Source organism: Pelecanus crispus, chromosome 1 (assembly GCF_030463565.1).
Source record: "Pelecanus crispus isolate bPelCri1 chromosome 1, bPelCri1.pri, whole genome shotgun sequence".
In the NCBI taxonomy this organism is placed as follows: domain Eukaryota; kingdom Metazoa; phylum Chordata; class Aves; order Pelecaniformes; family Pelecanidae; genus Pelecanus; species Pelecanus crispus.
In genome coordinates, this window is record NC_134643.1 from 124,589,929 (window position 1) to 124,662,017 (window position 72,089).

The 72,089-nt window shown below is 41.8% G+C and overlaps 1 protein-coding gene across 2 annotated transcripts; it reads right to left on the bottom strand.

Moving 5' to 3' along the window:
* Positions 1 to 1,501: 1,501 nt before the first annotated feature.
* On the bottom strand, positions 1,502 to 51,924 carry KCNJ6 (potassium inwardly rectifying channel subfamily J member 6). Of its 2 annotated transcripts, XM_009477970.2 has the most exons (3): positions 51,909 to 51,924; positions 41,666 to 42,586; positions 1,502 to 1,827 (listed from the first exon to the last, which is right to left on the bottom strand). In XM_009477970.2, the coding sequence occupies exons 2-3, from the start codon at positions 42,561 to 42,563 to the stop codon at positions 1,502 to 1,504; spliced, it is 1,224 nt and encodes a 407-aa protein (XP_009476245.1). In that variant the 5' UTR covers positions 42,564 to 42,586; positions 51,909 to 51,924. The 2 variants fall into 2 exon arrangements, with proteins under 2 accessions (XP_009476245.1, XP_009476244.1); XM_009477969.2 differs by lacking the exon at positions 51,909 to 51,924 and having other exon boundaries at positions 41,666 to 42,593.
* Positions 51,925 to 72,089: the final 20,165 nt, after the last annotated feature.

Sequence of the window (72,089 nt, forward strand, 5' to 3'; positions counted from 1 at the left end):
AGTGTTGCCGTGTAAGCTATGCAAATCATCACTGTCCCGTTAATTTTGAAGTTGTCAAGTCAGAATGTACAGGATTTACACGGATTTACAACAGCCAAGGAGCTAACCTAAGTTGAAGAAAGTCGTTAGGGAACCACTCTCCTGAGCACGGGTGGCAGGAACCATGTGTTTAGCTGAGAAACCCTGTTGAAGCATGTACCCAGGGATGTCGCACCATCCGTGACTCTGCAGGACCGGCCGAGCACCGGCACTGTCAACAAATGAATTTCATTGATTACGGCTTCAGATGAAATTCAGGTGTTTCTTTCCCAGGTGAGTAGCTAAAACCTACTTGCTAAGGTGCAACATTCAGTTTTCAATGGCTTGTGCTGTTTGTGTAGCAAACTACTCTGCTGAAATCCCATGGTTTGGGTGGGGAGAAGGGAGAAGTTTCCCTAGATATTGTGCATAAAGGATAATACATCCACATGAAACATGCTCGCTATATTAAGAGTATACAGGAAATTCTGGTTTACCATGAGTTTGCCGCAGTCTAAATTTTAGGTTGAACTGCCAAAAAAATAACCAGGAATGGTTTGCCTTATTTGTAAACATTTTCACAGTATATCAGTAATTATGTTACAATTTCTCTACCCTGCCCTCTCCCAGACTTATGGCTTTTTAGAGTCAGTAAAACGATCTGTTTGGCAAACAGTGAGGTACTCTAAATAGCTGCCAGTCTGGTACACTGAAGAAAATGTCATGCACTAGAAGAGCCATAGATAGAGGGGAAAAAGATCAATATTACAATCCAAATATTAGAAGAGAAATGCCTACTCAATGGGTAGTTAGTTTTTGCATCCCAGTATTTCTAGAACTCTGTTTCTAAACCTACATTAATTACACATCTATGTACATTATTTAGAAGTTCTTTACTACAGTACTTTTGTACATGCGGTGTTTATTACTAAATGTAAAGAGAAAGTAATTACATAAGGCATATGTACAGTATCGTGTTGGATTGCAGATCCCTCTGCTCACCTTTGTCTTAAAGCTGCAAGGCCCATTTCATAGAGGCTTGTCACTCAGTACGTGAAACTGTTCTGAAATACATAAAAACTGGAGCCAAGGCCCATTACTTTGATGAGCATTAGTTAGTCTTTCCTTTTAAATCCCTTGTATATATTACCATTGCTTTTGGGGTTTTTTTTTTGTTGTTGATGTGAATAAACCTGGAGGTCTGAACTCAGAGAGGTGCCGAGGAAGCCAGCAGTCATTACCAGGGTGGGGATTGAGATTCCACCATCAATAATGGGTATTGCAGCTTTAACCCATGCCTTTGCCTAGTCTGTGAATCTCTTGAGTTTAAACTGGGCAGGTAGATATTTCGCATCTTAAGTATTTATTTTCCTGGAATTAAGAATAACAAGTAAGAAAAAAAAAAGGCGTGTCAGAGAAAGAAAAGGGGAGCAAAGAGGGAGAAGAGAAAGGAGATGGTGTGGCCCTTACACCTCCAGTGGTTCTACACTTTGGACTCATTCTCCAAGTTGGCCACATCACCGTTTCTTTCGTTTTGGTCTTCTTGATTCTTTTCTTCCTCTTCAGTTTCCAGCTCAGCATGCTGGTCCAACTTGCTGGAAACAGACCATGTCAGGGGCAGTTCTGCTCGGCTGGCCATCTCTGCCAGTTCTTTGGCACTGTAAACTGGTGTGTTGGTCTCATAAGTTTCATGAAAACTGTTGTAGTCAACTTCATAAAATCCATCCTCCAGAGTGAGGACAGGGGTGAAACGGTAACCCCACAGGATCTCACTCGTAATGTATGAACTTCGAGCTTGGCAGGTCATTCCTGTAACAGAGAAGGAAGAAGTGCTGTAATAAGGACCCACTGCTTTCCCAAATCCTTAATTATTTATTCATATAGACAGGGAAGTGTTTGTAAAAGGACACACACCAGAAAAGAAATAGATTTGACATCATACAAAGTTGAGCTTAGAAAGCAATTTTACAATGTGTAACCTATCTGATGCCCTTTCCTTCTGTGTGTGTATAGAATAACAAGTGGCAAGTCTGTGAACAAAGATTAACATTTCTTTATTAAATGCAGTTCTTCTCCCTATATTTCATCAACAAGCAACTCACCCGCTGACGAGTCTCAGATGGCTTATTGAGAGCATACGTGACTTGCATCATGCCATCCTTTGGTTCCCTGGCGTGTAACGAACCCACACTGCCACGTCCAGCAGTTGCCCAGGCTAACTGAGGAACTTATGCAAAAGCTTTTCTCTGCTGGAGCTAACCCTGAGCCTGCGATCCATGGGTGGACTTGGTTCCCCTAAAGGTTGGAGCTACCTTTTAGTTACGCTGCTTTGAGGTTTGGGCTGATGGCCAACATGCAAACATCAGCAAAACTCCTGAAGGGCATTGTGATAGTGTGTGGTGTTGAATTCAGATAACTGGGACTAACTTCTTTGTTACCTTCCCTTCACAGCTCTGCTGACCCTCACTCTGGGAGCTGCTATAGGGCAAAAAAAATCTGTAAGACACCATATTTTGTTAGAAGGCATGGAGGGAGGTGGCTGTTCCAAGCTCCAAGCTCAAAGTGTAGCCCCGAGTGTCCTCTGGGTGAAGAAACACCTGGCCGTGGCAGGGACCTGTGACTTGGAGAAACTGCCCCATCTCAGACAGACAACTCAGGGAAACACTACAATAAAGTATTAATGCTTAGTAGTGGAAGGGGAAACCCAATTGACCAGGAAAAGGGTCAGGAAAAGGGAACTGAAGAGGCAAAAACATGCTGCCAACAAAATGGGAGTACACGGAGAGAATGTGATGGCTTTCCTTTAATTATTTGCACGTTATTAACCATGCATTACTAAGCAAACATCAGCTAAACGGTATATGTCAAATACTTAGTAAATAATGATACATAACCCCTAGACAAGCCTGCCACACATCAGTTATTTAGAAGGTAATCATAAGCAATTAAAATTGTTTAATTTTGGGGGCACAAATGGCAGTCTGTAGAAATGCACATAATTTCTCTGCGCTGCTGGCACCATACAAAGTCACGTGGAGAGTCTCAGGAAGAGCAAACCTCGGTAGTTTAATGTCTCTGATCTTTTTCAGGGCTGTGCAAACTGCTGGAGATAATTATGCCCTCATTCTCTCGAGCTTCCTTTCCACGCTCAGATAACTTTCTTCCGATGGGTGAAAATTGCTGTTTCTTCATCCTCTATCTTTTTTGATATCTTCATGTTTAGAAAGATGTTTACCAACTGTTACCACACCATCGTACTTCAGCACTTCTCCATCTTTTCCCTCTGCCTATGCAGTGCCTCAGACCCTGCGGAGGGGTGACTGTCAGGGAAAGCTTTAGCATGAAAACCGCTGCACTGTACCTACCTGCTACAACCAGGCAGAAACAGGACCGTACTTCTCCTGTGCTTACTGATCTTACTTTCTCTTTCCTTTTGCCTGACAGAAATACTCAAGCCTTCGTTTTTCTCAGTTTTGCAGGACAAGACATGTTTGCATTTCAATTCTCAAGTAACGCACAAAAGGAAATATAAAGACCTTACCATTTTTTCTGTTCATTTCACAGGTGGGAAGGGCTGAAGCACACGAAACCATACAACAAAATCACCTCTTGTGAGATTTCCAGTGTGATTTTTAGTCTAAAGGAGATCTTCTTTCCCACAAAATGACAGGGGGAGAGGAACTTGGCAGCTGACAGAGCACTGTACGTATGAGAAACGCACTAGTTGTGCAGCAGCTTCCCCAAAGAGTCACTTGTTTTTTGCAGCGATCTTCTGGGCAGACCCAGAAGCATGGGTGCAGTATCTGCTAGGATCTCCCTGCCCCGGGGAGGGAGGCATCAGCAGGCTGGGGGCAGAGAGGGCCAGCAGCAACCAGTGCTGTCCCGGTGTCTTCCCCGCTGCCGGAGGCACCCCTCTGGGCTGCTCTCCTATCAGCTCCTCTGCTGCTCCTTGGTGGCATGCTGAGACCAGTGATTCCTGGATGGGTTTCCCCAAAGGAGTGTGCTGTTCCTAAGATTCATGTGTTTCTAATCCCTTTCTCTGCTGCTGAAATTTAACTTCAAAGTGAGAGGTAAATTGGGAGTTTTCATTACAAGGGCAATGAGATGAAATTAAAAAAAAAAAAAAATTAAGTCCCTTTGAAACAGTATTACGTTCCTGTGCTCAGACCAAGTACTCAGTGAGCCTGCCACTTTGGTTGGAAAAATTCATTTGACTGGTGGGAAAGAGAGGGACAATTTTCTGCAGAAGTCAAGAAGATTAATTGAATTACATTAGAGTTACAGCTCATTAAAAACAAACCCTCATCTGAAATTTTGACCTGTCTCAGTTTTTAATTTAGTCTTCCATTCAACAATGATTTAATACCTGTTTCTTTTCCACAGCTAGACAGAATACTTTCAGAGCTAGAATGAGAGAGTTAGGATTTTTCAAGCAAGCAAGTTGAAATCAAGAAAAAGACTTTACCTATTGAGGGATGTGTGTGTGAGAGAGACCTTATTATGCTCTCTAAAGGTTTGAGAAAGCTAATACAGAAAAAATTTGTAAGTGGACCACAAAGATTCCAGATCAAAATGTGCCACAGCTGTGGAGACCCTTGAAGTGATTGCCAGCATGCCTGCGTGGCTCTGGAAACAGGACAGAGAGATTTCTGCAGTTCTGCATGGTGCGGCTTTACCAACCTCTGCCTGTGCTGGCTCAGAGGTCCTTCAACTCCACAGTCGGCAGACCTTCTGGACTGTCTTTTCTGCATTTAAGCCCTTATGATATATTACAGTCTAATTTACATGTTTCATTATATTCCGTGGTTTTAACTGTCCTGTAAAAGGAAATGTGACTTTTATTATTTGCTGTAAGTTCTGAACATGCTCTTGGTGGACAGGGGGAGGCTGCATCTTGAGTGAGGATGTTTTAGGCTTTAGGTTTCCAAGTGTTGTGTGATTTATTCACCAATTGTGTGGTTTATATGTAGCCATAGATCTGTTGCACAATGGCTTTAAAAATGATTGTGGTTTGACATTTTGACTAGTGTCTCATTTTAATTGGATCCCTTCAGGGTAGATGAGTGCCGGGGAGCCTTTGGAGCTACTTAGCTCAGCATTAATTGGACTTTTTCAAAATAAGCCGGGGAAATGAAGAGACACAAATAATTCATTCTACATTAATTAAAACTATAACTGGAAGGAACGGTCTGTTTGAGCAGGAGCGTCGGAGCCCAACGAAAACCTCGAGGCTGGACTCTCAGGCCCTGCTGTGACAGGCGTCAAGCGAAGCCGGGGCAGCGGGTGGTGACGAGGAGCATTCCCGCTGGGCTGGGCAGCCGCTTGCCCCTGCACGTCCCAGCGCGGCGGCTCGGCAGCTCCCCGCACCATCTGTCCCTGCTGCCTGGCACGGGGGGACGGCAGCGGCAGGATTAGGTTGCCCTGCAGTGGGCTTGCGCTTGCACCTGTTCACCTCGCTGCATACTGTATTTTAAATACGCTGTGAGCTGATGAGACCTCTGATGGTTGTCCTCAACTGCTGTCTCACTCCTTTAAACTCGAAGCATTTATAATGAGCAGTAATGAGCCTTTGTATATGTTGCAGCTTTCTGTTAGGTCTTACTGACGGCGTTTTGGTCTGTTTGTTTTATGTTTGCACAGGCTAGGGAATCACGACTGAGTGTTGTGCAAATATGTGATTGCTGGGCAAGTTACCTACGAAGTAAAATTAATCGCCATCTTCATTGTGGTTTTTTTAATTATGTTTAATGTTCAGTTAGAGCTTTGTGGGCTGTAACCAGTGTCGTAAGAGTTGCCACTTCTCTGTGAAAGACACACCACAGTGAATACCATTCCTATCGCTCCCCTGTCCCTGTTCCTGGGTCAGAACCATGCAGGCAGAATTGCAAGCTGAATTTTGGTCCTTGTTATATTGTAGGAGGCAAACTAAGTTATGTGGATTAGGTGAAGGACACTTTTTTTTTTTTTGAGGCAGCCAACCTAACATGGCAACATTTTTATTGTTTTGCTTTCAAATGGGAACAAAAAAGGGCTTGCTGACAGTGCTGGGATTAGCTCCATGTATCTGAAATCAGCAATTAGATACTACTTTGGATAGTCCCATTACCATACAACCAGTGTAATTAAAACTCTAATTTATCTTCTAAATGCTTATTATTCCCATTCAACAGGCAAGGAGCTGAACCGCACAGAGATTTGAGCAAGGCTGCGGAGTGAAGAGTGGCTTGTGAGCAGGAGCCAGCCTGCTAAGCCACTTTCCGCCTGCATTGAATTCGATACACAGCTGGGCTCCTGCTGCAAGGTGCCTGTGCTGGGGTGGGGATGCTGGGTATCTGCCCATGGGTTAGGCTGTAGAGGACTTGGTCACGTCAGTGACATTACGTCCTGTTTACTTCAACACGAATTTGCAACCGTGCTCTGGCTCCTGGTACGTGTGGGCTGCTCCCCTCCAGAGCACAGGCTGAGGTGGCTCCCTCTGCCTGACTGTGAGTGTGGACACTGTTTCAGTGCACCCCGTCAACAATTTTTCTTGCGGCTAGAATGAAGGGTTTTATCAAGCTGAATATTTGCACCATGCAGTCTATGAAAATGACAGAATAATTCCCTTAAGCTGTTGCCGATATGCGCGTAAGGTTACAACCCCACCTTTGACTCACTAGAATTAATAACAAAGTTGATGCCATCTCCAGATTCATTACTCTTGAAAAGTCACCCCATGCAGTTATTTTGAGGTTATGGTTTGTTCATGCTGTCTACTGCTATTTAGGCTTATGCTTTGCACTGTCTTACGGTGCTGCAAGGGTTTGGTGTGGTGACCCGGAATGACTTGATGCATTTCCTCACAGCACACTTAATTTAAGATTTCATGGTAGCTTACACAATAATATGTTGTGTCATGCACTCTCACCATATATTATTTCACTTTGTGATGGCAGCCATCAAAAATAAAATGCTGTAAAAAAGTCCGAGGAAAAAGGGTACTTCTGAATCATGGAATCAAATACACTTGGGCCAAAATACTGTGATATTCAGCTCTAGGTCAACCTACTGCAGATGACACATAGTGACAGCCTCACTCAGCTTTTTTTGTTTTACTTGCGGTGGCCTTTATTACAACAGGGCTTTTTATTTTCAAAATGATGACTCCTGGGATAAAAAATGGACTCGAAATGAAATGAAGAAGGCAAGAATTACAGCCCATTACTGACTGCATCTTTTTGGCTGACAGCCATGACGTCAAGCTGATTTTGAGGTTCGGCGATTTTCTGCTTGGACTTAGCAGAACGAGGCAGACTTTTTGCTGCACAAAATTGAATGTGATATCCCATAAGAATGACCCATTTTCAATCATTGCATGGGAAGTTTGTTTCACAGTTCAGCCTGAAGTAAGACCTCAGCAGCAGAGGACTCAAGTGTGCACAGAAAACAGTGGTGTCCCCATTTCTGGGGTGACTGGAGTTTCACTCATGTATAGGAGTATAGAATTTGGTCTGGGGTCTCCAGCTGGGAGCTGAGACTTCTATGTACATGTGTGATGCTCCTATTAAATTACTTTCACCCTATCTTCATTCATAATTTCCTTTGCTGAGGTATCACTGTAGAGATTTTGATTTACTTAATTTGTATGATAAGAACTTCCGAAAAAACAAACCCAAACATGTAGGAAATTCGCTACCCCTTGAGATTAACTCCTACAGCCTCTGTGTCAGTGCTCATGATGAGACTAGTTTACTGCAGGAATGACGAAGAAGGGGAGGTGCTGATCCATAGCTTTAGAGCTGACTTTTACACCTTGCCTGGGGTAAGGGTGAGAAGATGGGAGAATTTTACTTAAACACTGTGATAATGGCAGTAATATTGAGTTAATTAGATTAATGTGCACCTAGTGTCTGCAACCCCAGTATGGTGCTCAAAGAAGCTACAGTGACTTTCTAGGTTTGTATCTGAGCATTGCTCCTGTGTTCATTAAGTATCACCAAGCAGCATCCTACAAGGCAGAGAGATGGTCTCTGCCCATATGACCTTTTGCTCTCAAATATATTTGGTGCAAGATTTGTCAGTCTGCTATTTTTAGATGGTAAGGAGAATGAGAAAGCAATGCGTGCTATTAAAAACAAGCAAAAGGCTAGGAGTCAAGAACTCCTGATTGATACCTTAGTTCTCCCGCAGACATTGTGTGGGCTTTGGCAAATTTCCTAGCTTTGCTGGGTCTGTTTTATTGGTGTGCCAAAAGGGACATGCTGAGATTTAAAGGCAGTAGATGTGCTTGCAGTATATTCTCTTCCTCATCTAGACTTTCACCGTCAAATTTGTACCAAACAATTCTCCCTGGTGTGAAAATCATTGACTCAAAAAAGAACAGAAATTTAGAATAAAATTTCCATAGTGCCACCAAGTTATTGTCAGAAACATTCCATATTAGTTAATTAGTTCTCTTTAATCAAGCTAAACAAAAGAAGAAAAAGAAAAAAGTCATGTTGTACCCTGAATTCACCACTTTCTGTAAAGCCTGAAGCACTGGTTGCCATTGCTGGAAAATGCTGTAAATACCATGCTGTGGGAAGACATTTCCCCCCCTCCTTTTTGTATTTGTGTACATCTGACAAGAAATCAGTGGGCTTTTTTCAGTTTTGAGTAAAAAAAATTAAATATGTATAACCCCTCATTCAGAGCTAGCAATGGGAAATTTCCAGGGGTTCTGATAACTTTGATTCAGAAAACACCTGGAAATTGGATGCTTATCTTATCCTGAGCAATGTCTAAAGCTCTTGCAAGAAGTAAAAACTTGAAGGGTGTCGGTGAGCATTTCAATGTATCCGTGTTTCAGCATGCCTTGGAGTCTGTGCACGACACCCTCATGCTGTGGGTCACGAACAGTGTGCGTGTCTTCTCCATATCCCAGCTACATCGCAGCATGGCCACTCCTGGCTCTGGTGCAGCGACTGGAGAGAGGAGTGTGTGTGTGAGCGAGAGAGGAAGGGAAGGAGGACAGAGGGGTTTTTTCCTACAAGAATATAAGGAATTAACTTTCATTGGCCTTTTTTTTTTGTTTTCTTTTTCCTTTTTTAATGTTAAAACTGGTGCTTTTTTTCTGTAAATGGTTCGAATAATTTGGTACTTCTATTTTCATATTTCTTACTTAATCAGATCAAGAAGCTGATCATTATATTTGGAATTTTATGGCTTTGATCTAATGCCATCTGTGAATTCTGATCAGAGGTATTTGTGGTAACTGCTGTCTTCATCTCACAGCTGATGATGGGACAAGCTCCACATCAGAAAATGGAAGCTGCCGTGGAGTGGGCTGGAGCGGCTGGCCTGACCACCAACAGTGGTAATAAAGTCACATGCCCCGTGGGAGAAGGCACATGTTATTAGGTCACGTTTGCACAAGAGCTGAATATGCATAGGAAATTGAGCTGGTGAGAAGCAATAATTTCAAGTCAGTGGAACTTTCTGACACTCCAAAATCTATCTCTTTCTAAACAAGACAAAAACAAATAACAAGTATAAAAAATGGAATTGATATTAAGTTAAATCCTAAACAAAGCCTAACTTGGATCAGTCAAAGCATTCTGTTTTCATTCTGACTTCTTCAAATGTGGTATATTGTATAATGCAGCACCTAAATTAGAAAAAGATGGCCATGTTTTAGTCTTTTTCAAAATATTAAAAAAATGCACATTTGTCCCCTAGTAGGAGATTTCAATGCCAGTGAAATTATATTTTTCAATGGAAAAATGCTGAGCTAGAAATGTTTGATTTACTTGGTTAATATTTCTCCTATCAGGAATTAAATATACTTCACTGAGTATTTTGCGTCTGATTTCTTGCTTTCTAACTGCATGTAGCTTAGTCTGAGAAATGGTACATGCAAAAGCTTGTCTGATTCAATCTCAAATGTGCTGCTACTTTTAGCTAACAGTACCATATCCATTCTCAATAAACAGCTTCTCAAAGAGATGGTACAATTACTATTCAGCCAATATTTAACCTTCATTTAGCCTTATATTCAGGCCATGCCCAGCAAATCAAGCTGCCTGATGTGTATGAATTTTAATCATTTTTTCAGCTGTGCTTTTTTAAATGGATGATGATTACATTTTTCTGTCGACTAAATCTGGAAATTTAATATATCAAATAACACAGCGTCTGACCAGAGAGCGAAGCTTGTTCCAGAATTGGCACTCAGAGTCCTTGGAAACAGGAGACTCAATTCGGTGGAGCTGGAACATGAAGTACCAGGATTTTGTACCCTACTCTGTGCTTGACTGTTGGGATACATTTATAGATTCGGTGGTTTCTCAGACATTGAATCAGAAGCACACAAGTGCTTTATTTCTCCTAGCAGATACCCGCACAGGAGGATACAGGGGAATTGTATTTTAAAGAAGCTGCAGTACATGGTTATATCTTTGGTGGCCCTGCTTTCAAAACGCGAAGTGCTGAGTAAACAGAAGACCTGTCCTGACCTTTTAAAAATATATTGCTATTAATCTGCGGGCTTCCTCCTGAATTCTGGCCCACAGAAGGGATGCTCTCCTCTGGCACGGTGTGCGGGCAGCCGGCTCCACAGTTCCCTGACAAAGAGCTGGGAGCAGGCAGCAAAGGGTCTTTGCTCGCCAGAGAAGGGTCTTGGCAGGGTTTTTGGCGAAGCAGCTCAACCTGAGCCCTCAAGGCTGAGGTACGGCATGGAGCAGAGAGGATCCTAGGTGGCAGGGGGTGTGGGGAAGACCCCTGGCAGTACATTAAGGCTGACAGTCCTGTTCAGGGTTTTGGACCACTCCAGCTGTCTTGCTAGGTTGCTTCCATACCAGAGAGGATGACCAGCCAGCAAGAATCACAGCCTTTGTGTGAGTTCCTGTTGGCTCTCTGTTTCCTTGCCACTGTCATAAACAACAGCTTCAATTCTTATACCAGAGAACCTCAGGAAGTACATAGTTCATACAAATATTCCAGTTTTGAATTTCTCTCCAGTCACTAGATTCACTGCTGCTGGGGGAAAACATCTCATAAAAGCACCAGGAGAGGAGAGGATGGGGGACACCCAGCTGCACACGTGTATGCAGCGATGCTGTACCTGCAGCGATGCTGCAGCATCATCTCAGGCTGAGAGAAGCCAAAGGGAGTCCCTTTTCCTCCAGGGGCTCCGAGTCCCCCGTCCTTTCCCTCACCTTTTATGAAGGGGTGGAGGGCCACAGGAAAATCTCGTTTGGGATAAAAGAAGGGTAAAGAAGGAGCTGCCTGAGTGGCTGCATGACTCATCTTGGGGAAGAAAGCAGCAGAATGCTCCTCTATTCTGCACAAGCCCAAAGGCTAAATGAAATCAGCACCTCAGAAGCAGGTTCCTCTCTCTCCACTCCTTGCTGGGGAGGCCAAAGCTGGGAAAGGGACAGATATAAACTGCAGGTAGGAAATGAAGAAAATCAAAATGCATCCTCTAACAATTCTAAGCTTCACAGTTTGATAAAACCCTATGCCTTTTTGAAAACTCCAGCTTTGATAGACAGTTTGGATGGGAAATGCTTCTTCTCCAAAATGTTCAGGCTAACATTGCAAGACACAATCGCTCAGAGGCACCTGCAGCAAGCCTCCCAGGGCAATGCCCAGGGGCGGCATTAGTGGAGCTGGATGCTCTGCAGGTTGCCTGCTTAACTGCTGAGAATATAGACCCTAAATGCATTTGGCCTTGGAAAGGGGTAGAAGCACTGCTTATGTGAGAGCTCTTCCGAGATGGCCAGCCTTTTGTGGAAAACTACAGCTGACTGCTATATTGGCTCTATGCTACATAATGCATAGCACATGCAACCCTCTTGAGGAACATGTATTTAGCACACAGTAGTAACTGGGACTGAGACTAGAACAAGGCATGTTTGGGCATTGCTGAAATCCCACAGTAGCATTAATGCCAAGGGATGGCTGGGAGAAAAACCCCTTGAGATGGAATGGTGCTTGCTGTGAAAGAGGCATTTTCTGTAATGGCTTGTAGCTGCTGCACACTTGTGCTGTCATGACTGTGAGATAAACGTTTAATTAAAATATACGTGTGACCTATTTCATCTCTTGCTGTGCAGACTTCTTAAACACGTATTTTGAGTCTGCATGTTTGGATGGCTTTTGTTTCTCTTCTTAAAACGCTACTTACGAAGAGAACAGAACATCCCAGGTTTGCTCTATCCTGAAGTTTACTGACTTAGAGCTTTCTATAAAAATGTCACATTTTACTGCGGAAATGTTTGTGAACTCAGGATTAAAGACAAAACGGTGTGAACATGCAACTTGGCATGCTGTAAAAATCAGGAAATAAGGAAGATCACTAGCTTTTTGACAACAAAATCTATGAATCACCCACAAAGTGTTCTGGTGGTTGTTTCTAGGTTTGTGGCTAATGGCATTGCTGAAGCCTGGTTTAGCTGTTGTGAAATCGGAGGAGGAGATGAAAGACAGTTCAGGATAAAACACTTGTTTCTGCCAGGCAGATGTTGGTGAGAAGTGATGTTTGGAAATGCAACATAAATAAAGGGAAATTATGTTCTATCCAAAATCACTTGGATTTTTGGTAAGCAACAAAACATTTCAGTGGGATTGCTTGGGCAGTTTCATAACGGTGCATCCTTTTAGGTGGGCTGGAAAACAAGCTAAACATGGGTAGGTGGTACTTGCTTTTAGAAGAGACAACTTGAAGAAACTGGTTTTTCTAAAGATATCTTCATTTCAGAGATGATATTTTTGATTTATATTTCACCCGAAAGAGTCCCAAAAGGACTGGTGTAAAGGTTCTCTGCGGTTTTCAGAAGAAAGCTCTAAATCCTGATGGCATCGCTGAAACAGTCATAGCTACCATGTGAGAAGGCCAGCTATTACCACGTCAGCCTACAAAAAGCAGCTGGGCATGGGGATGTGTGAGAGCTGGATCGGTCCAGCTCTGTAGCACTGGCTAATAACAGTACAGCTGCTCCCTGGTTCTTCAACCAACCAAACAAGCAACCAGCCCTTTCTCCGGATATTTTGGACGAAGCTCAGCTCCTTGAAGGTGTTGCCCCTTGGTGAGGGTGGTTGGACCTGTGCTTAATTCAGCTGGCAGCTCCTCCTCTCTCCTCTCTGGTGGCTTAAGCATGGACCTGCCTCTAGCCCCATTCCTGTTCCTATGACCAGTTGGCAGTATAGCCCTTGGGAGGTGGAGAAATTTTGCTCAGGTGTTTTGAAGCATGACCCTGGTTCTACAAGTCTTCAGTGTGAGCTGAAGGGGCTCAGTGTTGTGGCCCTGTCTGTAGGACCCCCACACTGTACATGGCCCAGGGCTAACTTCCCTGCTCTGGGAGGTGGTGGAGGAGGAATAGCTGGACTAATTTTGTTAGTATTTCTAATGATGGGTTTGGGTAGTAGACCTTATACTCTTTCATCTTCTTGATGGGAGACAGTTTAAGCAACCAAATATTTGTTCATGCTATTATTTAGTGCAATTGGTCAATTCCTTTATAAAAATCTTTTAAAGGGAAACTGTTAAACACACTAAGCTTGAAAATTCATCTGTCATAACAATAATCTTTAATTAAAATTTAAATTAGGTTTATTGATTCAGCTATTGTTATCTTTATCATAACAAAAGAATCAGCCAATCCCAGACTTCATGCAGCTCTGATTTTTGATGAACTTCTGCAGGCCTTCTAGCAGTTATGCAAAGAAAATCATCTGTGCTGCTAAAATCCTCCCACTGAATAGCAAGTGGGTTTTGATTTTTTTCTTTTTTTTTTTTCAGTTCATAGGATGAGACTTATTAAGTTGATGCTTTCAGGTTAATAATATTGGCTATCTGTCAACTTTAGCAGCATACTTTTGAAAAGCAGGACTGAGCAAAAACTGGCTGCCTCAGGGAATGAGATGCAAAATCTTTCACTTCTGAAACACTGTTTAATATTCAAGTTATGTCAAAATTTGTCTCCATATTTTAGCTGCTTGGCATCCTGTCTGATAATAGGTGCTATTAATACACCTACTAGTAGATCAACGACCATTTTAGAAAAGTTAATATTTCACTTTGTTTTAATTGACTGGTTTTATTTGAGGTGGTGTGGAAGAAGCTGATTCTGATCTTTAATTACTGCCTAGCATTTAGCAATGAGTCCAATAAAGGAGAACAGCAGCAGTAGAGTTGGGATTTTAGGAAAGCTTCAGTACTACTCTCCTGATATTTCTATTCTGGGAAAAAATAGGAACAACACATTTCAAGCTCTAGGCTTTTCAATCTAGCACTTTCCTCAATGCCTGAATTCATTTGAAAGGAAAAAAAAGAAGCGAAAAACCAGCAAAAAGCTATTTTGCTCTATTCCTTCTTCATGTGCTGTAAATATTTAAACTGTTTCTGGGAGGAGCATAGACAAATCAATCCATGAGAATATGTGTCTGACACTGCCTCAAATATTTCCAACTGGTGATGGAGCAGAGAAATCCTGAGTTTCTTTGACATACGCACCTAATTTATGGAAGCAACAAAGAATCATTAGGACTTCTTAGCACCCCAAAATTCTCCTTAGTTTGACAATATTTATCTCAGCTGCTGAGAAAAATTAGTTGTTTTAGTAAGGAAAAAATCATGAGCTTGAGAAGAGGTGGCTAGGTATTCTGTAAGCTGTCTGAGGAAGCAAGGAAAAGAGGATGCTCACACTCAAAATTGCACAGTTCCCAGAGGAGAGATACCTAAGATAGCGCAGAGGAGTCCTGAAACAAAATGACTGGGCTTTTGAAGCAAGAAGCACTGTGTATAAAAGCCTGAATAATGTCTGTTTTTCCTGAGGAATTTGCACTCAACACTGAGGATGGGCTTGGTGTTCAGCAAAGATGCTAAGCTTTGTCACCTGGAATAATGATCACAAAGCACTTGTTTTGCAAAGGATTATTTATCTCAGGGTGTTGTGGTGCTGGATGAAAGCTGGGTGGGTACACAGCACTTGAGCTGTTCCAGTCCTCCCTGGCCGTGGGCACTTGAGTGCTTTCAGCTTTACTGCTGTGGGTTGTTTCATTCCTCTGTATCAGTCATGAGGTGGCACTCTTCTACCAGAAGAGATAGCTCATAAAGATTTTGAAGTGTGCATGTATCTGAACTAAGAAAAAAGAAGCAATGCCAGGAAAATATTGTTGAGAGATTATTGCAAAAGTTACTTTCAAAATGTCTGGGCAGGCAGGCAGATGAGACACCATCACAATGCTGCGTGTTTGCAGCAGGAATGTAGTATTTGAAGGAGATACCTTGCTGAACTCTCTTTGAGCTAGAGCTTAGTAGCTTACTTGATTTTCTTCTGACTCCCATACAGATTTGAGGCATTTCTGTACACCAGCTGCAGACTATATTCTTCTTCATGACAAGCACAATTACACAGTCTCTTTCTTGCAGCTTTTATTACTGCTGCCAGACCACCGCTAATTTGGATCACTTTGTTGATATATGCTTTGTACAATGAGCACTTGGCTAAATCTGGACATCCTTCACTCTGAGGATATCCTGCCTCTCAGAGAATAAACTAGATCAGGCTCCCAGTTTCAGAGGTAAATGGGGGAAAAAAATAAACCAGGGCATTGCTGGCCACAGAGATCCGACTCTAACATTGCATACGAGTGTTTAACATGAAGATTTAAAAAATGCATGACATAGCAAATGGAAAGCACAGTGCCAGATTCTAGTCTCAGTCGGCAGCAGTTCAAACCAGGACCATCTTCCATCAGGATATAGCTATTCCAGACTGTGGACCTGACACAGATCTCCACAGTTTTACACCTTCATGGGATCCTTGCTAAGTCCCAAGCTATCTAGCAGATGTCTGCTTGTGAGGCAGCATCCCCTGGCTCCTTAAGGCATTCTTGACCTCCAGGATGGGAAAGAGAAATAAAACTCGGCCTGCTCTCTTTGAAAGTTTGCTGACCCCTTCTCTCCTTCATGCTTGCAGTGAACCAGGCTTGGGCAGTAGGAGAGCTCAGGGATGGCTTTAAAGCTAGCCATGCTTCCTTCAAACAGGGTAAATCACAATGCCTGGGAGGAAAAATGAAAGAGTTTGGAGACAAGGCAGACTGACAAAGGGGATGTGAGCTTGGGAGGAATTCAAGAAGGCATTGGAAGAATGCCAAATCCAACCAGCTCTGTGCCATGCAGTGAGCCCTTCTCTTTCCTCCCACCATGACTAAAGTTTTCCCTGGCTGCCAAATGCAATACACCACCACCTTCACTTTGTATTTACTCCAGGCAGAGATCTTTTTAACCAGAGAGATAAAAGAAGCAAGAACTCTGCACAAGGCGCTTTATTATCTAATTAAACCTGGGAGGTGCCCCTGGGACAGGTGGCAGATCAATAGGGCCACCTTGGCTTCTTCCCCTTGCTTCTCCTCTCAGCCCAGCTGAGGATGTGGGCCCTGATGCGAGCAAGTGTTCATCACCCCCCCGAGGCTGAACTCCTGCCTGGCTAATCCGAGATCAGCGCAGGCAGAGCTGTCTTGAAGAATGAAGACTCTTTTTTCTTTTTAATCACATGTTTCTAAAGAGAAAAGGGAGAAAAAACTGCTGTCGCTTATTCCCAGCATGGATGTGAGTGCTGGAAATGAACTGAAAAACGTACCTGCACCCCAAAAAGCCCGAACCCTGACATTACACGTTGCTTTAAGAAGCAGCAGAAACTGGCATATGCTGGGTCCTATGTGCATAGAGCATTAGCTGCTATTCATTCAGTACAACCCAGATTATTTGCTTCTTGTGTTTCCTATCAATTTTTAAATTACATTTATTCTGGTATTGCTAGAAATGGAGGTCAATGCAAATACAATACAAGCGCAGAATGTCTTACGACAATAAGTTTGCATCAGAATCCAGAAGCCCAGCGGGGAACGAATTACTGAGGCTCAGAAAGGATAGTGCTAGTAATGTTTGGCTCTTATTTCCTATGACCTTTAATCTGAAAGTCTCAAAGGAAGGGAAATATTATTATTTTTGTTTTACCAATGGGGAAATTGAGGCAGAGAACGGTGACTTGCCCTGAAGCCTCATAGAAGGTGTGTAGCAAAGAAATGCTTCTGTGGTGAGAATACATACATTTTGATAGTCATTTGGGGGGCATGGTGGCTATCTGCTGTCCTTCGATGTGAGCCAGGAGGATTTCTTGGCCTAAAGCACTGATGCAGTTTTCATGGAGAGCTAATGTTTTGGAACAGCATTTTTTTCATATCCTGTTATTTCAACACAAGGCAAGCTTCTGCTCGTTACCAGGGTCTCAGCAGATCTCAAAACCTTTCCTAAGACTATTTCTCTCCTTTGCTTTAAGCAGAGCAGGGTTTGAATGACAAAACTGGAGAGCTTGTTTTGGGAACAGAAGGCAGATGAGATGGATCACACCATGGAATGTGAGCATGTTTTCCTGGAGTCGCAATTGTGCTTCCTCAGCCTTTTCCTGTTTGCACAGTGGATCTCTCCCCTTCTTTTAATCGCAAATGAAAAATTTCTCCTATCAGAGTAATAGAGATTTTGCCCGTGGGTGCTGTGATGACATGAAGCTGTGGCATGTGCATACGCACACACACACAGAGATACGTAGAGCTGTACAGAGATTACTGAGGTCAGTGATTTTGTGGTTCTCCTATACCCAAAATAGCAAACCCTTGATGTGTGAGCCTTGGAAATCCTCAGTCTCTTCAAATGCTTAACGAGATAGGTTGATTATCATCATATGAAAACTACTTCTGTCGTATGAAGGGGGGAGAAGAGAATTTAACTGGCAGCAGTGAGAAGACAACAGACTTCAGAGAGGCACTGGGACAGTTAAGATGTTGTTACAAGAACATAACTGGGAAATGACGGATAGATCAGGCTATTATAAGCATATGGTAAAACTGAACAACGAATCACCACAAAATACTGTGGTACGATGGCATTAAATCAGCCAACACAATGAGCAAAGCTCTGTTGCACCATCACGGCACAGAAATGTTTGGGTTTTACATTTTTGGGAAAGTTTAATGGCATTCCTTCCCTCTCCCCACACACAAAAAACATTCATAGTGCAGAAAGCTTCACTTGATTTCTAGTTTGGGAAAAAGCTGTACAAAAACTCATATTTTTTTTTTTCTGCACAGTTTACCAGGGTAGTATTACACATCTTGGCTGCAAGAAAGCCCTGTAATAAATGATAGCTCTTTCAGCCTGTTGGCAGTATACGGTCCAGCCATCAGTCTTGTAAATGTTCCCATAACCATTGAAAAGTTGAAAAAATTTGGAACTGTGACTTAACATGTTATTAATCACAGAGCAAAGGGTTTGCTCTGATTTCACCAGGCATACCAATGTAAAAAAACCCGTGAACTTCTCAGATGCCAGCACAGGGATAAAAGCACAGCTGATCATACTCTGCTCCCATGACTGAATACAGGCTTCAAGCCCAGTATTTCAGGGATCATTCCTCAGAGTTTGGTCAAGTATGAAGACTTTCATTTAACAAATCCCTTTGTAAACTTGGCCAGGTTGTTTGTGTGTCAATGTGTGTGTGTGTGTGTGTGTGTGTGTGTGTGTGTCTGTGAGTGAAGAAGCTGATTAATATCTTGTTCACTTTCCTGACTGATAGTGAGAAAGAGAAATATGATATGGTCCCCTCGAGAACTGACTGGTCTAGCTGTGATCTGTACCTTTTGGGCCAACTAGTGATCCCATTTCTACAGGCTTTCAACCAGCCAGCTGATGGGTCCAAAGCCAATGACAAGGTGATGGCCCAATCCAAGATTCACAAAAGTCAAAAGTATCTTCTTGCTGCATTTCTTGGCTTTTGGAAGGGAGCAGTTTAAGTCTGGGTGAGAGTGGGTTGCAAAAGTCTCTATAGGAATGGGATTGCTCTTCAGGATCCCTTACCTTTGGGGAATTTCTCCAGTTTTTTGTATGACTGCTGAATCTCATGAATGTTTCTGAAGCCAAGTGTGGTAATACATATGAAGTGACAACAAAATAACTCATTCAAAGGAAATCAGCCCAAGGTAATGAGGATGTCATAACTTGGGTTATTCATATCTAAAAGGTATAATTCAGCTTCATGAACTCTGCAATACCTAGAAACAATGCCACAATAGCTTTCCACTACAAACAGTGTCACATTCCAGCCAGATTAGGCTGGCCTGCTGCTGTTTGGGTTATTGTTGCACCTTGAACTAAATTGCTGTGAACAAATATTTCAAAAGAAGGAGCACAATCAAAGACCTGACACTGCAAAACTCCTGAATAATGCTGTAGCTTGCGGCTCTGTTGCTAACAGGAGAAAGATGGAGATTAAGATGGCAGCTGCAGAAGAAAATTCACTTTGCAGCCTTTTTACACTGTCATATTTAAAAGAGAAAGCTACAAGCATAACTGATGAGGTATGATGTTTTAGAGGAGGACAGTTTGGATTTGCAAGAAGCTTTGAACATCTTGTTTTCCCACAAGCACTGCCATCTCCCTTGGTAAGCTAATTTTAAGTTAATGGACTAAATCCTTCGATGTGCTAATGCTGCATTGTACTGCTTCAGTGGTGCAAAAGAGCACTAAAGCAGTCTCCTTCTGTTGCTGGAGGTTTTCCCCTGTCCCAGGGAACTGCCGGGCAATGCAGGTCAGCCAGAAGGGATCTTCCATGAGCCCTGGTATGTCTGGAGCAAAGACTTCTGGGGAAGAAGTGGGATGAGAGGTGTAACTATACTCTCCAATTCTGAGTAACTACAGCTTTAGGGCTGCAGGCTGACAGCAAAAATAATTTTACAAGCTACTGATAGAGCAAATATTCCCAAGACTGGAAGAGCATTGAAAGACTCCAAGTGGTGTTTTGCATTGCCACTGCTCCCCCACCCAATCAGTAGATGTGGGTCACTGCTACTTTTGACTGGATACTTGGAAGAAGGCATGAAAAACAGTGAGGGATAAATGATTCCTTGCAGCTCATTTCCTCAGCTGTACTAAACAGCCAATTCCCTTTTTTTTGTGTGAGTTACGCCTACTGGTGCATGGCTGTGGTCAGTGCACACTGCGCTGAGTTAGGCACCGGCTGCTCTGGGACCTGAGAGGGGATGCTGACCCAGCGGGGCACTGACATATCCACTGTGCAGCCAAAAGGGAGTTTAAACTAAAGGCTAGTGCTGTGGGTTGCACCACCTACCCAAATCCTGCAATGCACTCTCTTACTAACTCCATACTTACATGATCCAAACCAGGGGTTTTGGAAGGTTTTTGTAGATACCCTGGAAAACCACAGGGTGCAGCAGCAATGGTGTCCATTAAAACAACACCAACTGTGATAATGTTTGTCAGAAAGAAGAGGAGGCTGGCAGGGAGCAGTAACAGCTTTAACTGGCCAGTTTTAATCTGCTGTCTCAAGTCAGTCTGACTCCAAGCCAGGGAGAGACACTGAAAGAGGGACTGACTGCATGGAGACAGCCTTGAGCCCCACTCTCTGTTTGCCTCACCCTTCTGATGAGAATACAAGCCCACGGTAAAACAACATGAGCAAGGCATCTAAAAAAGGAAACAGCCATCAATAGGCAATCAGACTGGTCACTGTTACCACTTGGTGCCATCATATAGCAATAGTTTAAACTTTCTGCTGCTTAATTGTGTCATCATCCAAGAGTCTAGGCACGCTCCCTGCTCTTCCGATTCAGACTGATTGTTTTCCACACAAGAGCTTGAGGTTATTGTTGCTGTTTTTTAGTTGAAGGAACAATCTTGTTGGAATTAGTCCGAAACCAAAGATGTGGACAGGTCTTAGCACAGCTGATTTCAGGCCAATGGACTGACTTTGGGCCTAAATAGTACTTTTTCATCTGCTACCTGGGCAATGCAATGCAGTTTAGCAGGGCAAAAACCCATGGGTCCAATCCATGCTGAATGCTGAAGCACTTCCAGAGACATATCTTACCCACCATTTGATCTCTACAGCAATAGAGATAGCAAATAGCAAAAAGAATAAAATATGGTGCTTATTTTCAAGATGCTCATTACCTGAGACCAGAATAACTGAACTGTTTCCATCTTAGGTAAGGATGCTCAAAATGGAACTTTTCTGTTTTTACAGAGGCAAGACTGAGAAATAAACTCCAATGGCAACTAAAACTCAGTAGTTTTCATCTGGAGTGCCAGACAGGCATTTTTGACCTTGTCTTTTTAATACAAACACAGAATAGCCCATATCAAAGGTAAAAAAGAATCAGCCATCACACCTGACACACACTTCTCCTGATGCAAGGAGGCTATGGGCCACTTCTGATACATGTCAGTTGTGCTGCATAAAGCCTTTAGACATTGCAGCAGCAGGGATCTGTCTGAGAATGGGACAAAAAAGAGCTCCCTGGGTAGACAGTAATGAGAGCAACAGGGAACACTTCTTCCTGGGAAAAGCGTCATTTACAAAAGGAGTGTTGTTTCTTGGGGCGGTCAGGAAGGCGCTGTGGGAAAGGATACAACACTGAGAAATCTGAAGTACAGAATAGCAACTTTAGTGGTCAACAGCATCTTTTCTTATTCCCCAGGGTACATAAGCTGCTGGGGACAAAGCGAAAGGTCAGGTCTGGATTCTCCTTTTCTGTTCTCATTGTGCCAAGTGTGAGGAAGCAGAGAGTCAGTCAGCAGGGCCACCCATGAGCGGAGTGGATGGCTCAGTGGGACAAGCCCTCAGGGTCTTGACCGCCTAAGCAAGTGGGGTTGAGGGCTGATTTTGCATTAGTCTTTGACACTCTAGAGGGGACAAAATCTGTAGGCTAAGCCAAAGACTAACCCACTCCCAAACTGCACTTCCCTGAAGGACTGCCATGCAGGAGCAGCACAGATAGCATCCAGGCTGAGAAAAAATACTGTGTGATGGAAAACTGAAGCTGTAGAGAAGTGGCTGGCATAGGAGCAGACATGCTCCTTCTGCTGTGTAGGTTAGTACAGCTTCACAACATGTCACAGAGAACCTGAGAAAGATATTTTGATTCCAGAAAGTGTTAGTCCTAAATCTCACTGGTTTATGGCAATACAGAGAGGCAGAACTCTAAGGGTGTACCTGTAGGTTGTCAGCACCAGAACACAACCTAGAATGTGAATAACAATAGCTGGAGAGGTTTTGAACTAGGCACATCAATGTGAGCTACAAGAGCAGAGCGTTTCACATGTTCAGCAAGGATGTGCATGCATTTTCTGTGTCCTGAGCCGTTCTGGTCGGGGTGTTGGTAACACTTCTGTTACCTGTTGTACAAGTCAGCACTTTGTGGTGATCAACTCAGGTAAATCTGAGTTGAATGCAAATCTGGCCTCTGTGTGGCAGATCTGCCTTAAGGGAGGGCAGTGGGGAAGATAAGAAAACTTTATTTGCTTTTTCTTTTTGTCTATTCTTTTCTCTCTCTTTCTTTGCCAGAGAATGACAGATGCCTGTATGTCAAACTGACACATCATCAGGTATGATCTTGAGCTGAATGAAGGCTGTAATTTGATTAAGAGACTATGACAAGTTTCGAAACAATGGCAATGTTTTAAGACTGAACGTGGAGGATTTCATTCATTAATAGCGTAGGTGCTGCATAATACAGTTTTCATAAAACTTTCTTACTGTAGCAGCTGGAACATCCCTCTGTCTACTCAGCCCGCTGAATTCAGAGGGACTGAACAGAGCTGAAAAATCTTGTGAAAGGGGCAGCTAGTGAAGTGAAACTTCAGAGAGGTCAGATTCTGCAAATGAAGACATGCAATGATTTGATGGCTGCTGAGAGAGCTGTGTGGAAAAGAAGCTGAAACTCTCACAAACTGCAGAGTTGGTCTGAGATTAATTTCTCAGCTCGCAGTCCAGAGCAGTGTCACAAAATTAATAAACTGGTGTCACTTGACAAAGTCTGTACTTACACACGGGGGCTGGTATAAAACTAGTTGAAACTCGGTAAAGTTGATTGAAGTCCATGATGCTGTCAGCACAGATACAAAGCCTGAAGTGAAAAGCTATAGGTCAGAATTGAAGAGATTTTTTTTCACCTGCACTTTCTCAGAAAGTAGTCCAAAATTGTTCTCCTGTGTCCCATATGAGGGCCTTAGCAGCGGGGCGGGAATCAGACATGGGGGTCAGACCTAATTGCTCTTAGCTTTAATGGATCAGGTTCACTTGGACTCTGGTTTGCAGACAGGTAGAAGACATGGCCTTATGGAGCCTCCAGGAGAAAGCTGGGTTCATAAACCACCCATCATCTTTGATGTTTTGGCTAGAAGACTTTGGACGTAAGCAAGCTAGTTAAAATAACCAAGTATTTTTCTGTTCATCCAGCACCATGAAGGACATGCAGAGGAAAGGACTCCAGTTTCTTTCTTTTGGAGCCAGGGTTAGATCACTGGGCTGACAGTGGCACACAGGCTTCACTTCTTTGGAGACAGCCAAAACATTGTAATAAATAAAGGCGTCTCCTGGCCCCAAAGAGAAGGAAGACCCAATCCTCTGTTAGAAGGAAGGGAATCTCTTTTTCATTCCTGAGAGTCTACTTCAGTAGCACCCACGCACTGTTCCTTGTATTGGAAACTTAATAACTTCACTTGAAAAATCGTGCCTTTTTGATGGCAGTGGAAGTAACATGACTTTTAAACAAGTAGAGGAGACTGTCATTGAAGTCGAGCCAGTTATGTGGGAGTCAGATGATTAAGGTAGATATGATGTAGGAGGGAAGAAATACTATCATTTGGAAAAAATACTGTATTTTGAACAGGTTTAATGTTCTCTTCCAGGGAAGTGGGGTTGTTATTATTAAGCGCATTACAAATATTAGATGCAGGGCTTGATTCTCTGTTGATGTGCCTTCTCTGTAATTGTTCACATCCATGCAAATTGCCTATAAAATGAATCTAAGTTGTTACTAAGCTGTATAGTTAAGTCTAGGGGAACTGCGTGCTCACTTTTTCAGATGTAGAAACAAAGAGACAAAGGGTGAGGTAAGAAGGAATTGCTCTCTCATCCGGGTCATGCCAGAGTCTGCCTGTCTGTCTGTAATGCAACAGCCCAGGGATCTATTTTCTGATGCGTTCATAAGGACTGTTTCATTCTTGTTGGCGCGACCTGACAATTTAGCCCCTTAATTTATGCCTTGGCTTAAGACATGTGCTCGGCACCTCGATGGGCGCGGTGCCCAAAGCTGGCACCACTGCAGGCAGCCCAGTGCAGCGAGAGCAGCTGGAGGGCAGAGGCAGCATCGCTGGGCAAGTGTGCTGCTGCGTGTGAGCTGCAGCGGCTGGGCAGTGGCTGATGCTGAAAGGTCTGTTCTTGTTCTGAAGCAGGTTTCACCTCTGAAGCTTCAGGCCCTCTGCTCCTCTCTTCGCTGCCCACTGAAGACATCTTGCTTTTGGAGTGCGGCTTCTTCACTGGGCCTGTTCCTGGTTTCTCTCTGTGGGACCAACCCAAAGCCAAGTGAGGCCAAAAGGCTTGGATCTGAGCATTTTTTCCCCCACATCTTATTCCAAAGTGGAAGCAAAGAGCATTGTGCACAATTCGGGAGTTCAAATTTAGAGCCTGAAGTATTCATATTTAGGCTTGAGGTATTTCTCACATGGTACCTTTTTTTTTTCCCAAATCAAATGGTCTTCCTTTCAATTACTCTAACCTGAGAAAGGGGGGAGGAAGTAGAAAACCTGCACTGAAAACCTAATACATAGAGCATCTGAGATATATTTAGTGTAATATATTATGATCTGGATGCAATAAAATCTCACTGTACTGATTATGCAAATGAAGTAAGCCCCGGTGATGATGCGGTTAGACCTAACTCAATGCAACAGGAATCTTTCTGTTGATTTCAGTGAACTCAGGGTGTTCTCACACACACTGGCAACTGCTTCATATTAGTGTCTCAGCATTTTAATATAAACAAGTGCCCTCTGGGTAGCAGTCCATAGCAGTACTGTTCAAAATGCTGTATTTTACTATCAAAATGGTTTTGTGCCGTAAACAAAACTTCTCAACAAGCAAATCTCTTTTCTCCTCCTTGACAAACCTGTACAACTTTCAAATTGGTAGAAAAATAAGATAAAACATAATCTGTGCTCTAAATACTTTATGCCAGGTTGTGGAAAGCAGCTATTTTCTTTCTTAGCATAATTACTGGTCTCTGAGTTTGCAGTGGAGGAGCTAATTGACCCTGAACTATCACCAGGATGACAACCGACTGCTGCATAACTCAGCCTCTGAGCCCACAAGGTGTTCTGCATTAGCAAGTATGTTTTGATTTGTATCAATTCCTCTACTTTTCTCTGGCCTTTCTTCCCACATATGTAAATGCCATATCCACAAAATGAGTTAGAGGACTCGTTACTCATTTGTCACTTTGCCTGGGATTTGAGTGACCATGTGTATTTGAATGGCCTCTGCCCAAAAGCTTTCCCTGGTATTTATTTCAATCTTATAAACTCAGTGTTTTTTAACCATCTGTGGTTAAAAATTCATTGATAAAATTATGTTTCTTCCTTGGCAGATTACAACTTTTTTCAGGGTCCCTTTAGCACTAGGCCTTCAGACTCACGATCATGAAAGTTCAAGATTTTACAGTCTGGAGAAGAGAAAGGTACTACCCCAGTACAAATATTATTTTTACAAGATTTTCTAGACTAAGCTTACTGTAATTACACGATGTATATGGAAAACACAATTGCTGGATATTATCACCACCTGCTTGCAATATCCTCTTTATATCAGCATGGCTTCATCAATCAGTTGTAGTGTGATGCTACAGGATCTCATGATAAAAACATTATAACACATATTATAAATGCCAGTATGGATTTGTGAGCCAACCTGCATTTTTTTGCTGTCACAGTACCAATTGTACACTGAGTGCTAATCTTCTGCCAGTACACCTGTTCCTGCTTAGTGCTATTTTCTTCTCCTTTTGTTTAAACAACCCAGAGGTATGTTATGTATTTTGTCCATTTAAGTAAGTTATATCCATCCTCAAATTAAATATTAAATAGCTTTAAAATTGATTTTTCCTTATCTTCTCAAGTTCTGCATAGCTGGAATAGTGGAGATAAGGCATTCTGTACTGTATTGTCCTATTTTTACCTGGAAGGTATCTGGCTGAAATGTCCGCCTCTCCCAGTGGCCAGTGATAGCTGTGTGCTGGCTTTTTTGGGGAAATGAGGCTGAAGGGAGCTACTGAAGGGGAGACTCCGGCTGCCTGAGGACTGCCTGGACCTCCATGGGGTCCCACAGGTGTGATATCTCCTGCATCCCTGCAGGACAGTGCACATATTTTTGGTGTCCTCACATCCTCCCAGGTGCCTGGGGGAAGTGCAATGTGCTGCTGAGGGTCTGGGCTGTGAGGAGGGAGAGAATTGCCTGGCTGCCTGACATAGAAGGTATCCATAAAAATTGACTAGTGTCACTCTCAGTTTCTGTTGAATGGACTGCTGAGAGGCCGACCAGACCTAGAAATCTTGCTTTGGAAGGGATGACAATTTGAGCTTCTATTCTCCTGTTGGGGCTGCTGCATTCTGCCTTTCTCAGCTCCCCAGGCTCCCTCCTCTCAGGTCTCACACCATCAGCCTTTGTGTGACTACAGTGCAGCAAGGAAACAGCTGTCCTGTGAGCTGGGTGTTTTGGCACCAATGTGCTGAACAATCTCTCTCACATTTCCATCACACGCTCAAAGCGGTGGTTCATATCTGGTGCCAAGTACATTGGATATTTATTAATTTGGTTTTTAGATGTTACTTTTTGCTCTGTCTTCATTTTTCCAAAAATTCAGGGGCTCATGTAGGCTTAGCATCAATAATTGCTGAGATGGCAGAAGAAACGACTCATACCAGAAGCCAGTTTAGCTGAGCAGCTCTCTCACATCCTCAGGGATAGACACCATGACTTAACTTAAATATTTTGTACATATTTTCACCCAGCTGTTTTATAAACACACACACACACATATACACTTTACCATATTAATGTAAGAGATGTGTTATTGCCATAGAAAGTTAAAGACATCACTCCTACCCTATGCCTAAGTGCATCTCAGGTGCCATGAGCCATCCGTCCACTTTGTTGCAATTCTTCATACCAGTCTTCCTCAGTCACACAAATCCCCTTACAGCTCAGTGCAAATCAGCCTATAATTTTTCACCTCTAGCTTGGCTGCTGAGATTGCATCACTGGAGATGTATATTACTGTTTTGGCTGCCAAAAAATGAATGTGGTCATTTTCTGTTCCCTCCACATGGGTTCTTATGTCACAGTGGGGCATCGCATGAAGCTAGAAATCAAAACTGGTTGAAGAACATGGGAATGGGAGACTCACAGCACTAACCCATCAGGCCCTGGCTGTTCTGCAGTCCTCAGGTAGAAGATGCTGTATGAGGTGCTGGATAGAAATTACTGTGATTATTTATTGCTCTCTGTGCGTTTTATTTTGGTTGCTTTGTAGACATCAGTAAAACTTGGCTGCTGTCTTTTCAGCATCACAGGTTGGGCTGCTGGGTTCTTCAGAAGACTACTTTGAAATATTAAGATTGTCTGCCCATTGGGTCTTCCTAAAAAGAAGTAAGAATATAAAATAATGAGAAGGAGGGGAGCATGGCAATGCTAGAGCAGTGATGTCCAGACCTCATATTATAAACAGGTTTTCATGCTCAAGAAACCTCCTTACTTCTGAAGGGAGAAGGGCTTAATCTGGAAAAAATTTCCAGGGCAACTCCTGGAGATATTTTAATTTTTTTGCTCTCAGTGTTCTTCTGGTGGGCTTGATGTGATATTTACATAATGTAATGAAAAGTGTTGAGAGAGAGAGAGATCTGATTTCTGTCTTGGCTGCCATAAAGAGGATCAGCCTCTAGATCTGTGTGTGTTTACAAGAGTCCCTAGCTGTCTGGTCTAGCTCTGTTATCTTATAAATGAAATCATTAGCACATATTTGTAATGGACCTGCTATACCTGGTGAAATTTTGGCTCTTGGTTCCTTTCTTTGTAACAGATTATGCACTAAACCACATGTGACAGATGGAAAACATGGTAGGAGGTGGTGAACTGAGTACATAAGAAAGGGAGATAGAGTAAGGTGTATTTTCATGGATTGAGCATTTTCGTACATAGCAGTGCTTGTATTAGCTGTGAACAGTTTGAATGATGAAATATTCAAGATTTGTTGGGGCTGTCTTTGTGGAACGGCTTGTTCCATCTGTACGCAGAAGGAACACTGGCTGCAGAGAACAGAACAACTGCAGGACTGCTGCAATACGGCATGCCTGAGGGAAAGATAGCCTGCCTGATACCACCATTCCTCCCTTAGGTATGGAGTCTCCTCAAATGTTGTGAAGTCCTCTTTTAATAGACAAAGCTTCCAGTATGGGTACTTTATCTAGATTATAAACATCTATCTGCTTCTAATCTTGCCTTTGCCTTTTAATTAGAGTCTTAATTGCTTCCTCTCTGAGGCCATTAGGGAGCTGACAGGCATTGCACAACTCAACTTATTCCTTTAGGGTCCTAATTCAAAGGCCACCAGAGACTGAGACCTAATCCACAGGTTTCGGAGAGCTCTGGATCAGGCTCAAAGTTGTATATTACACATTTGATACACATTGGTAGGGCTGTTTCTGGATTGGATTTCTGTCACTGATGGCTTTTGAATACTTGAACAGTATTTTATATCCCTTTGGAGGGTAAAGGAAGGCAGATGTAGCAAGATTAAGATTCATGTTTTGTGTCTTAAACCCTGCATCTTGACTAATTTAACAGGGTTTTAAAACCCTGTTGTAGTTATGTTCAAGCCCTGAGGGGAGAGTCTTAAAGAGGAGTTTGAGCACAGTTACAGAATAAGCTGTTCTGGAGCACAGACAGACAACTTTCATTCAACTGTTTCTAATTCATCTGTAAGTTGAAAAATGAGTACTGGATCTATTTTGAAAGATTTGTCTTTTGAAAGGACTTAGATCTTTGCCTCATTATTCTTTGCTACAGAAAGAAAAAAAAAAAGCAATTTAATTGTAAAATTGGAAAGGGGATCAGACCAGTTGTTTTTCCTCACGGGAACAGTTGGAGAAGACCAGCTCTGAAGGGTGGGCTTGTGCTCATTCTGCTCTAGCTGCTGTGATGTCTCCCTTGAGCTGATGTCAACCCCTCCCTCTTGGTGTTGGCTCCCCTTCCTGCTCTGCCCCACACATGGTGGAAGTGCTGCGAGTGACCACTTTGCTGCCATCTTGACACAGAACCGTAATGGTACTTAGAGCCTGTATTTTGAAAATGAATGCTTTGCAAAAATGTTCTGGAAAGGCTCGAGTTGCTGTAATAAGGGTGCACAACATGAGGCCAGATCAATCACTCGTAAAGCACCAAACTTGATAAGTCAGGTGCTGGTAAACTGCGAGGCAGTTGTGTTGTGAAGGCAGCTGCTGGCCTCTGTCTTCCCAAGAGAGCCTGCCCTTGACTCGTGGTAGGAGAAGGGCATTTTCTGCAGAGTGCAAAGCTAGACCTCATCCAGTTCACAGCTGCATAGATGTGGCTAGGGCCTTTGAAGCAGATTTTTGGCCAGACAAGGATCCTTGACTGACTCGAAACCTTTGGCTTTGGACTCTTCTACGCTTTTCACGGCATCTGTCATGGCCCTATTGGCAGTTAGAAACTCATTGCTGTGCTTATTTTCAAAGTAACTAATTTGTTGTCTTCTCACTGTAAGAAGAGACAAATGGGAAAAGAATCTGAAAATTATTAAAAGGGAAGGGGAGGTCTTCCCATCTTGGAGATCTAAGTGTAATCAATTAATACTTCTTACGCAAGGGTGAAAAAAATTGAACCTAATGGCCGGTTAAAAAAAGTGCCAGCACAATTTAATTGGACTAGCTGAGTCATAAATCTTTTTTGTTATGGTGGTGCCTGGCAGGCCTTCCATAGTCACATTGATTTTTCTCCTTTAGTGGTAAGCCCCTGTCTCTTCAGTTCGCATTAGTCTGCATCAGTCAGAAATACGGAATAAAAGTTGTCAACCCTGATGTGCCTTAGGGCTCTCCCCAAAGACAAATCTTAAACAACTTGACTCTGTTGCTAGATACAAGGCTACCAGTAGTGGTGATGATGTTGACGACGATGATGATGATAATAACAATAATGATAATTGAGCAATTGCTTCTAGCTGGATTTTGCATTGGCAGGTTGAATCGCACAAAGCCTGTCCAATGGAGACAGCAGCAGGCAATCACAGCTATGTGATCACAACATCTCAACCTCCCTCACTGTCTAGAGGGGCAGAAAGATGCAAAAGAGGGTGATTGTGGCCAAGGGAGTGGGACAAAATCCAGGGCAAGTAGGGAATGCTGTGAGTTAGTGCAATCTTTGGACTCTTTGCACTCTTTAAAGATGAGTTGGCCGATGGAGTGCAGCCTTACAAATTTAAGATTTCCTCTTCCATCAAACCTCCTGGAGCAAAGCTTGGCTGCACAGGCTGCCTGCCTGCCCATAGCAATGAACTCATGCTCCTGACCCAGTTCTGCCTTCCCTCTCTGAGGCATTACTGTCTCTAGTGGTTCAATGGTGGCCACAGAACAGCTTTCAAGTATATAAAACCCAATTTCTTAAATGGCAACATGGGAGAACAATGCAAGCTGTTAGCTGGACTATTCATTTTTCAAAGCAATTCAATTCTTCACAGCTATAAAATACTAGGAGGAGCTGGCTTTGAGTTTTATAAGCACAGACTAATTTAGGTTGGAAGGGATCTATGGAGTCATCTGGCCCTACCCACTGCACAAAGCACAGCCAAATAGCTTGAGTTTCTCAGGGTTTATGCAGTCAAGTTATGGATATCTCCAGGGATGGTGATTCCCCTATCCCCCTGGGCCCCTATTTCAGGGTCTTACCAGCTTTATGATTAAAAAAAAAAAAAAGTTTTTCCTAGCGTCTAATCAGAATTACCTGCATTGCAAATTGCACATGTTGCCTTTTGTCCTGTCACCCTGCCTCCGTCTTCTCTGTAATCTCCCATTAGGTAGGTTCACATAGCAATAAGATCCCCCTGCACTGTCTCTTCTTCAGGCTGAACCGTCCCAGCTCCCTCCTCCTCTCCTGTGCGTGTCTTGTGCTCCAGCTCCTGTCCATCTTGGTGGCCCTGCTGGACTTTCTCCAGTAAGCCCATGTCTGTCTTGTACTGGGGAGCCTTGAACTGGACACAGCACACAGGACGTGGCCTCACGAGTGGTAAATAGAGAGAAATAGTCACTTGCCTCAAGCTGCTGTGTACACTTTTACTAACACAGCCCAGGGTGCAGCTGGCCTTATTCGCCATAAGGACTTGTTTTGGTGTGTATCATTCACTTGTTTAATAGCTTGTGCTAAGAGATGTAGTTTAATGAATTGCTTAGGTCTGTGTTTACAGAGACTTTTACTCATTTTACTCCAATGAATGTAATGTGGGCAGCAATGTTCATTGTATGTGTGAACCTGAGCCCATTCATCTTCTTGGGAAGCCTGTACCTAAGGGCAGAGGTAGGCAGTGGTCCTTGCCAGTTTCCTTCCTCATCTTCTCTTTTGCCTCTTTTATTCTCACTGTCACTTTGGTGACATCAGGGACATGCCGGCCTCTTCCAACTCTGTTTAGTAACAGGCATGAATTCAATGACAAGTCCCTGGGGCTTTGGCTCCCCTATTAGCCTTAGCCAGTGCCATGAACTGTCCTGAAGCAGGTGTCTTGACTGCCCTTTGCCCTTCCCTTGCTGTGATAGTGGCCTGCATTTGTGCTGACGTAATTGTATGACATTGCCCTCCTCTAGTGCTTAGGGTGTGAGGTCAACTCCTGATCAGTTCTGGCTGGGGAAGCTATCTGTACAATTCAAGGCTTTGTAAAATTAAACTGCTGGGAGGAGCCTGGGAGCCTACAACTTGGTGTCCTTTGCAGGGCAGGAAATCCCCTAGAGTGTGTGTTACCTTTCCCACAGTTTATTTCTGAGAAGTCAGTGGAGCTGATCCAAATATTCCTTCTGAATTTGTTTTCTAAATAAAATGTTGTCATTCCTCAGAAATCTCAGACAGGTTTCTGATAACCACTGAAAATCTGCTTTTGTTGATTTCTTTCATTTTTGCTTTGTTTTCATGTTTTGAATGTTTCTTTAAATTGAGTCTCTTTATTTGGATAAGTTGTGAGAATGGAATAGCTCAACTTGAACAATCCTATATTTATTAAGATCCTATTTTTTAAACAAAAGCTTTGTTCCATTCCACAGAAATCCCAACAAATGAAAATTGTCAAAACCAGGAAGAACAGAAATCTTGGAAATTTTTGTCACTACTTTTTTTCTCTAATTCTCTTGGGAATGGCAGGAATGAAGGTGAGAGAGTGAGTGAGCAAGAGCACAAGGCCGATCACATGAGCCTTTCATATTTGTTGTCACAGTGGCTGCCTCATCATTCCCAGAAGATCCTCTCTCTTTCCATCTCTTCTGCCAATACAGCAGGTTTGGAGAAGTGAGGAGCGGAGTACAACCAGAAAAAATGAGATGTGGGTTGCTTGGCGTTTATACAGGCTGTTACAGGAGGAAATGTGTTTTGTTTTGTTTTTTTTTTTTTATCAAAATCAACTTCGTAATACTAAACTATAGATGTTCAGCATCACTTACTGGGACATTAGCATCTAACATAAAATGACTTGTTAAATTAATCTAACTTGTAAGCTGAGGGCATGCGGCATTGGATATGGCTATTTGGTAGTGCATTCTCACGCTGAAGCTCTGGATTGTCCTCCTCTGAAAAAAGCAGGCCAGCCTCCCTCCAGGTGTGCAGCACAGATTAATGCTGCTACAAATTGCAGGTGGGAGTTGTGAGAAATGTGTGGCTGCTCAGTATAAGCAATCCATGTGTGTCCTCTGCAATCCATGCCTATGCTGTTGCACTCGGGCTCAGACTCACCAGCGTGGTGTTAGTTTGCTTCTCTTCAGTGACACAAATGAGCAGCTCTCTGAATCCCCTTTGGCTACATGGATAAATTAGAGCTCAGCTGCTTTCTAGTGTCAGGGTGGTGAAAAACAGGCAGAGCACATCAGTGAGTCTGAACCTGTGTTTGATTTTCCTTGGTTGAGACCACCGAGACCACTGTAATTCTTTGTGATTTGTTTTTGCTGGAACCCCTTGAGGACTTTTGTGTAGTGGCCTCAGGAAACCCAGAAGCTATGCCATAATGGGAGTTTTTAGGGCTGGCAGCAGCTTTCTAGGATAGCAAGCATATACTTGTAAGTCTTCTCTGTCTTTTTCATCTACTTTATGTAGCCAGCGAGGTTAGCTGCTGTCCATAGCCTTGTTCGTTTTAATCTGTCAAACGTTGATTTTTGAATTTCTGGTTTACTTAACAGCTCTGCTTGCTTTTTCTTCAATCTTTTAGGTCACTTTTGACTTTACAGTTACTGCTCTGTTAATTTTGTGAAAACCTTCTGTTGAAGGTGAATAATCTATCTGCTTACATTCGTTAGAAACCAAAGTAAATATTTGTAACTTTAGAGAGGTCTTACTGTTATCAAGGAGTGTAATGTAACATGTTTATCCTTCATTACAGTTCAGTGAGACACAACTGGAGGAAACAATGTTAAACATCTGGAAGTAAATAAGCACCAAGGGAAGAAGTGAAAAGATCTTTTAGAAATATGGGCAAGAACAGAGCTTGCCAAAACTATTTCCCACTGTTTTGAACTGCAGGCTAGTTAAGTATGCTTCATATCTAGAGATCAAACACGAGCAGACAACGTAATCAACATGAAAGAATCAGTTCATTTTGGCAAAAGTTCCAGGGGTGAGATGCTGCCCTGACTCAAATCACTGTGTGCCTGGGATTTCATTGCAGGTGCTCAGCAGCCTTCACCTCCAGGTTAGTAACAACCTCGGATGACCAAAACCGGAAGTCTAAAATTAGAAATGATAGCTATATTTTTCCTTTTTCAAATCCGCTGTTTCAGTGCTGACCCTTCATTTACACCAAGACCAAATAAACAAACTGAGCATGTTCAGGTTAATAGCTGTTGTCTTTAAAAGTGCTCAGAAATGTAAAAGGCACTTCATTGTCCTCAAGCACTTCTCAGGAAGGCTCAGAAATCATGTCTCCACCTTGTAAGCAGGTGAAAAGTGTTCAGTGAGCTAATTCTGCCTGGGGGACCCTTTGACCTGGATAACACTGCTGTGCCCTTTGCAGAGAATCATCCCTCTGATTTTGTGAAGAGGAGCTCTTTGTGATGGAGCCTGTGTGGGCACAGGGGACAAAAGCACTGTTCAGTGAAGCTCAGCCTGTACTTTCTTGGTCCATCCAGTAATACACAGTCATTCCTCAGTGTCTGAGCTGGGTTTGGAGTCTGCAGTATCACCTTTGCAGGTGCCTCGCTTCTGTGCTAAAACTGCTGGAAAACACAATTGCTTGAAGCTACAGTGGAGGCAGTGGTGTTTAAGTGTCTGGCACTGCAGGGTTTTAGGGAGAGTCTGCCGGTGGTGGCCAGTGAGGTCTGGGCTGGTCAAGGAGGAGGGTACCAGCAGAGCTTCCCGCTGTGCCCTTCTGCCAGGGAAATAGCAGCAGGGCCAGTCTTAGAGCACAGCTTTGTGATCCTGTCATTCCTCTGGCCGTGAAGATCATGAGTGCTGCAAGTGTAAAGTGTGTAGGCTTACAAGTGAGAAGGAGTGGTCAGCAAAGACCATCTCTCTCTGCTTGCCACTGTGCTAGGAAAGGAGCAATGTTGACAATGGAGGTCTACAGGAGTGTGCAAAGAACTGGAAACTGCCCTTTTTTCTCTGTCCAGAGTGACCTAATACAGTTTGCAAGGACATGATGTGCAAAATGAAGCTCTTCTTCCGCAAGTTTGATTTGTGTTCAGACCAGAATTATTTAATAGTATCTAATTAGCTATAAGGAAGTGTTTTTTAATACAGAGGGGTCTCAAACCTGTTTTTTAGGAATCTTATTTTTTAACATATGAGTTACTGCCTGAATCTGAATATTATATCTGAACATTTACGATTGAGGGAGCAGCTGTAGTGGCGAAGAGCTGAGCAACTAATTGGTGAGAAAGGTATGAAAGATGGACAATAGGCTATTATCAAACACGCGGCAATATGTTGGTATAGTACCGCACTATTTGGAGAATGAAGCCATTAAACAAAATGTGTAATCTCTTTTCCCTGCCTTCCCTGAAAGTGATATAGACTCTCTCACCAAAATTTTGGTTGAAATACTCATCAGTATGAGTATGTCTTTTCTCATGAACTTTGCTCTCTGACTTCTTGTCATTTTGCATATTGTTTTGACTATTGTGAAATTGTGATTGCCTCATTTAAGCCTTATAGTCTCCTTCAACAGATAGACTAATCTTTTTCTACCTGTAAGGAAAGCTTCCTGAAAGAAACATCACAACAAAAAGAGTGCCTTTCTTTGCCAGTATTCAGAACTCCAGCTCATGACTGCCATTACTCGTGTTAACATCCCTAATTTTCTGTGTTAGAATTAATAACAAGGAAATGTTTTGTTAGAATTAACAAAATGAAAATGTGAGCGAGAAACATAAGTGAAAGGGATTGCTGGCAAGCACGAGGGAAATGGGGATATATGGGAAGGTGAACCTAGATGTATAAGTCTAGCACCTAGCATCAAGAGATGTTAAAACTCTTAAAACAGAAAGAAAGAAAAACTAAAGACTGGAGAGCCATTGTATTCTGACCATTCCTGAAATGATGATGATCCAGCTTACAGCAGAAGCCATTCATTCTTAACCCTGCTTAAACTGTGTTTCAGTCAATGTACATTGGTTACATCCCAGAGCACAACAATCAAATCTACTTTCACCAGTTGCCTTGCAGAAACACTTGGGTGTGAGAAATCCTGATTCCTTTCTTCCTTTCATCTACATCCCCTTAAGAAGCAATTTGAGAGCATAAACATCTCTTCTTTGAAGATCAGTAAAAAATTCTAGTGAAAAACTGTAACCCGAGCAAGGCTTATTTGGAGAGAGAGCAAAGTCTGCTGAGATGTTTTGAAAGGTTGGAACTGTTAACATGCATATCAAAGGGAGATATTTGCTAGGATTGGGCAAGGATAAGGGTAACTATGGCAATTCATCAGGGAGAAATAAAAAAGACAATAAATCAGTCTGTCAAAGGGGCTGTAGTGAAGAGTGGGAACAGCTTTATACAATGTTTGTCTAGTCGATAGCATCATTTACTATATAAATAACCATCTATGTGAACTTTTTATTGCTTTCCACATGCATTTTCCACAGCTGGCAAGAGTGTTTACGTATCTATAAACCATTCTGCAAATACTGCTCTCAAGCTGCCAGTGTGTCAGAATTATAAATGCACCCTATTACAAGTTTATTGTAAAATTATCCATATGAGCCTAAAGTTATCCGTCTAGCTTTGTTGCTTATTTTTTGACAGTTATAAATGTGTATATCATTTTCTTTCCTCAGTACTGTTTCAATTTTCATGTTTTTATTTTTAGGCAGAGGGAATTGCCAGAGTGTCATCTAGTGCACCCTACTGGCCAGATACAACTTCGAGTTTGAGGGTCTTGTGGGCTTAAGGAGGATGTAATACTTCATATTCCTTTCCTGTGTTAGATAGTGCTGTTTTCTGTAAATTAATGCAGGTTTAGAAGAGGGATTTGAACCAGGCTGCTTATGATTCAGGAACCGCATTACCAACAAGGCTATGGGCTGTTCAGGATACTCCTCTTTCTCTCTCCCCTTTTTTGGTAAATCCCTCTCTCTGAGTTTCTTAGTTTCTTTCTCTCGGTTTCTCTAGCTATTGTAACATACCTCACTTTCCCACTTCAACTCCCCAAATTTAAAAGACTTTCCTTTTCTTGGTCTTGGTTTATTTCCTGTATCAGAATTATACATTTAGAAGTCTTGTTTAATTTTTTTAAAATGACTAGTTTGCTTATGATGATAAGGCCTCCCTTAAAAATAGATTTCACTAGGTGAAAAAAGCTTAAAAATTTCAAGCCTATTGTTAGGAAGAAGCTATTAAATTATCATAAAAAATTCTTAATTTTAGATTTTTTAAAAATTTAAAACAAATAAGTAAGTTCTTCAAATCCAACCTTTTGTGCCTGCTGTTTAGGGGAGACAGGATTCAGGATCTTTGAGCCTAAGTTTTTTTGTTGGTCCAAGGAGAAAAAATAATTTTCTCAAATTCCATTACTATAAATGTATGCACTCTAACAAATGTCTTAATTGGTCTTTAAAAAAATCTCTTAAGTGGTCTCCAGAAAATAATATGTAAGCAGTGGTAGCACTTTAATATAGACCAACTATTTTGAACGGCAAATATCAAATGCTGCTGAACTGAGATCAGCGTCTTAGTCATATTCTTTCCAGTTAGTTCATTTGCATTTAATGTTACAGCTCTCCCATAAGGAGTGGAGGGATGCCAGAATCCTGCTTTTTAGGGCTGTGTAAGTGTGGGACCAGAGCCTTTGCTGGTATGGGGCTGTTCTGTCAACGCCACAGCTGTAGTCTGACATTAAAAGAAGCATAAGGGCCTCAGAAACAGCTGCCTTATTAAAGGTGGATGTTACTTCAGTTTTTGCAGAGTTAGTATCGATCCTTGCATTGCACTGGCACTTCTACCTGCTGTTAGCATAGTGGGAAATAGACCTGGGGCTGCGAAAGGTGGATATAGCAGATGCGTCCTTCAGACATGGTGATGCTTGGTTGGACTTTTGCTCCCCGATCCTGAAGGCTCGTCAGTTGCTTCATGGCAGCCTAGTGTACTTCACACCATCATTGGGTTTTTTGGACACTTGAGAGATGTGCATCAGTATCAGGAAAACCACAGGAGTAAATCTTTGCAAGCATGTTATTCTTTGAACCCAAAGTGATTTTTTTTGAATGTCATTGTAAATAAATAAAGAAAATTGCATATTGGAAGGATCCATAAGAAACATTTTAAAAACCAATCTTATTTTGAGTTTGTGCTGATGCTGGATGAAGTAGTCAAACTGACTTCACATCTTGTTGAAAGAGCCTCATTGAAGATTCTGCCCTCAAAGTAATCTTCATGGTAGAATGAATGTGAATAGTCAAGGTGTAATGATACATCAGCTGATATTTTGGTGTCTGCCTTGGTAAAGACATACCTACTTCTTTTTGCATCTCAGAAAGATGGTGATGCTTCCAAGGGAAATTAGGGGGTCCTTGATTTGATCTTTCTGCTGAATTTTCATTTGGTTAATTTTCAATTTCATTTAATAAGATGCATTATTCTTCATTTCCTTTCCTAACATGCAATGCAGAGTTCACATGACACTACATAAACAGTTGTGTTTCATACTAGAGGTAGACATGTTTTTGGAGCCCTTAAGGTGGACAGTGTTATATATGTATAAAATTATATCACCTGATCAGTAAAACTTTAAACAGAATAATACCAATAATTAATAAAAGGAATGAAAATTTTTATACTTAACATTTTCCACTGTGTTACTTCTCATTAAAGGGATAAATATTGTCAGAGTGGGGAAGCTCTGAAAATAGAGAAAGGATTATTTTCACTGGTCAAACTTGGGAGTGGCTTTTCTGATGAATAACAAGCTAATGATCTCAATCTGGTTTTGACCCATGAGCAATGATACTGAATGATGATACTGCTATAGCTGAGATCTCAGTTTCTTAGCTTCAGCTTTAATGTTTTTATATCCCATGACTTTGACCAATGTTGGCTGGTATGATGGGTTGTGTGTTGCTTGCTCTCCAGGGCTGGGGATCAACTTATAAGCAACTTCTTTTGCTGCTCTCACTCTGCATTGAGTGTAAGAAGGAAAAGTGAATATATGATGGCCTAAATTTGCTTTTAGTGTTTGCCAGGATGTAACTGGAAAATATTTGTAAATTAAAAAGAGAAAATGTCTAGTTTTGGTAGAAAGTTCACCCGATTGCACCTTCAAAAAAAAAAATAACCCAATATACGTGGGCAAAGCACAGAACAAGTGGCTACTTCCACACAAGCATGTTTTAGAAATTGTGCTGATAATTACAACATTAATCTTTCTGATGCCATAGTTAAGCTGCATTATTCAATGCCCTCCCCTCATATCTCATACACCTGCGTGCTAGAGAACTGACCCAAAAAGAACAAAAGGGAGCAGCTTAAAATGGTAAATGTAGCTACCTATCAAGTGCCAGGGTAACATCTTAATCCTGGATAGCTTCAGTGAGTTTTCAAATCACTGCATCCAGTTTCTTTGTTAATATGGACCCTTCTAGCATTTTAACTTGGAATTTGCCAGTCTGAGCAGTCTGAGAAGTAGTCCCCTCTGGTGAAAGCTGGTAATGGCTGAGTGTAAGCTGTGGTCAGTATCAGAGCAGCAAAGGAGAGCCCAGAGAGCCGTGTGAGCGTGCAGGGGTGAAGATGAGGTAAGAGAGGGAGGGTTAAACTATGAAGAGTGATGAGGCTTAAGACAACAAAGCTACATTTCATGCACTGCAGAAGTATACTGTCTTCTGATTTTGTAGGTATTTTCGGTGAGATGGTTTTTATACTTCTACTACTTGCTAATCATTTTTCTGCAAAACACAGTGTTCAGTAAACCTGAAAATATCCAGCACTCTTTGGGATGTCGAGTTCATTTAGTTACAATTCAGAAATTTCAAAATGGTTTCAGCTAACAAAGAGCAATTTCCTCATCGTCTCAACCTGAAGGTGATGCAGATGTTTGAAACCTCTGTGCCTACTGCATGTATCAGAAACACTAAACATACCATCTTGATTTTCTTCAGTACCACCTACTTCCTGGAAAATTTGGAAGCCTTGCATTTACCACTTCAAATTCCCTGCCAAGTTCCTTTCAATTTTTTTTTTTTTGCTCCATTTTTGTCTCACACGTTTATTATATGATGACAAATGCAGTTTTCTTCTGACACCACATAATAGATGTGTGAAACACACACACATGTTCTAGTAAGAGACTGCTCTTTATTTCCTGGCTCCAGTTGCAAAACATGAATCAGGGTTAGAGAGGTTGTGCCTCTGTCAGGGATGTGTAATCCACATCCTCAAACTTTCCTAGCTTTTGCTACAGTAGTTGGGGAAAAATGGCAAATCTGGTTCTTCTATTTCTATGCTCAGTGTTTCCTCTTCAGCAAGCACATCTTTTCTTCATTTTATAAACACCATGCCCTTGTATTGTATTTACTCTCTTCAGAGATTGATGCTTTCATTAACAGGATAAAAAAATCCCTCCAACTCCTAAAACAAGTATACCAGCACTCTGACTGCGGGAGGTACAGCAGTTTTAGAGAAAGCATCCTCCTACTATTCTGGCTTTAATGCAGAGAAGAAACATTACTAGCCCATTTGCTGTGAATTCCAAGCACTATTCTCTCCGTGTCAAGTTGTCCTGGTTTCAGCTGGGATAGAGTTAATTTTCCTCCTAGTAGCTGGTATAGTGCTGTGCTTTGGATTTAGCATGAGAATAATGTGATAACACACTGATATTTTAGTGGTTGCTAAGTAGTGCTTACACTAAGTCAAGGACTTTTCAGCTTCCCATGCTCTGCTGGCAAGGAGGTTCACAGGAAGCTGGGAGGGAACATAGCCAGGACAGCTGACCCAAACTGGCCAAAGGGCTATTCCATACCATATGATGTCATGCACAGTATATAAGCTGGGGGGAGTTGGCTGGGGAGGGGCAGCAGTTTCTGCTCGGGGGCTGGCTGTGTGTAAGTTGGCAGGTAGTGAGTGGTTGCATCACTTGTTTTTCCTGGGTTTTGTTTCTCTTTCTCTTTTTGTTTTCCTTTTCATTATTATTACTATTGTTATTGTTATAATATTTTATTTTATTTCAATCATTAAACTCTTCTTATCTCAACCCATGAGTTTTCTTTCTTTTGCCCTTCTGACTCTCTCCCCCATCCCACTGGGGTGGGGGGAGGGTGAGCGAGTGGCTGTGTTGTGCTTGGTGGCCAGCTGGGGTTAAACCATGACACAAGTGATATCTGATGTTCTGATGTATAATTGTAGGTAATGACCAAACAGCCTCTCAACAAGACTCTGGTGACATAACATGCCGTATTTATAGATACCAGCTTTAAGTGTCTGTACATTTCTGCAGTGTGTAGGGGGCCTCAGTGAAATACAAAGTCAGACAGATCTTTTGTGAACTAAAGTGGAACAAGCCCCACGTTACAAGTTAAAACAAAAACAAGAAAACAAGTAAGCAAAAAGAGAAAACTGAACACATTATCACTTCCTACTGGATCCAAACAGGATAGGAATTTCATGTGTGAGGCAGATATTCTGCGGTTACCCATGTGTGACTGGAAGCAGCAGGAGCTATGGCGCTTCCATGTTAATCATAAACAGAATTTTGTATTGAATTTTTTTTCTAAATAATTTTATCCCACAAGATCCTACTGGTTGAGTTGCTCCTGCAATAGAATGACAAATAACTGGGTGACATGCTGTGAAAAATTTAGAAAATGAGAAATGCTATCCCATTTTCCAAACAGAGCAGAAACAACACTAATTCCATTAGGCAAGATGGAACAGACAATTAAACTGGGCATGCTTTTAATTTTGAAGCTAACCAGATAACTGATGCCTTTTTCAAATGTAGTAACTATTGAAGTGATTCCTTTAATGTGAAGCAAACCCACTGATTTTCCTTTCTAAAATTAAAGCATTTACCTTATACAAAGTATAAGAAATGTTACCTGTTGCCTCCACCATTCCTTCTAGGATTACAACAATTTCTAGCTCCTCTTTGGGCAACTGGGCTTTGGAAATCTCCCAGAAAGGACTCTGCTGGTTAATTTCATGGCTGATGATCAGTGGTGAAACCAAAAAGAGACGATCATCCCCTGTGTAATAACCTACGTTGATATCTGTCTGGTTGAGTGGTATAAATTCCCCCTCCTTTGTCTGTTTGGATTTGATCAACTTGGCTCGTATTGATGCCTCTACAATGTGTGAATTCCTAAGGTCTCCTACTCGGAACATCAGACACAGCTTTCCATCCCGCATGGAAATAACTGCGTTTGTAGAAAAAACCAAGGTTTCTGCCCTCTTCTTGGGTTGGGATATTTTCACAAACATGCAGCCAACCATGAAAGCGTTGACGATAGAACCTAAAACAGACTGCACTAAAAGCAGAATAATTCCCTCGGGACACTTGTCCGTGATGACCCGGTAACCATACCCAATGGTGGTTTCTGTCTCGATTGAGAATAAAAAGGCTGAGACAAACCCATTGAGGTTGCTGACGCATGGGGTCCACGTGCTGTCCCCTATATGATCCATATCTCCTCGCATGTAGGCAATTAGCCACCAGATCATTCCAAAGAAGAGCCAGGTCACAGTGTAAACCATGACAAAAATCAACAGGTTGAACCTCCACTTGAGATCGACTAAGGTAGTGAAGATGTCAGTCAAGTAACGGTAAGTCTCTCTGACATTCCCATGGTGGACGTTGCATTTCCCATCTTTCCTAACATACCTCTGGATTTTTCTCTTGGCACATTCTTTGTTTATATTTTTTGGCAGATCCTCTCTAGCTTGTTTGGGCAACTTTGGCTGGTGAATAGTGACAGGGCTCTCTATGTCCTGCTCCATTGAGTCTTCTTCCAGTACGTTAGCTGCCATTAAAAACAAACAAACAAGAAAAAGGCAGGCATTATTTTTCTTATTATTTCTCTAAGTCAACACACAACTTCTTCCTGTATTACTGGCATGAAATAGCTATTAATCAGTACAATTATCATCCTTGTTCTTTGCTCACCTATTAGACACACAACACAAAAGTCAAATGATGCCAAGCATCCTCAATTTATTGCTAAATAGAAATACTTTGAAGGAAAACTCTCTTTCTCATTTCCTATCTATCAGGTCATCCTATCTACACCCATAAATTCTGCAAGATGTATTCAAGCAGATCTTTCTTCCCCCCACCCGCCTTTGCAGTTTAATAAATGAGGTTTCTTCTGCACCAAGAAAGATCTTCTGGGAGATAGCAGATATAAATGAGGAAATGGATTCGCTTGGGGGTTTCAGTCAACAAGATGAACAGAGAAAATGAGCAATTGTTGAGCTTTTTTTTCTATCAATTGCATTGCTATGGGGAAAGTATTAAATAAGTATAAAAAGTTTAAAAAAAATAACATTTTTTAGAAAGAACGAATCCTGCTCTTGTTGAAGGGAAGGCAGGCTTTAGTGTAATATATACCAAGAGCAGTTCAAGCACATTTCCGTAGAAAATCAATGCCTCACTGATACTGAGACAGGGAATTGTGTGTCCATCTCCAAGTAACATAAAACATACAGTACTTCAGAACATGATTTCATTTTAATTCAGTATGCCTGTGGCCTTTAATTCAAGTGTGCCTTTTCCTCTAACTGTATGGGGCTACACAGCGTTCCCCTGTAAGTATCTTACAAGAAATTAAAACCCACAAATGACAGTAACTGCCTTTTTTTGTTTGTTTTTTTTTTGCTTCCCAGCCTTTTGAGATAAATAGCTTCATTATGTTTATGTGCAAGAAAGAAGAGTTTACTGAGGAGGAGAGTGGTTTAATCGAATGGATTTTGCATGAAGCTGAGGACCTGGTGAGGTCTCGGGTAACTGTTGTCTTTTTACTGAAACACTTTTGCACTCTGGGGCTTGTTCCTTCAGGAATCTCAGCTCTTGAACTCCTAATTTTCTCCCTTCTGGCTAACTGCTGTCATTCTGCTGCCAGGCTGTGAAGGGAAAAGGCTTCTGCTGGCTCCGCCTAGATGCTTGGCTCTGAATATAGTAGCACTGATGTGATGTACCATTGGTTTGCGGAGATGCTCTTCCTGAACAGTCAGGGTGTTGACCTGCATGTTGTTGCACTCTGTTATGGCCACATTAATGTGCTGTGGTAACTGCTGTGCAGGCTCAGACGAGGGCTGCCCAGTCCTGCTGTGGGTGGTGAACTTCAAGCAGATAGCTGGGAGCAAGCAGCTTGGGTTAGGAAGCACTTCGTTTCCCTGAGCTCCGGTTGCCTCTGAGTACCTCTTGCCTGGAGGGGAAATGGAGGCATAAACCCATCAAAGATCCTACTTGACTCAGCAGGCCTGTCTCTGGTACCCCACGGGCTTGGGTGTCTCCACCTGGCAGTGCCCTAGGCAGTAGACACAAACCCTTTGATGCGGAGGAGCTACCAGGGAAGCCTAGGCTCTTGCCCAGAGAGAGGGTTGCCCAGGGGGCTGCTCTTGGTGGGTCAGTATGGCTCAAAGAGCATTTTAGTCTTGCACTCTTGGAAACACGTGCTACATAACAGATTATCTGTGGAGGCTCACAGCACCTGTAGCTTGAAAAAGATATGCAGACTCATCCCTGTGGAGAAAGATCACAGACCCTTGTAAAGTTTTAGGGGTGACTAAAGTACCCAGGAAAAAAAAAAAGTGGTTGGAGGCTGGTTGTCTCTTGTTCTGGCTGGCCCCACTGCCAGCCAAGCCTCTGTTCAGCCCCATAGCCTTTTCTGTGTTAAAAGAAAGGCTCGAAGGCCAACAGTAACATGGAAACCTGATAGCAGTTCTGTGTTTAAAGACTGTGCGTTCCATCCTGTGTCACTTTTTCAGTTTGCTGCTGTGTCTAAAGAGAACATGATTCAGGCTGATAGTAGCGACAGCACTGGGAGTTGTGTCACAAGGCAGTCAGTTCTGAATTAACTTACTCCAGTTGGTGACAGTGTGCCTACTTGCATTATCATTAATGCTATGTAATGTATGACGAAATAAACACAATAAAAAGGCATTGCAGGAATTTTGTGAGGCAGACTTAAGCCAAAACCAGAAAATTTGAAGTTAAGGCTTCACACTTTACGCTTAACTCTCTATTGTGCCTAAGGAAATTTCAGTCCACAGGAGCTATCACATCACTGCAGTAATAGACCCCTCAAATATTTATGAACAGCCTATGAAGGCTCTGGCTTTTGAGGCTTTAATGCAATGTATGTTAGACTAGTAATGCTGGTTTAATGTGGTTCATTATCTTTAAGGCATTATGAATATTTTGCTTTCCCCTCCCAGTTAGAGCCTGGCATGAACACAGAGACAGGTGTCCCCCGTTGCCTTTGAGAACGTACCTTACTTCTGACCTTGCTATTAAAGGCAACCGTGTCCTAGACCTCCCAGGCTGAGCATCTCTTGCCAGAAACAGCAAAGCATATTAAAAACCATAACAGGGCTGGGAGGGGACACAGGTGCTGATTTTATTAGTGGCATCAGGAGAAATCTGAAGGGACGTCCCTATCCAGGGATGCCTACCAGTCATACACTGCACCCATCTAGCCTGCTTTGCATATGGTGTTTATTTTCTATACAAGTACTTGCTAGCAATGAAGAACCTTTTATTCATACAACGAATTTTAGTGATGCTTTCAAAACTCTTTGTGTTGATTAAGCCCTTGTGTACCATAACCAGCTTTTCCTGTCTTTTACAGTACATGAGCTGACCCACAAAGAGAGGTAAGGGCCACGTTTTCCCAAGCGGCCATAGGTTTTGTAGCAGGAGCAAGAAGCCGCTGTGCTCCCCAGCACATGGTGGTGGGCTGTCACTGCCACTGTAAGTGGGCTTCAGAGATCTGCCCCTTCCAACAGGGGAGAATTTTTCTTAACCTTGAGAAGTCGCACCAGAGCAGACTCCCAACTGGATATGTAAGAGGGCAGCTTTGGACTACCAAACCCAGTGACTGCAATTAATTTGTCTCTCTCAGTATAGCATCTCGCTAACACTCTTGCAGACATTTTAATCTCCCCAGGGGCACCTGGCTATTTTGTAATCTCTTCAGGCGCTTTCCAGTGCTGTCATTTCTCAACTCTCAGGCAGTCTCTGAGAGGAAAAATTAAGGTCACGTTTTTAGTCTTTTTCTCTTTATGCAAGATGCCCTTTTACTCTTTCCCTCACCCAAGTTCTCCTACTGTGAGACCCAACAAATACCTGTATGGGGAGGTTTCTAGATGAGAATCACAGCTCATTACCCACTCCTGGTCTGAGTTCTCCCTCCAGAGTGAACCTTGGGAGCAGCAATTCCTGAAATAAGTGATCCAAGGATTGTGCATCTGTGTGTTTCCATGGAAATGCTTGATGAATAAGTTTTAAACACATGGCAGGATCTCTGTTCACCACTAAGGCTGCGGAACAGCTACATATTGTCAGTGCCTTTGCCACAAAACACTTTGACTAATTATATTTTCACTTGATATCAACCCAATTAGCTTATGCTGTTTATTTCATTTATTTTTCCTTTTGGTTATATAATGGCTGTCATGGTTCCAGGAACAGAGGAGTGAATAGCAGCTATCTCACTTGAGGGCTATTTTTACTCTCTCCACTTTTCTTCATGACAAAAATATATACATATTATTAATCTGCACTGCAAAAAAAAATATGTACTACTTCTGAATGCTTCACCCTCTCCCAGTAAACATTATGTTTGTTTGGACACAACGGCCAGGTAGCAATACCGTGCCAATTTAGGCCAATTTAGAGTATTCTGTTCAAAATATTTGTTTCAGTGAGTCCCTTAGGCAAATGGATGCAACATGTATGAGATTTCAGTGACTTGTTTCATTTTCCAGCAAATGACAAGGAGTTCTTCTAAATAAGTCCCTGAATAGTTCACTTGTGTTTCATCATAGCAGTATGTACTGGCTATGGCTATATTAGTAAATTAAATGTGCCCAGGCCTATTCTTTAATGTGGAGGCTAAATGGAGTGGTACAGCCCACACTTGTATTATTGAACTCCCGTTGGTTTCAAAGCAGGGTAGTCTCATACAATCTGCTTATTAGGAATAGTCTGTGTGCCATGCTAACACCTGAAATATAGCCAGGAATTGTATGTACTCAGTTCCACACTGGTCAAAACCACGCCAGGGGCTTTTCTAGGAATTTTACCATAAAAAGAATTGGGTGCCAGTGCTCAGGAACATTTTATTTTCTAGTAAAGTGTTGGTGTCCTGGTCTTGTCTATTCCAGAACAGCATTGGAAAGGCACAATCCAGTGTTTCCAAGCACATGTTTTTATTTAGAGTCTGTCTAATAACATGAATCCAGTGTCAACAACAAACTATGAGCTATACAGGAGATGGTCTCACGCCCTTCATGGCTGTGGATGTAACTTATTACTATAAACACTAAGCAATCATTTTATCATTAGCAATGGGATTTTTTTGTACTTCGCTAGTGCTTCAGAGATCTTGTCATGGTACTGTACAAATACAGAGCAAAAGGAGGTATGCAAAGGGCATACTTGTCTAATTTAAATACTTGTAGCCTATTTTGATCACATACTATCTTAGAGTTGTAGGATGACCTGCAAAATAATTAGGAGTTTCAACAGAGAATAATACAAATTATAACTGACCTTTATGTAACAGAAACTGATATAGAGAGTCTAGCAAACGTTTCGCTGTAATTTAGTAGGCTAGTTTTATCTCTTGTAACAGTTGTGAATGGTTTGTATGCAAATTTATTGAAAATTCACTATTTTAAAAAAATAATTTATAATCTATAAATTGTTCTCATGGGCTTTATTGCACGTATACAAAAGTCGAGCAGACACTGTTTTGACTGTGATTTCTGTCTGCATGCAGGTCATTCCCCACTTTCCTAATAGGATGAGGGCAACTTGTAAGTTAAGCAGGTGTTTGCATTTGTAAGGTCCAAGCTTGCCTTTTATGAACATTTTTCATATTCACCTCTCATTTGCTGTGATCGTAAACCTCCCTGACACTGAACTAATCGGTGGAATATTTGGCAGTACCAGGTAGCTATATCTGTTCCCCGCTGCCTCTGTGAAGTTGTTAGGCTTTGACATCAGGAGAAGGCAGCGTAGCATTGCACACATGCACACTGCAATGTTCAATATCCTGCCCTAAGACTGGGTTCTTCTGTTTCTTTTCTTGCCTGTGATGCAAGGAGAAGTCAGAGAGAGGAAGCAGACGGGGAGCTTTTGAAATGCGTTGCCTGATCTCTGCCTGGTTTTAGTCACTGTTTCAGAGTTTTGTAAAATCTCAGGTCTGATGAGCACTGAGGGCACAGGAACAGATATTCTCAGAATAGAGGGGGATTTGCCTGTTTGATGAACTCAGCCCGTATCACTCTCAGTGAGACCAGGTAATCCGTACAGTGAGACACTGTGTGTTACCACTAGATACGAGGAGAAAGAGTCTTGTTTACAGAAAAAAATGGAGCTTTTTATGATCCACTAACAATTGTAAGCAGTCATTATCACAAAATGCAGATTTTCTTCTGAAAAAGAAAGGAATTATGATCTGGTCCTGCGCTGTTGAAATCAATGCAAGATTGTCTATTCACTCGGCTGGGAACATTGTCTAGTCCTTCTTTTGAAATGTTCAATAAACACTGACTTGGCAAATTTCTTCAAGAACCAAATTACTTATTTGCACCCATAGAATCATAAATATAATTTCAGAGAGAGCATGCATGTGATTTAAATTTATTTCAGCAGCAGTTTTCACTAGAAAAGAAATGCAAATTGAAGTATATTTATGATTAGAAAAGAGGCTGTAAGGGTGATACCTTGTTTTTTCACACTACCTGCTTCACCATTGCCTTCTAATCCAACTTGATAAAAAAAATGTTCTACTATTTTCATTTCTTTTAAACCTGTGCAGCTGCAAAAAATCAGCCTGAGTAATGCTTTGCCTCTATGCAGTGCAAACATTTCCATTCATTTCTGGTTCTTGGCCCTTTTATTATGGAGGATGGAAAATGAAGCTGATACATGAATTTGAAAAAAACACGACTCCATTTTTGGTAGTCATTTGACCTTGTAGTTTTCATCTCGGATTCTAACCAATTTTATTACAGAATGTACCGCTAAAGGCTCCGGAATGCTGTTTTTACATCAGCTTTGCTAAATGTAACTTCACTTGACGCACAGGGAAGCTAAACAGCCTTGGCTTTGTTATGTATATGGGGCAGTGTAAAAAGGCTACACATTTTCAACCTGCAAAGATGTGTGCAGACAGTTGATTATCAACGTCTTCTGCCTTTCATTAGGCTGGGGATTCCATATTGGATTATGAAATTGTTTACTACCTGAGGTCTGAGTGCTTGGAGTCACTGTTAATTCAGAGCCATCTCTAGTGCAAATGCCTGGCATCAAAAATACATTTCTGGAATAAGAAAAGTTTGCTGTTACATATCCCTGCTCCTGTCTGATTAGTCTAGTTATACATGATTTTTACCAGACTTTTGGCTTCCAGAAAATCTTGAGCTAGAGGTTTAGAGGAGGTAAGGCTTTTCCTGAAAGCTTGTGAATCTACACAAATTAACATATTGTTTTTGATGTCAGCTTACATGCTGGCCATTGACCCCCTTATGTATGTGGTGATGGGGACCAATGTCCAGATGCAAAGATGTTTTCACCTTAAACAGGTAATAAATAGGAAAGTCTGAGAATGACAAACCTGTAAAGCTACAAAAGGGAGACAAATAGGTATCCCATCTAATTTCAGAGAATGTTGAACAATGGAGACTAAGCTCAACATGATGGGGGGAGCAGTGGTTACTCTGAAAATCATGGCCTACCAATGGAAGACTAGACAATGGAGGACTACCAGAAAGGCAGAATGAAGACTCCCGGTCACGATAAGTGTGCAAGGATGGCACTAAAATCAGAGAAAGGATGTTTGCTCATAGCAATGTACAAAGAAGTCAGAGAGGTACTCTATCTCTTTTGAAAAAAATCAGACCTCTGTCTCCTTTGCTATAGTGTTCCTGTCCTATTCACAACCAATGCAGAAAACAGCCTCCTCAGAAGCAGTGTTTCTTCTGAGAAGGTGAGAAAGATAGAAAGGATGCATTTTTTGCACTTGGAAGATGCATACTGTTGTCACTGCTGCTGCAAGCAGTGGAGCAAGGTCAGCAGCAGAGACAGCCCAGGTGTCCCACCCTGAGTCATGCCACCTGGCAACATCAGACCTTGGCTCATGTCTAGTATTTCCGTGTGGCAAAACTACCGACAACCGCTGTAGTAGGGATAATAGGGATCATTAATGATTCACAGTGCTGACAGGCCTTAATAGCTGCAAATACTGGCCACATGCTTTCTTTCTGATGCCTCTGCATCAGATGTTTGTCTCCCTGAGTTGCTGTAACATGTCATTGTCTGACATGGCCCCTGAGAGATTTCTTTTTGCAGTTACTCAACTCCAGCTATTTCTGCCAGTTACTATCACGTGTACTAATGCCAAAATTTTTACTTGTCAGTTGCACTATTTCTTCCAAGATTTACTAAGAACTCAACTTTTCATCTCTGTGGGGTGTACCAGGAAAAGAAGAAAGTATGAAAGAAGTATACTGACATGAGTGTTAATCAGTTTTAAACTGTTTGTGTTTACATGCTCTAACTGCTAGAAATAAAAAAAGAAACAGATTTAAAACCTGCTTAAAATCATAGAATATTTTGGGTCTGAAGGGTCCTCTAAAGGTCTCTTGACCAACCCCCTGCTCAACACAGGACCAACTTCAAAGTTAGTTTACATTGCTCAGGGCCAAGGATGGGAATTTCCACAGCCTCTCTGGGCCCTGTCCTAGTGCTGCACCTCTCACATTAGGGATTTTTTTTTTCTTTATATCCTATTGGAATTTCCCTTACTGCAGCTTGTGCCCATTGCTCCTTGTTTTTCCCTGTGCACCTCTGAGAAGAGTATGACTTCATCTTCTCTGCATCTTCTCTTTTGCTTCTGAGCTGTTGATTTACAGCTCAGCCTTCCAGGGAAGTTGTGTGAGGGCTGGTTAAATCCTGGTTTCTCCAGATATTTTCCTTACTGATTACATGGAAAAAGAGTTTTGTCAAGTTTTGTGAGAAGAGATTGGGAGAATCAGTTCCTCCTTCTCATGATATTTTCCCATTAAAATTTTCCCAACTGAAAACTCTAGAAACAAAAATTAGCTGATCAGCTGAACATTTCGTATAGATAATTCTGACTCATTTAATTCTGCACCTGTAATGTCACTGATATCAGGGGAGCGCTCCTGGTTGTTTCTGGAAGCTGAAGTGTAAACAGGAGCTTGGCTGGCCTGGCCATTGCTGATTATCTGTACTGCTAAATGTTAGCAAGCTACCCATCTTGGCTTTGGCCCATGCCAAATAGTGCTCTGAGGCAATACTTGGGAATGGTTTATGAGACAGTATGTGCCAGGGACTGCTCCCATTAGACAGCATGGATGAGATTGCATCAGGTTTGGCTTCTTTCAGTCTCATCTGCCAACACTGTCCCAGCAGGCTTTGCTCCCTCAGACATCTCCACAGGCCTTCATGCCACCTCTTCGTCAGGCAACATATAACCTTGGTCTGCAACAAAGACCTCATGTTATTTCAGATAATTTGGAGTGGAAAAAAATCACTGTCAATATACTAATTATGCCTTAAACCCAAGAGACGTGAAGTCCACACAAGACTCAGGGCCAAGTGTTCTGCAGCATGGCATGGACATCCTGTACCATTTGTTCTCAAGGTTGCAGAACAATTCCTGGTCTGGTTTTGTTTAGTATTGTAGATTAGTCAGATTGGTGATGGGCCTGGTTCATATTCCAGTATGTGGAAATTTTAGAAATCAAGGCAGGCAGCTATTGCCCTTGTCAAAGTCTATATGTCCGGTTACGTCACTAAAGAGGAGAGAAACAGACCCTCACAGAAGGAGTTGATACCACCAGTTTTCCCACTTTCATGTTAGCAGGAGAAGCCAGACCTTCTCTCTCTCTGCTGTTTTCTATCCCAACTTTATTCCTGTCCTTTTTTCCTCCCCTTCCTGAAGTCAGGATGGCTTTACTTGAATCTTCCTCCTTGGGATAGCCAAATAGAATTTTTGACTGCAGTGTTGAACAACCTTGAGACAGCTTTGTGCTTGAATATTCATAGAGCTCCTTGGGCAGGTGTTGGAACCATCTTGACTGCTGCACAGACATACTCTGACAGCTTGCTTTGCTTTGATCAATGAACTATCATAAATATAAGGCATAGAAAGAATGGAGAAGAATATTTTTGTCAGAAAGAAAGGACTTGATTCAATCAATATGCTGTACCAGTCGACTGAAGCCAATAACTTCTGCAATGAAGTAAGCCTGCAGACCAAGCATAAGAACTTCTAGTACTTTCCTACAGAAATGGGCAGAAGTTGCTATATATTGATACAGATCTTGGACCTGATCAACTTAGGAGTAGGGGATCTGAGATGATTTTGAGAGTGTTTACTTTTTGTCTGCAAAACATCACCTACACCAAGTAAACTTTCCTTAGGTCAAGACAATTGTTGACTGGGGAAACCACCTGGCATTGGTGCTCTGGGTAATGTCTCTGTGTGTGTGTGTGTGTGTGCACGTGCGCTACGATCCAAAGTAGCATACAAGCACACTACCAGCTGCTACTTTGCAGCTGATTTTGCCCACCAGCAGCTTCCTAGTGAAGCAAGGCTTTGGGAGAGCAGTTTGAATGTCATTGGTAAAGACGAGGTGTTTGAGCTAGAAAGAACTGCTACTTGCTATGTCTGATTTTTTAAGAAATATGGACTACAGAGAACAGAGTGACTTTGAAGTACAGACACCTGATTCCTCCTACCCCCCAATTCTCAAAAGAAGAATGCAAGAATTTCACAGACTTCCTTACTTAAATTATATTTTTCCTCCCCTCACTTTACATTCAGCTGTACCTCAAACAGGCTGCCCTGAGGTCACAGACATCGCCTAAGTGTATTGGTTTTCCTTCTCCTATTGCTGTTGCATGAAGTTACAGAAGGGGCTGGACAGACTGGGAAAATTGAAACAGCTAAGAGCTTTTTTTTTTAATCTGGTAATGGAGATTTCTTTCTTGTTAACTTCTTTGCAGTCAAAGGAGGGTTTTGGTGGCTTTTGCTTCTAGGCAACATATTTCAGAAAAGCAAGGTGTTCCTCCCTTACAAAAATCAGGCAGGATTTTAATTTAACTTTTTTGCGCACTTGAGAAGAAAAATTACTAAATTTTTTCTCATAGATGCTGGGGAAACAACATTTCTGTGATTCCTGCTGTCTCTCATGGTAGTGACTAAGTGGCTGTACACAGTTTTCTGTCAGCTGAGGTGAGTGACATTGTTCATTTGGCCTAACACACAAAATGGTGCTCTTGCATCCAAAGATTGCCCAACAAATAACATTGCCTCAGAGGCCAGGCAGTTACCCCTCTTACAATTACTTAGTTTATCTGAACAGCTGCCATGTTCTTTCCATCCCCCTCCTCTTCCATTTCTTACTGCAGTTGATACCGGGATTCTGGCTTCTTTCTTTGAGCTAAATAATTAGGCCATCACTAGCTTCATCCCCATTCCCTGCCAAAAGAAGTCACAGTGAAATACAAAGACCTAGTTTCTTGCTACTGACTTCCCATTTCTACTTTGTGCAATTTATAGACTGCAGCAAAAAAATAACTGAGAAATAAGGCTGGAAGTGACATTTAAAAAGACATTTAGAAAAAGAAATTTAAAAAAAAAAATCCATAATTTCAGCTGGGTCAATGTTTTGTTTCAGGTTGTGGCATTTTGATAACCTGGAAATGATAAGTACAGAGTAATACTTTAGCCATGTTTCCTAAGGAAATGAGCCTTATGCATCACTCTGTATGGCCTCCCCTCAATCCCTTTTGAAACTTTGGCTGATATTCAGGCTTTTAGGTTTCTTTCGGATCTTCAGTTAGATTCTGTAGGCATAGCAGCATTTGACAGTACTGTGGAGGTCTCAGAAATACTAAATTCCTACCAGTGTCATGAAAACAGACTGAGCTGACCACAATATGAGATGCCAAAGAATCTATATAAGAGGGACCTACAAGAAATGTTTCATGAGTGCTGCTGCTCCCAAACCTACAGTCAAATATTTTTTCAAATAGCTATTCCACTCAATGTCCCTGTGAAGTATCTTAAAAAAAATTGTTCCTGTTTTGTGTGGAGCCCGAAGGGTTGTGTGTTTTTATTTTCAGGCAGTAAGAGTGCAGCCATAGGCTGGATCTGCCTGATGCTCATATTCGATAGGACTTACGCATTCAACAAAAAGTTTGTTTAGGTCAGAGTTTGTGGCTTTGTCTACAAGGCAAATTGAGTGCAAGAAAACAAAACTGACTCAGATCATGCTTTTTTTTTTTTTTTAAATACATTTTTTTGTTGAATCAGAACAAAAGATTGAATGAACATATGTTTGGTTTCAATCCAGATTTTTTCTTACCTTTGTTTAATTTCAATGAAAACCCATATACCCTTTCTGCAATGAGCATCAGCTATACAGGATTTTATCCCATCTATATATGAATTTGTTAAAAGATGTATTCAGGCAAGTACAATGTCAGACCCAACATGACTGAAAATATAAGTCAAAACCACAAAAAAATGTTTCCATGTGAACAAATAGAAACTTTTTCTTTTTCCTGAAATAAACAATTCAACAGTGTCTAAACTACATTTTACTATGTTTTTTCACTTAAGCTACATAATAAAGTAAACAGGTCTATAAATTTGTTTGAAAAAAAGAATCAAAGGAGTTGCTATGAAATTGCTATAATTGCTGTAATTGCTATTATCCTTTTTTATAGGGAAATAGGTAGCAAAAAAGAATTGTAAGCACTGAAACATTTTGTAAATTGGATTCAATTTGACCACCAGACTTTACAAAATATTTTATGAAGGAAAAGACATTTAATTTCAGACTTTCAAAAACTGGTATTTTGTCTGTGAACTACTGAAGTTTAGGAGCTTTTGGCAACAGTTTCAGAATGTAAATTTTCAATCCTTTTTCACAGTAAAGTTTTACCTATCTTTAGGAAACAAAGTTGTTCAAAAGGATTAAATAACCTCAAAATGGAGGGATTATATGAAAGACTTTGTAATGCCTATTTTGAGTGAGGTAGGGGGTTTCTGTTTGTTTTTCTTTCTTGGTTAAAAAGTATGTAAAAGTCTTCTTGATTTGCTCTTCATTTTTCCTATAGTTTTTTTCTAGTCTGACTGAAAATAACCTGTCATGCACCAGGACTGTCCCATGCACAGGTCACTAGATCACCAGTTTCCCCTCTAAAAATAAGGTACTTTGAGAGGTAACTGGAACCTTTCTGAAAGACTTGACGGTGCTGGGCTCTCATGTTACCCCAGCTGGCTAGATTGCAACATCCAGTTTCTGCAAATCTGTTAAGGAGTCTTGATGGCATTTGATTCTGGGTGGCAGAATGTAGAGTTTAAATTTGGATTTAAATTTTCTTTCTACAGTATCTATGGATCTTACAAGAACAGGCTGAACTGGTATTATGTTTTTTAAATAATTGTCATTTTAGATGGCACATTAGCCTTCAGCTAGCAAAGCCCATCTATCTTTATTGGAGCTAGCAAAGCTCAGCATGACCACAAATAATTCAAAGCTTTCATAGCCTTTAGATGTCTTGAGAGAAAAGAGTCGTTCTGCTTTTCCCATATCTCCTGATTTGTATAGGGAGATCTACATCTGAAATGTATGAACTCTCTTTCAGGGATTTGCTCATAGACATCAGAAATACAGATTGCACTTGTTAGAACTACTATGTGAAACAATAAAAATGCTGGAATAAAATGTGAATCTATGTCTTTTTTAGTCAGGTACATGTAGTCAGACTCACTTAAAGAAACAGTTGATAAAGGAGCTGACCTTTTAAAGAGAAAACAGCTCCTGTGCAGTAAACAAAAGTATTGAACACATGGAGGAGAGCTTTTGATAAATGCATAGACTGGTAACAAGAACACAATTCTTGTGCATCGAAAAGCAAAATTAAATGGAAAACTGAGATGGTAAAAATAGAGCTTGGCTGCTTCAGAGCGGCTTTCCATGCATGAAATGAGTGGAATATTTGCAAACAAATTAGCTTGTGTATTGGGTACGTTTCTGGTTTTCTTCTGTTCAAAACTAACTCAATCCCTTTTTGTGAGGCTGAGGCCAGCAGCGGAAAGGTAGTGCTTTGCCAGGAATGATGCAGGATTTCAGCTGCCTACCCTGGTGCATGAGTCCCACAGCAGCTCAAGCACCGTGGGAGTTCACCTGGCTGGTCTAAAGGAAATGGCTAGTGGCTTTGTAGGTGCCCAGGCTTTCTCAATAGGAACAGGGGTTGCAAGAGAGGGCTTCCAGATCAGAGCACATAAAGTGGCAGAAATGCATATGGATTAATTTTTAATGAAATGACAAAAGCTTTAAAGGGCCTTCCCTAGAGGTTTGATCGTGCTATCCTGGCGCACATGTTGATGAGGAAGCATCAGAGGACATGGGTGTGTGGGAAGGAAATGAGGATCCTGGGATGTCAGAGATATGGTGGGATGGTAAGCAGGCAGAGCAAAATACCTGGGCACTGGCATGGGTATGTTTAAACAGGCAGAAAGAGAAAGTGCAGACAGGCAGCTAGTGAGGAAGGAGGAAGGAGGCACTACAGTAACAGCGATAAAGGACCAGGTTTGTATTTGAGAGAGTGATGGGAAAGAAACAGTTTGCAGTATTCAGACTTGTCTGGGTTTGTGCGTAGGATGAGATTAATTTGTGGTGTTACAGAGAGTACCATTGTCTCACTCCTTTCAATGCTGGTGGCAAAACAGCCCCTTTATGTTTGAGCTGTAGCTTCCCTCCTTCCATCCAGGACAAATGGTGATGGTATGAATTATGATGGGACAAGGAAAAACAGATGACAATTCCTTTCAGTGACTTGCCCGAAGTCTTACTCAACTCCTTGACTCTCATCTGGGGTCTCAGCAGGTGCTGGATACCTCAGGACTTGGATGTACCAGCTATGAGGACAGAGTACCTACACAACTCCCCTGGCATCCCATGGATGGCCAAGATGAATCTTAATATTCCTTTTTTCCCATCTGAGACCTGAGGCCCAAGGGCTGCTTGGCTTCCAAAAAGAAAAAAAAAAAGATGATAGTCACAGCTCCATTTGTTCTTAGGGCCAGGAACCACCTTCTAAAACCAGGTAACATCATGTTGTACTGTGTGCATGTGTGGTCCCTGGACCTCAGGACGCCATGGAAGAACTGGAGAAGGTAACAGAGATGGGCAGCCAAAGGAGTGGAGGAGTCCCAGCACTTGCCACTCACATGGTAAGAAAAACCTGAACTCTTCAGTCTAAAGAGGGTGAAGGGTGAGAGGGATGGCATGGAGATGGAGAATGGAGAATCCCACAGTACTGTGGATCTCACACAACTAGTAGGAGTTTGGTTTTAAAACAGTTACAAGAAAGTGTTCCTTTAACAGCAGGCAGTGGCTTCAGAAGCTTGCTGCTCCTGTTGGACAGTATCAGGAAGTTTGAAAGTGGTTTGGCAAGCCCATAGACAAGATGTCTTTGAATAGACAGTGAAAGGATCGGGCAGGGATGCTCTCTCCAAGAGGGCTAACACAAGACGTAGGGTTGCAGGGAAGTTGGTGGGAAGTGGACCACCAGGCTTATGTGCTCCCTCTATCATGGCATGGTAGAGCACTTTTCTTATATTCTCCCAGCTGTATAATATGCATGTTTCTCTTTTTGAAGTAATTGACACGTCCTCTAAGGTTAATGGGGGGGGGTTCATAAGCAGTGGACAGCTGCTAAGAAAGATATTTTGTCTCTATTCTGATAGGATAACTTTGTTGTTCATGTAAATACTGTCATCAGTTGACATCAGAGGTGATTGGGCCTTACTTCACTGCTATAAAATGATTTCTGAGTTCAAATATAGAGTCTTAGACTTATTTTTTTCCTAGCTTTGCTAGTTTCCAAGGAAATCTAACCATGTAGATCATCTGCAAAGGTGGTAATTAGCCAGCAATGAACAAGATGGACACAAAGAACTTCTTGGCAAAAATCAAAAATTCAAAGCAGTTTTTTCTTTTAACGGCTAGTATGCAGAAGCAATCTGATCATTTCTTTTCAGATTTTGAACAGGCATCCTCATTTGCCTTCACAGCATGGTTTTGTAAACAACTGCCTTCAGATTGGTGGTTGAACAGAAAAATGTCGTCAGATTGGTTTGGATGGGATTTTTTTCAGAGTATCTGGCAAATAAAAATAGAATGCAACAAATTATTTTGCCTGCCTATAAATAATAGTAGATTGGATTTATAACTCAGTGTTCAGAAAAATGATTGAGTCATAAGGCAGGGAGGAGCAAAGGCAGGTGCCATTCATAAAACATGTTCCTCTTTTTATGCTACACTGTCTTGGCCGTTACATGGGGTGAGGAGTCTTGGGTGGCCTTTGGGTAAGGCCTTTGAGTAAGGCAAAGACAGGATTTGAACCTGAGCTGTCCTTTATGCCTGATGCTTACTATGGGTGTTGGGAGTGAGGTAGGGTGAAGGAGATGTAAGAAGGGTCTTAACTCTTACTGACTCTCTTGGGAATGCCACCTGCATTTCTTTATTAATCTAACCCACAAATATAATACTGTTTCTGTATATAATAGCTATATTTTCCTCCTTAGGAAAAATTTAAAAAATATTTAGTTGAAAAATATTTACCTAGTTTGACTCAAATGTACAGATTTTAAGCTAGAATACTTTAAGCATAATTGTTCAGTAAATGAGCTATTTGCCATTAAAATGCCTCTGAGCCTGTGTCTCAATGTAACTTTCAGGCATATCTAGGATGATGCCAAAAGAGAAACTTTAGAACAGAAGTCCTTTGCAGTATCAATTGTGGAAGGGGCAGTGTGGCTGAGAGTTACCCAGACAGAACCTGTGGATAGAAAAGTGGAAAATCTGCCAGTTTACTCTGCTCTTGTCACTTTAGGAAGTTTTATCATTATTATTACAATTTTTATAAGGACTGGATTAAGATTTTGAGCTTGTCTCTGACTTTCACAGTTTCCATATATCCCAATACAGACCTTATTTTTGTTAACAAATGCATATTTATTTCCATCTACACAGAATATGTGGGAGTCGTGTGAAAAAAATGACGAGAACTTGAGATACGTGGAATACAAAACAATGTATATGCTTTCAGGAAGAATGGGGGAGACACACAGGAATCTCTTTCTAATCTGTATACAAACACATTTTTTTTCTATTGGATACTGAGCTCTGAATGGTGACTAAACTCTTTATTTTGGGGCTGTTACTCCTCCTCCAGCTTGTGTGACTAGTATTTTGTTCCGGAAGGCCAGTACATGAAGCTGCATCAGAGATATTTTTATCTGATGCTTCCTCAGGCAGGCAACAGGGAGCAGTAGCAGAGCAAGCATTTCCTTCTACCTGATGTGTTTGGCTGCTGGAGGCAGCCCCGCACCTACTGTTTTCCTCTGAAGCCCAAGAGAGCAGTGAGTTTATAAATCAGCATTCCTGCAGGAACCTGAAATCATCAGCAGTGCTAAAGCAAAGTGGAAAAAACACTCCTTTCTCTAGTCACAGACTGCCTTTCTCAGTGGAGGGTGTCAGAGGTAGCAGGTAGGATTCATCTGCTCTCATACACAGCGCTGGGAAGGTGGCCTGGATAAGGGTGTTATAGTAATGCAATGAGACATTCACTCTCTTGACACCTCTGCTAATGTTGGAATAAAAAAGGTAATGGTGTAAGTATTTTCTGTGGACTGTTATGTAGTAGGAGATACTGGTCTCCTCACATTTCTCATTTTTGTGTGTGTACAGGGACCCTAAAGAGAGCTTTATTTGAGGGTCCCAGATAAGTTTCTTTGAGGTTTGGTAAATGGGGGATTGAGAACAGAGAGACCTGCTGCTGCATGGTCATCTAAGCCTTCCAGGGACTCAGTCATCACCTCTAAAATATCAAAAATATCTATCAAAATATCTAAATGTCACTTATAGACCTTCAGAAAGAGCAAGGAAACATAACGACCCACACTGGGTGTTACTTGTGCAGGTACCAAAGAAGCTGGAATGCCATTTCTAAGTTAATCTTGAGTTTGAGATCTGACCTGTACAAGGAGCTGATGCCCTGAACAGCCACAGGACTGCCTCCAGTGCACGACATGACAGGCACTACACCTTTCCCCTGTTAATGTATTTATTATCACTGTCATCTTATACAGAGCAAGCTCTGCTAGCAACATCTGGCAAGCCATTAATAACAGCTGACTGTGATAAATGTCTATTAGTTACAACTGGTTTCAGCGTTTCATGGCTGACCTGAGCATAGGCAATCAGACTGTAATACTATTCACATGTAAATTAAGTACAAGTTCCTATTGCAGGGATACTGCGGCTAAATGGGCAACCTCTTGCTTTTCATCTGTGATCAATTTTAACAAATTGCCTGACTTGCTTGCTTTCACCCTCCCTCTCTTGCAATTACCTTGATTATTTGTTTTTATATTTAGCCTTGTGTCTGGTAAAGCCTCCCTGTCAAATCCATAAGGAACAGTGCTTCCTCATTCACCCTGCTCATCCTCCTAGTACTGTTTAAGCATGCTGGTGTTATTGGGTCCAGACAAAATTAATAATAGGAGCTAAAAATGCAGCTGGGCACACTGGTAAGTATGTTTGTGGGAGGCAGCAATGTATTATGCTATCTCCACATTGGCGGGGGAAAAGCAGTGCTCAGTGCTGTTCACAAACTGCTCCCTTTCTTTGGCAAGCTGAACACATTTAATCTTCTGTGGTGTTATCCTAGGAACACTAATGCAAATAAGGGTGGCCTGGAATCTCCTCTAAGAGAAGTCATAGCTTAGCCAGGAATTGCAGGGTGACATTTCAGGTGCTGTACTAAGCTAGGCATCAGATTTAGGTATTTTAAAGGACCTTTTTGACCTTTTGATTAAAAAGACTCCCAGCATTTGTTGTTCTCCACCTCTTCATAAAGCTGTCACTGTTTTCAGTCCTTCTGTTCCATTCTCTTCCTACTTAAAATAAAATGAAACTGTTGGCCTCTGGTCAAGTGACTTTGAGCTGGAGAACAAGCCTGTATCCATAGGAGGGAACACCTACACTCTGTTTTCCTATGTAAAGCCAGGACCAGTGGATAAAGTAGGGGACTGACAATCATGCAGCATGGGATCTCTGACCTGGCAAGGCACTTAAGATTGGACCCAGTATTGGCCTCGAATCCTGTTTTACTTGATTAAGTGCTCAAATTCTTGTCAGATAAAAAAGCACAGGATGAACCTGCCCTGGACACTTTGTACTCCTGGCACCTACATGCTTTTGTTCAAGTGGCTGCTGCTGAAGTGGGCTTGGTGCTTCCACAGGGGGCTACAGAGAAGATACATGGCTGTAGTGCAGTGGGGTTTGGCGCTGACAGCTGCGAGCCAGCTATTGTCAGAAAGAGGTAGCTCCTGGTTTGGGAGATTATTATATTTTTTTCCCTTTTACAAGATGCAACTGCAAAAGAGAAAGAATGTAAAAGCTGTCTCTGTAACGCAGTAAACTCCAGGACAGATTATTTCCAACAACCGAGGCTCTGCCAAGCTCCCTGCTGTGGGGGTATCGGGGTACTGGTGAGGACTCCTCGGCTCTCTGCGCCTGCTAACTCCAAGCCGTGCATGCACAGGGCAGAGAGGGTTGCCAGGGTGGAGGTGTGGGAAGCTGCTTTGCCAGCTGCTTGCCCACGGGAGCAGTGCATACAGGGAGTTTGCATAGTGGGGGTACTCAGGGGGAGACAGTTTTCCACTAGTACCTGCATGCTGAAAAGGAAGAAGGAAGATCTGCCCATAATGCGCCAGGGGAGAATGGTAAGTAGGAAAAGATAACCATCTTGGTGAAGGGATCTTGGGTTTATCTGGTTCTCCCTATGAGTCTTTTCAGAGTCATACGTACAGATGGGAGGACAGAGGAAAGGCAGCTCACACAGCTCTTCCCACTGGTGGTGCAGCCCAGCCTGCTTACAGGGTAGTGAGTCTTCATTTTTGCAGGCCTTAGCCTAGAAGTGTTTTATAGCTCCAAACCCAACTCATATTGGATAAGGAAAACAAAATAAGGAAACTGTATGCAAATTTATTGTTAAATAGTGAGAATAACTTTCCTGTACCCAATTAGCTTGCTTACAAATGAGGGCAATAGAGAAGGAAAGGGATCTGAGAGGTTTTCTGGGGTCCTCTAGGACGGTTGGCACCTGAAACTTCTCTGCCCTTTGGCTTTAATATATGCAGGTAACATGGGTGCCTGCTTTGGATTTACATTTGCTGACATACTTTGTGGGATGACTGGCAAATCTGCTTGGTTTCATTGTGAAGGACTTGCTGATTCCTGATAGCCTGACGTACTTCAACCCTCCTGGAGCTGGTGGGCTCTGAAGGAGGGGTCTGATGGGAGTTCAGAGGTGAGTTTAGCCTTCCTTGTCTTTAATAGCATTAGCCTAATAGGAAGCTGGGTGTCAAGTAAGAAACTCCTGCACTGGGCTGGGGCTTGGCTGCAAACATTCCCATGCCCGGGATATGAAAGGCTGTACTTTCAGACATTTGTAGCATGTATACCCCATAGAGCTCCTTCACTGCTGTTATACAGACTCAGAAGCATCCATGTCTCTATTTTCTGCTCATTGTCTCTCTTCAAAGACTGTGAAGAAAATTCCAATTAATTTTGTGGTGCAAAACCAAAGGGAAATGCAATTGAGGAAGGATAGCCTTCTGTTGATGTAAATATTCTAACATTCTAAGAGGAATAAAAATTTACAACATCCTACTCCTACTATGGAGGCAAATAAAAATATCCCATTACTGACTCCCCTAAGGCCATCATTGTGTCCTGATTCTCCAGGGTCTCAGTTTCCTATTGCAGTGGTGCTCCAGCAGGAACTGATTTGAGTAGTGTTTGGTCCCATGTGAATGGTTTTGCAGAATTGGACCGTTGGAGCATGTCCTGCAAATTGGGATTTGTAGAATCCCGAACAATTTTTAAAAATTGTATAAAAGTAACCTACTGACTAATTTTAATGGACATGCTGATATTTAGATTTAATAGATCCACTTTGATGAGGATAATCAGACTTCCTGCTAGTTGCAAATTCTAAAGAAACTTCTATGGAAAGCAATATTAGAAGTATTGAAAGCGTTTCATTTTTCTCCTGACCCTTGCAAACATCAGTATGAATGAAGTGTGATGATCACTCTGTTGACAAGGGATATTATTAGCATTTGCTTACACTTCATAGTTTCTGCTCTGTATGAAGTGGTGGATGTATGGTAACTCTTTGGAATGGAAAAGTGAGATGCTCTGAAAATGGAGAGAATCTGTTGTTATAAATGAAGGGATTCAAAGAGAGGAAAACCATAAGTAGAGTTTAATAGATGGGAGACAATAATATGTTAGTTGCAAAGGAATAAAGCAGCAAAGAAGACTTAGACAGGTTGTGTGTTGGGATTTGTTTTACTTCTTTTCACTAGGCTTTTCATCCTCAATAACTTTTCTGTCTAAAATATAAGAGGGGTACAATTGATTTCTAGGTTGCACTGGGATGTCTCTGAATGTAAAAGCCAATTTGGATGTTCTGTTTTATTTTTCCCTTGTCATTTTTCTTTGCATTTTTATAGCTCCTTCTGATTTTTAAGACCTTTGTAGCACAGGTTTTGGTTACAAAAACGGCGGAAATCAATACCATCTTAATATCTTGTGTTCTCATTATCTTTGTTGAATTGTGCACTATTCTCACATGTTTTCAAAGGAGTTGTCAAGGTGCCAGTCTGGCTAATGTAATTTATCAGTACAAGCACCCTGAACACTTCAGATTATCAAATGTTAAACTCTCCTTACCAAATATGCTAAATAATCCAGCAACCATTGAGCTTTATACTTGTGGGTAGAAAAGCAGAGCTTTGAAAGAGTTTTAAATCTCTGGGTTGCAGAGAGTGTTAATCATGGAGGAAAAATGAGTAGCAGCCAATGAGAAATCAGGGAAGCTGCAGCAGAGATGTTGGTCTGCCTTTTCAAATACAGTTTACTACCCAGGCTCTGTCTAAACAATGTCTTTCAGCATTCAGTACCTAGCATTAAAGTAATTATTCACACCAAGGTAGTTGTTAAGACTATCAATATTACCTCTATTTTCCATTGTGGAATCTGTCAGCCTATTATAGCATTTCAGATGAGGCAGTTGGCAGCTTTATGTCGAGCACTAGCCTAGTGTGTACACACGCTATAAATCCAGTTACCTCCTACTAGTCGTACTCTTCTAAGTAATTGTTTTTCAGTTTAAAAAAAAAAAAAATTACCCTTTCCCTCATATGAGCTCTATCTTCTTTTTTTCAAGGTAAATAATATTTTTTAGACTGTCCCTCCCCCCCAAAAGCTCCAATAGTAAGGATGTCCTTTGGACTCAAGTTAAACAGGACTCAAGTGGACATGCAATGTTCCATTTCAGATGGGGGTGGGTACCAGGGGAGAAGAAGAGGTCTGAATGCAAAACTGCTAGGCATCAAAACCATGAAAATCTCACTGAAGAAAGGGAAAGCGTAAACACATGGATTTTTGGTTTTGTTGAGATTGCATTCTGTAACAAATGGTTCAATGCAATGGGGAACTTGTGATATATTTTGCAATTGTGAAGCCTACTGTACAGAAAGAGTGGATTTAGGAAAACTCAAATAACAGTCTTCAAAGAAGCTGCTAAGAAGGGAAACATGTGGCTTATGTTTTGCAGAGGGTAAGAGTTCAGCTGCTTTGTCTGTGGACAGAGGGCATATTCAAAATTGCATTTGCCATGTAGCTGCTATTGGGACATTGTCTAGCAAGAGTGGCATTTGTCAAGAGAAGCATTTTTGGGGGCAAAGGAGGAAGTCTTGTGATCTGAAAATTTTCACCCTGAACTGAAGGTTTACTCAAGAGTTACTAATTTTTCCTTTACCTCTGTGATGTTTCCTCCTTCTCAGATAGCATTTTACATTTTTTGAGCTTTGTCTCAGGTGATCCTAAAGAAATTAAAACTTTCCTGTTGTGAAATTCAGGAGTTGAATGTTTTCACAGTTTTATTTACTGTGACTATTTGTACTTCAATTTCATATTACTACTTTTTCCAGAATTTTCCTTGAAGTTTTGTGTTTTCAAGCTCTTCTTCTGTTACAACTTCCAGCACTACCAGACCTAGTTAGTTGTTTATGTCTGTAAACACATCCACTGCAGAAGACAGAATGTGAACTGCAATTTTCATGGCAATGGTAAGATTATTCTTGGGAATAAGTGTATGTTTTTTTTCTTAAACCAAAACATCATCCTATCACTTTCTATTCATTTCTTTTATTGCTTGAATTGGAGGGAAGTACTTGGGAGAAGGAGGCAGCCCAATTAGGGTTTCTGTTGTCTGAGGAAAATGCAGAGCTTCCTCCACCTAGAAAATTGAGTTTTAGTGTGAATTTAATTATCACACTCGGCTCCCAGGAGCATTCTGTCTGCAGAATAGCAAAGCAGGCCCTTTTCTTTCTCCCTCTCTTTTTTTTTTTTTGTTTTTTAAACCCAAGAGTCTTTATGCTTCCCTGGCTTGCACGTTTGAAGGTTAAAACTGCATCACTGAGAAGGACAGTCTGAAGGTTGTGTGCAGGTACTTACTTTTCAGGTAGAGTACTTCTATATGGTCTCTGTGTTTTCCACTCTGACTTTCCAAGAGTTCTTATATAAACAGTTTCGTTAGAGTGGATTATATGCACGACATACTGCCTTCTCGTTTATTCAGGTACCGCTCTGGCTGAGTGTCTCCTGTCCCCTCTAGTGGCTGGACAGTGAAAAAACCCACCCTATCTGTGATCCATGTTTTCAATGCTGCTTCTCTAGTTTTTGGAGTAAACTTCTTATGTTGGATCTTTGCTAGGGCTCTTTGCCCATTTGTGGACTTTTTATAACTGGTAAGGAAAGCCCCAAGTGGAAAATGAATATGCAGCTGAGCAAGAGATGATATGTCATATGGGGTGCTTTTCATTCAGCAAGGAGCTAGAGTTCCTCCAAAACTACATCAGAGAGAGAGCAGAAGATACTTTCTGGAGCAGAATTTGATAATTTTTCCTTCATTTTCTACTGACAAACATCTCACGATTTCTTGGCACTCATACTGGAAAGCGTTTGATAAATATTTCTGGGACTTTCTTCCCTTTCCACTTTCCCTTGATGAACTGGTCCTAGAGAGTTCGCTGAAAATATTCCATATGTTTCATTTGAAATCTGGGCTTGGTTCTCCAGCTGGGACTAGTCAGATAAATCCCATGACATTATTGCTGTTCCCTGGTTGGATGGGTTGGAGAACACGTGGAAGCTCTGAATTTGTCTGTGGGGCCATCAGTGTGGCTGACAGCCCCATGCCTGTGAATTCATGCAGTGTAGCAGCAGTGCCCTGCTGCGTAGGAATACTAGCCTGGCTCCTGAACGAGCTGTTGGCGTACTAGTGCAGTGTCATGCCTGAGCTCCTAACCCAGGGAGGCCACCTCCTGCTCATGGAAATCTTGCCTTACAACCTGTGCCTCTCCAGCTGTGTGATGCTCTGTGCCTGGGCATCCCCCGAGGGTGCATGGGAGCATGAAACAAAGAATTATTTCATTTGCTCTTAACATACTTAAGCCTCAGGATGCTGTTTAGGAAAAAAAAAAAAATTACTAAAATGATACCAGAAGCTAATGCTTACAGGCTATTAAAAGGAACAACAAACCTGCCATTAACTGGTAGTAACCAGTGATTAAGAAAAGGTTGCACAGCTGACTTTCACATGGATTATTCAGTGCTCAGTCATACTTTGCTGCATTTCTGTGCTTCCTAATCTTGGGAAGATATAATGTGTTAATTAAATTACATCAAAGATTTTTGTCTAGCTGTTGCAAGTTCTATGGGGCCAAATGAAGGATGCTGCGCATTAGCTGTGCATAGCATCTGACTATGTCTGTAGACATGCATTCACCTCTGCGCTACTTGGGGACCATGTTGTCTATCTCCCCAGACTATGGCTGAATATTGCAGGTGAAATCTAACAAGTGAATTCAAAGCTTAATTCAAACAATATTACCTTTTGGTTGCAGAACTTTATCAAAGCATCTTAACAATGGATTTTTTTCCTAGCATATAAAAATCTGGAAACATAGAAGGACATAAATTAGAAAGACAAAAGAAATTAAGTTGATTTGCTCTGTTACTACAGATTTCTAAAATTTTTTTTAAAATAATTTTTTCTGTTAATGATTTAGCAAATAATGAAGTTGAATCTGTTCTGAATACTGGACAAACACTAATATAATTTCCCACTTTGATTAAGTTTAAAAGGAAAAAGCCATTACATTTAGGTTTTTCTCCTCTTTGCATTTTGGATTTTGAACCTTTAGGTTGCCTCTGCAATCATGACAGAGAAGAAACTCCACTTTTGTATTGAGATTCTCACATAACACGTAATTCCAGAAGGTGAAAAACACCCATAGTGTTCAAAGACCTGTAGGCAGTACAGTGAAAATAACTTTTCAGGAGTATTTTGCCTGCTTTCACTACCTGCTCAGGCTCCCAGTCTGGGTTGAGTCATAGAAACCTGAATATATGCCTGCCTGATGTCCCCATCTAGACTTTAATTTTCATTCATTCTCTAATATGCATTAGGTGGATGATTGCAAAAATTAGTAGAGATGCTTCATAAAGTTTGTTTCTAAGCATGGTTGGCTTGCATCTGAAATAAGAAGTGCTTAATAGCATCCAATACGAAAATGCATCCTTACATTTTAGTGTGAGCTCATTATAAAAACATGGTAACAGGACTTTGAAATTGCTAATCTACAAAAATGAGATTAAATGCTTTTAATCACATCTTTGGTTTTGCTACCCAGTTGCCTACAAAATCCAGGCAACCTTCTTTGTAATATGTTTTATCACACATTGGAACTTGGCAGGCAGGTGTAATTCACTTAGGACTGCTATCAACATACACATTTAAAATAAGCTGGTTGCTTTCAAAGCCATAAATTAACAGGCTTAACAAAGCTAGAAGCCACAGATTCCATGGAAACCAAAAGCACCTGAGACAACAGAGATGTAAAATCAAATGCACATTTCTTCATTTTGATTGTCCCTTGCAAATGATTTCCTGAGCAACTGAGGTTATACCTGCTGTCTTTGGAAGCCTGTAAATTACGTACAATTGACAGAGTTTAAGAAACAAAGCAAAACACCCCAAACAACCTCCAAGAGAGTAGGAGTTTAAAAAAAAAAAAAGTTTTAACACTAGAACTGGTTGAAGCTCTTGTTTCAGCTCTGTGTCTGTCCTCCCAACATGGAAATGATTTCCTGATCATGACTATAGTATTAGTAGGTCTTGTAGATGTTCACCTGCTACCTGCCAACACATGAATCACTAAATGTGTTTCTTTTCCTGATTGCAGGGGCACAGTCCTGCAGTCCAGTACTGCACATGGAATTTACCACAGCTGCAGTGGGAGTTACATGCTTTGCTTTAATTTGTTATGTGTTAAGCACTCTTCCACGGTGGGTCAGAAAGACTCCAAAAACCACCTGGCTTTCCCAGAAAGTGCTTTAATTTCATAATTCCCAAGAGAAGTAGTCTAGATCCAGATCTATTAGATATATCATATGAAATCTCAATGTGCAAGACACTTGCTGACTTTTGCGCACCTTTGCCAACCTAAACTTCAACCCATGGCTGTTTAAAGACTTGCTGGTAAAGCTGTCCAGGGAACAATTTGTGTTTCATGACAGCTTCTGCAGTTTTTGTGACAGCTTCTGAGGTTGTGAAGTTTTTCTTCTGCACTGAAGAAAAACCAAATCCTTAAGAATGCTTTTTATGAAATGGATCTGTGGAAAACATCCCTTTTTGTCTTGGCAGGATGAGATTATTTTAATCTGGCTTCCTTTCTGCAGTCCCTCTGACCTGCTAGGCCAATTCAAAGCCTTAGAAACCCCTTCCCAGTGCCGGTTTTCCTGAAACTGGAACCCACCTTGATAAGCATTTTGGCTTTCAAAGAAAAACGTTTTTCAAGAAAATTTTTTGTCAGAACCATTCCAACAGGTTCAACTTCCTGGGGCACCTGGTTCCTGCTCCCCTATCAAACTATGTGTGGAAACAACGTAAGATATAGGGACCTGATGGGTTGTAGGACTTTCCTCTGACTCTCCTCATGCCCATTTACTTGGAGCATGAAGTCACCATAGGAAATATAGAATGGGACAAAGATTTTGTGCAAACTGTGCAGAAAGTGCTGAAGTTCTGCACATCTCTGGTGAGCTAGCCTGGACTCTGGAAGCCTAAGGAGAAATCTGGGAGGTGAGGAGGAGCAAGACACATGCTTGATTGAGAGAAGTGCAAAATGTTTCCACAACTTTACTGTTCCTATGCCTTTTCTATCTTGTATTTAATCAAGCTGTTACTAACATCAAGCTGTTTCTAACATCAAGCTGTTTCATCTTTTCACGTGAGAAGTAACATATTGTACCATAGTTTTGAGAAATAGCCAAGGTCTATATGAGAGAGAACAGTGCTTGGAACATTCTCTTCCATCCAGGAACTGCCAGCTGTTGTGCCCTACATCAAGACTAAACTAACCACTGGGGAGCAAGGGACTGAAGGAAGAAATTTTCTGGGACGAGCAGGCTAATCAGTCAGAGAGTTGAGGGTTTCTGGGTTACCTCTGATATGAGAAGGCACTGATGTGACTATTAAGCACTGAGCAGCCTTTGATCTGTGATTCAGTCATTCAGTATTCTTGGCCCAATGAGGGCACATCTGCTCCTCTTTGATCCACAGAGCAGACTCTGGTCTGATGATCTGCTTTCCCCAGGGGTGTGTGACTGGTTGCAATCTGTTAAGTGGACACAAGATAGTTGCCTTAGCAAAGACTGAGAACTTTGTAAAATCCTGGAAGTTTATTGACAACAGATGTGTTTGTCAATCTAATTTGCTATCATAGAAGCATAGAATCATTTAGATAATCATTTAGATTGGAAAAGGCCTTTAAGATCATCAAGTCCAACCATTAACCTAGCACTGCCAAGTCCACCACTAAACAATGTCCCTAAGCACTGCATCTACACGTCTTTTAAATACCTCCAGGGATGGGGACTCAACCACTTCCCTGGGCAGCCTGTTCCAATGCTTGACAACCCTTTCAGTGAAAACATTTTTCCTAATATCCAATCTAAACTGTCCCTGGCGCAGCTTGAGGATCTGTTCCCTCTCCTCCTATCACTTGTTACTTGGGAGAAGAGGCTGACACCCACCTTGCTACAACCTCCTTTCAGGTAGTTGTAGAGAACGATACGGTCTCCCTTGAGCCTGCTTTTCTCCAGGCTAAACAACCCCAGTTCCCTCAACCGCTCCTCATCAGATTTATGCTCCAGACCCTTCACCGGCTTTCTTGCCCTTCTTTGGACACGTGCCAGTATCTCAATGTCTTTCTTGTAGTGAGGGGCCCAAAACTGGACACAGTATTTGAGGTGCGGCCTCACCAGTGCTGAGTACAGGGGGACAATCACCTCCCTGCTCCTGCTGGCCACACTATTCCTGATACAAGGCAGGATGCTGTTGGCCTTCTTGGCCACCTGGGCACACTGCTGGCTCATGTTCAGCCGGCTGTCTACCAACACCCCCATGCCCTTTCCAGGCAGCTTTCCAGCCACTCTTCCCCAAGCCTGTAGCGTTGCATGGGGTTGTTGTGATCCAAGTGCAGGACACGGCACTTGGCCTTCTTGAACCTCATATAATTGGCCTTGGCCCATCGGTCCAGCCTGTCCAGATCCGTCTGCGGGGTCATCCTACCCTCAAGCAGATCAACACTCCCACCCAGCTTGGTGTTGTCTGCAAACATACTGAGGCTGCACTTGATCCCCTCGTCCAGATCATTGATAAAGATATTAAACAGAACTGGCCTCAATACTGAGCCCTGGAGAACTCCACTCGTGACCGGCCACCAACTGGATTTAAGTCCATTCACCACAACTCTTTGGGCCAAGCCATACAGCCAGTTTTTTACCCAGTGAAAAGTACACTCGTCCAAGCTATGAACAGCCAGTTTCTCCAGGAGAATGCTGTGGGAAATGTTGTCAAAGGCTTTACTAAGTCCAGGTAGACAACATTCACAGCCTTTCCCTCATCCCCTAAGCGGGTCACCTTGTCATAGAAGGAGATCAGGTTAGTCAAGCAGGACCTGCCTTTCATAAGCTCATGCTGACTGGGCCTGATCACCTGGTTGTCCTGAAGGCTATCCAGACAACTATGGTGTGTGCAGCACATTAGGCATGATCTAAATTTATGCTGTTGGATGACATGCAAAGTACAGATCAGTCTCTTTTCTGTTCTAGCTGGGGCACTACCACTCCTGTTTTGTCACATCCTCTCTTTCAATCCATTCAGTCCAGGACCTGGTGGCACCTCTCACCTCATCCCTAATGACAACATTCAGATGGGTTGATCTGTTCTCTCTTGACAGATACCCAAATGGGCTTGATTCTGCTGTGCTATGCTGCCTTCTCCATCTCTCCTACTCCTCTTCACCTTTCCTCTCCCCAAAATAGCCCCTTTTCTTTGTTCCTGGGGAAAATATAGCAGTTGTGCTAAATAAAGCCTATCCAAATTTGTTCTGTTTGCTCCTACCCTTCTGTGAAGAGGGGATGAATTAAGGGTTGTTTATACCCTGAAATAAAACAGAAGTATTTACTGATTTTTATTGCTTGTACTGCAATGACTCAATGTATTAGGACAAAATGCTATTTAGAGTAATGAAAGGAATGGATACTTCAGTGACAGCATCGATTTTGATCTAACACAGACTAATATCTAATCCTGGCACAATGCAAATCACAGCCAAATGAGATTTTCACTCGCTGCAACAGAAAATTATTAAAAAGCAGTACTCAGTAAATACATTAACATATGGTGATACGACTGTGATTCTGTCTGCACTCCACAGGGCTCATGGAGAATGTGTTAAACTCTCCCCTCCCCCAGCTTCTTAAGCAGACATTTCCTGCTTAGAGAAGAGCAAGTAAATAAAGACCAGAGCTCTTGTTACTAACTTTTGTATTAAATACCAGTTCTGATTCTCACTCCAGTTTCCCAAGGCCAAAATGGATCTATCTTTCACATTTAGCCTGGAGAAGGCTCCAGGGAGACCTTACTGTGGCCTTTCAGTATATAAAGGGGGCTTATAGGAAAGAAGGAGAGACACTTTTTACCAAGGTCTGTGGTGACAGAACAAGGCATAATGGTTTTAAACTGAAAGAGGGTAG

Coding starts and splice junctions, on each gene's coding strand:
- KCNJ6 (XM_009477969.2), bottom strand. CDS start 42,593: ATGGCAGCTAACGTACTGGAAGAAGACTCAATGGAGCAGGACATAGAG. Junction 1,828..41,665: donor AGGAATGGTGGAGGCAACAG/GTAACATTTCTT, acceptor TCTCTGTTACAG/GAATGACCTGCCAAGCTCGA.